This window comes from Pinus tabuliformis, chromosome 8 (genome assembly GCF_031772625.1).
Source record: "Pinus tabuliformis cultivar Carrire ecotype Pingquan chromosome 8, CPIR1, whole genome shotgun sequence".
NCBI lineage: Eukaryota > Viridiplantae > Streptophyta > Pinopsida > Pinales > Pinaceae > Pinus > Pinus tabuliformis.
In genome coordinates this window covers 438,915,790-438,987,878 of record NC_142294.1, presented here as the reverse complement: position 1 = coordinate 438,987,878, position 72,089 = coordinate 438,915,790, and the positions used below count along the sequence as shown (strand labels likewise).

General features: G+C 38.8%; 1 pseudogene; it reads right to left on the bottom strand.

The window, feature by feature from the left end:
• Positions 1–14,670: 14,670 nt before the first annotated feature.
• On the bottom strand, positions 14,671–43,561 carry LOC149235937 (magnesium-chelatase subunit ChlH, chloroplastic pseudogene; annotated as a pseudogene).
• Positions 43,562–72,089: the final 28,528 nt, after the last annotated feature.

Below are 72,089 nucleotides of genomic sequence, written 5' to 3'. Positions count from 1 at the left end.
GGAAAGGTGTTTGATGGGGGAATAAGTCACAGAGGAGGTGCACACTACCCAAGGCTCATCCCAAGTCTTCAAGATGGTTGGGTTTGCTCAAGGAATATGTCCACTTTCCTATGAAACAGAAATTCAGATCAGGGGTTGATAGACTTCGGCAGCATAGGTGGAGAAGACTTGGATGAGGCTGGCAAGATGAGGTCTCCCCGCAGATCCGAAACTCCTACAACAACATATATTATTTTCTTAATTTATGCACAACTTCATTTATATATGGAAAATATGAGTTGAGTTTATGAAAAACAGAGTTATTAATGGTTAATGGCTAAGTCTATGAATGGAAATTGCTTCTAAATCATATCAAACTCAAGAAACCAAAATGAAAATTGCAGGTACTTCTAAGGAATTGAGAAACTATGATCGATTCAATAAGAAATCCTAATTTATATGCAATGATCAAACAATAAATCTGTTTTTGGGTTGTGAGAGTGGCACCCTCAAACCATGATCCCATAAGGGAGATGAGGTAGAGGTCACTACCACAAGATTTTATAAATTATTTTGTTTCACTATTGTACCACTAATCTATATTTTCACTAATGGAAGCAAACTAAGTAATTATCCAAATACTTGCATATTAAACAAAACAGAAATCAGTTCAACACCTAACTATGAATGTAATATAAGCATACATATACAAAAAGAAGAGGAACCTCTGCTGCAAGGGTTGGGCCCTAACCCAAGATATTCAACCCTCTGAGTCAAGTTAGTACTAGATCAAGGGAATGCTTCTCATTCTCATCAAAATGTCAAAAATACATAAGAGTAATCAGCCACAATGTTTTTTTTCTCGAAAATGCGTCTTGGATACAATTTTTTTTTTTTTGAATCCTAATCAGGACCTACACCTTCTTATTTATAGAACTGAAGCTACCAAAAACTTCCTTCAAATTAGGGAGGCTTGGCTTCCAAATCGAGATTAACTTGTCTCCAACTATCACTGCCTTAACTTCCAATGACCTCGGTGGGCTTGGATGCTTGTAATTCTGAGTTGATGAGATATGGTGGAGGAATATTCAAGTGATTGAGGAGTCAAGGAGGGAGATCAAATCTACTAAAATCCCTCTTTCTTTTCTACTTTGAGATCCTACACTTAAATTAGCCAAAAATTGCTCCAAATCCTGTAATTAATGCACATTAGGCCACATGACATAACATCCTACCTTTACCCTTCTCACTAAGAAAAAAATAATAAAATATGTAAAGACCCGTGAGAAAATTTGATTTTAATAAGTTGGAGAGTCGCATTAAGGTCCATATAATTTACCTATTGATGAGCCTCATCACTAGGCATGGTGATCGAGCACTTAAACAAGAAGAAATCTAGGCCTTCGAAGAGCTGAACACTTATAGCCGCCCACATGTCCTGGATCTTTTATGCCAAAAAATTCATTGAGAGCCTCAAGGTAGACACCTAGGATTTTATTCCCAGGGTGACTTAGCATAGTGGGGCAATTGGATGCCCGCATTAGAAAGTGACGATGGAAAAACTTGAATTCCTTTACAATGCCAATATACATGATCTAAGCAATTGGAACTTGTAGTGGGACCCAGGATAATGAGGCACATGACATTGAAGAGAGGTGACGTGGTGCCCTTGTGGCGTATTGTGTGAAACCTTGTTTTAACCTTTTCATGGGTTCAAGACATATCAAATCATGTGACACATGTCACTCTCGGAGGAGGCCATGTGCATGGTATGACATCATCCCACGTCACCCCAACGTATTAGAAACCATAGGTTTCGAGCAAATAAAATTTGAGAACTCCTGGGATTTTATCCCCTAGAGGACATGGCATGGCGGTCTAGTGGACTCATTAGATTGGAGCATGAATACCTGAAGCTTAAAGGGCCAGGTCATCCTGACGGTATTGAATGAACTACAAAAAGTTATCGCTAGGGTGATGTGGAAGACTAGAGTCGAGCACATAACTATAATAAAGGTATTGGGGCACATTGGTAGTGGAGCCCATGAGTATCGATACTATCTTGGATGGTTCACCTCAAAAGATTTGATGGGGAAATGTAGAAGGAATTCTCAGGACTTAATATTTGAGATGAGGTGGCAAGGAGGGGCCTTTTTTATGCTTGGAAGGGTTAAAATGGAGGCCACCCTTATATTACATTATAGATGTGAACCATAGAGAAATTTTCATGACCTAATATGCGCGGCTAGGTAGTTGGAACTTGGAAATGAATTGGCATATGTGTTGGACAACCATGTGGGGGTCACATGGGCACCACATGGAAGGTCAAGATGGCGTGGCATTATTTGACAGGCCAATATTTGAACAACCATATCTTTTGATCGAGAAGTTGGATTTAGGAAAATTTTATAGCATTGGAAAGGTCTCGATGAGATGAACGCAATAATTCCATCCAAGTTAGGTTTTGAAAAAGTAAAAAATGTCAAAAAATTAAGACCGCCTTTCCATAACTAGACTTTGGAGCTTGGGTCAAGTTAGTGACTATCTATCTATACCCTTAATTGGGGCTAGTGATAGTAGGGGGTCTGTTATAGAGTGGTATCATAGATTCCAGGTTCAACACTTGGACTGGATGGGCTCTATTATAGAAGAAATGAAGGTATAGTATTTGTGACTCTATTAGAGAGTCAAGTGGTTTGATAACTACTTGTTGTAGGTGATATTTATAGCAATATGATCATGGACTTGTATATTAATTATCTACATGTGCTAAGTTAATTCTGGCTGTGATAGTGTAATGTGCTAACTTGGTGCATTTATAAATGTGACATATGGTTTTCTAACTAACACCCTTGAGATTGTAGATGCTATGACTTCTAGCCTTGGAAAAGAGGAATTAAAAATTAAATGATAGAGCAATGGAACACATAAATATTGCAACAAAAATAAACAAAAAAAATTAAATAAGAGAGACACAGATATATGTGGTTCACTCAATTTGGACTATGTCCACGGAGAAACAACCAGTCCTTACTTTTATATTATCCAACAAAATGAAGAGATACAACCTACAACAAATATGTTGTAATTTCCACTTTTCTCTCAAATAGCCTATCCTTTTTTCTTTACACATATAAAAATACACTGCCATCATACAATTCCATCATATAAACTAAGGGTTTCCTTCTAGGGAAAAAAAATCCTAAATTAACATAACTTCTACTGTAAGATCATTTGCATAATGAACAACAAGATTGATTATGAAATTACAATATTTTACATGAAAAATTTTCATCTAATTTTCGCTTCTGGGGTGCTTACTTCGAACCCATGCCAGGTGGATCTAGGTGGTTGTTTCCATCCCCCTTAGACCCCCTCGACGATAGTAGTGCAGGGGAAAGACCCCCAACACCCCCTATCAGGGACTAGGATCCAACCATGACTGAAACAAAAACCTATGAGCAATCAGGAAGATAATAGGGCTCCACAGCCAACAAGAGGCTGAACTTAAGGACTACTATCGACCTCATTAAGAAGGATAATTTTAATTATGTTGATCATTTTGGTAAAATTCCAATTTTTAAATTTGTGTAGGCATGATTATGAATGAACTAATGTACTCATGTATATGAAAAAATTGATTTTGAAAATTATGCTGAGAGATAAGTATGCCTAATTATGTCCTATATTTTGAGACATGTGACTAATAAATAAATTGAGATGCATGTGAAGGTGTAGGAAAACATGCTTGGTATAGCATTATAAGGCAACAACTAATGCGACATTTGCATGGATGGTGCTAATATCTAAAGGTAAGTGGCATCGCATAAAGAGATTGGTACATCAAGAAAATAGTAGTTGGCGAGAGCTCTCAGAAACTAAACAACAAGGAATAGTGCTAGAAGAAAGGAAGAGGAGGGGGAATTTTCCTTAGGATCCACTGATAAGTATTAAAGTATTCCTCTTGGGAGTAATTGGTGGGGAAGTACAAGTTTAAAATTGTTGGCATGAAATCTTGGAGAAAGCTAAGGATGAGATTTTATTAATGAACCATCAAAGACACTAGGACTCGTGGGGATTGAGTTGTTGTGGTTGTTGGATATTTTATATTGCGTGTTCCTCGATTGATTTTTGGATATGTTGGATATTTTATATTGTGCTCAACTCATAAATAATGATACCAAACATCATTAGTACATTCATGTAGTCACATGTCATAGGAATAATATCTCAGATCAAAAAAATTATTGTCCCATGCTATTATCTCGAAGTGTTCTCAATGAAAAATTGCTATGTATGAAGAGGCTCAATCATGAATTGAATCAGAATATACAGATGGGTGTTCCCATGAAACATCAATGCTTCAATAAACTATTGATTGCTTAGGCAGGCTCAACAATATCTCTTTATAACTTCTTGAAATTAAATCAGAATATCTAAGGATTTGCATTTCCACTTTTCAAAAACTCTTCAATAAATTCATGATACAATAATTCATCATTCCATGATTCTTAATTTCAAACTTCAGAGGCCAACTCCCTATTACTTTGATCATCATAGGCTCATTACCTGTTAAGAATAGACCATTATTATATAAAACCTAAATCAAAGTCATACCGTGGACCACTTTTGATGTACAGGTTTGGATCAGCACATCTTCTTGGCTTCACGAGGTAACTACCAATGTGGACATACAATACTCAGGAAGATTTCTTCATATAATGATTTCTGCAAACATAACACTTTACCAAACCAATATTCTTGGCCTTACACAAATAAATTATGTTCAATGAAATCAACTAAGTCAGTTTATCAAGTCTTCGATACCAAATCAAAGCTAATATCAAAGTCATATAATTTTCTTCCAATATCGCTATGACAAACTCCTTGGACCATGTGTCAAGTGGAGCTTTCATCGAAATACCAAGTTACAACAACCTTTTATTTACGAAGCACTATCTAATCAAAGTTTATCAAGCCATCCTTATGATCATAACATGAATCATTTCTGTCACTAAATATGAATCCATACATCAGGGAAAATATGCTCAGCCTCACACAAATAAATTATGTGCAATCAAATCAACTAAGTCAATTTATCATGCCTTAGATGCCAAATTAAAGCTAATATCAAAGTCATAAAATTTTCTTCCAATATCACTGTGACAAACTCTTTGGACCATGTATCAGATGGAGCAGTCATCCAAATACCAAGTTACAAAAACCTTTTATTTACCAAGAACTATCCAATCAAACTTTATCAAGTCATCCTTATGATCATAGCATGAATCATTTATGTTGCTAAATGTGAATGCATATATCAGGGACAAGACATATAATTTTCATCCATTCATTGTGATATTACTACATACTGTATCACAACTATTTATACTTCAACCAATGTGTCAAAGCTAATGAAGCGAATACATAATCATTATTGAACACCAATATTAGTCTCTAAAAGCCACTATGCCCAAATAGAACTGCCATAAAGGTAAATCATCAGTTATCAAAAACCCTAATTTTGTTATCACTGTGAATTCAAACAATCCATAAGCCAAAACATATCTATGAACTATCAAGCATCATGTGAAAGTTCTAAAGCATCATCAATTCCAAGCCAATATGCCAAATCTTGTCAATCCCTTGCAATAGTTTATCAATTACTATCATATAATAACTTCAATGATCAAATAAGAAATGACATACTGCTATGCATATTTTGGTCCCCTACAAATACGAGTTTAGTCAAGACATTCACATTCTCTATAGTAAGTCAAACATTCAATCTTCCCTGCTCATAGAAATTTCTATTGTCTGCTGCATATTTGTAGGAATATCATATTCCCACTAGTACCAAAAGGCTAATTAGTTACTAAAAAAAGGACTAAAATTTGCATATAATGACCTTTTTTTAGTCAGTGACCAATAGTGGCTAATTTACAGTATCTTATAACGCGACCAACTTTCAGTAGTTTTTAGCTTAGTCATTAATTGGTTATCTCAATTTTATTGTCTAGTAGTATATTTAGTCATAATTTGGTCATTGATTTAGTCATTTATTTCCACAATTAATGACCAAATACACAACAAAATATACTACTAGATGATCGCCCAACAAAACCAATTGATGACCAAATATTTATGACCAAAATGTTGTCCGCATTATAAGATACTGTAAATTAGCTACTAATATTCATATATATGCAAATTGTAATCATCATTTGAAACAAATTAATGACCAAAGAAATATGACTACATTTTGGTCATGTTATAAGATAATGTAAATTAGCCACTACTAGTCATATATATGCAAAATTTATCCATCATTTGTAATCACAAATTTTCATTCACATTAATCATTTATCTTTTTTTGGTAGTTTCATATTCATTATATTAACAATTGATTTAGTAGTTTATATTCATTTCATTTACTTTCATTAATAATCATTTTAAACAACTAATTTAGTTATATTTATTTGTGTTCATCATTACTTAATATAAACTACTAATTTAATAGTTTTATATTGATTTGATGTGTTCATAAGTTAATCAACATATATTAATTAGTATAATTTTGCGACTAAATTAAAAAAATGTCATACAATGTGCATGCTCATCTAATAAAAAAATGCAAAGTTACATATGTTAATTACAATACTAAATACTATCAAGTACAACTATAAATATTTTTATCCACATAAATTATATTATATGAGATGTCAACTATTACAATACGAGTTTCCAACTTAATATTGGTTGGACTATAATTTACACATGAAATATTTTTTCATCACATCAAAACATTATCATTGTGTTTCCAAAGCATTGTAGGTGAATTCACCAACTCTAAAGACTTGACCATTATTTTGTGTGTGTGTCTCTCATGCAAGATATTGGCTTTAAATGTATCACTAGATCGGGGCTCTAGTTTTCTCTCTCTTTCTGCACTTGACACTCCAGTGTTATTGTTCTCTTCTTTCTTCAATTCCTACTTCTTACCATCAATACTGAGTTCCTCTTCTGAAAATGAAAGAAGATACAATGCAGAGTATAAGACATGAAAGATGATGAACACTGGACTATAAAATAAAGAAGACTATAAAATATTTATATGACATATACCTCAACATTAACAATGCCAATGCCGGAAACCAATGCAAGAGGTGAGGATGAGGAGCGAGGGTTTAGGGTTTGACGCTGCTCTGCAGCTGGCAGACCTTCTTACATTGCGCCGCTCTGCCATTAACCTTCAACCATAAGGCATCCACAGCACAAGAAGGCACAACTACCGCACAATGGAACCCCCTCAGGGGGAGGAAATGGTGCCTCCCCCCGCGGATACAGAAAATGCCTAGCAACAGACTGAAACTGTCAAGAAGGACCATCTAGAAGATACATCAACAGAGAATGGAAATGCGCCAACGAATAACAAAACAAATGAAGGACCACAAGTGATGTCAACCACCTGCAAGCCGGTAGCAGTTGACAGACCCAAAATTGAACTCCCAAGTCAGCGGATCAACACTTAGATCCAGTTTGTGAGAGATCACGTTCTAATAGGAAAGCTCATAGGCCTTTGGCCAACGGAGAAAGCTTTGCATGTCTGGATCGTAGCCAAATGGAAGCCCAAAGGGCACATAACATTATAGTTAGGGCCTAAGGCTTCTTCATTGAAATTTTCAACTGTCTGGAGGACCGAAACAGGGTATTGGATGGAGGACCATATTTCTTCAACGCAGCAGGGTTATACCTCAGAGGATGGATCGAGCGCTTTAACCCAGACAAGAAAGACCTAAGCTAGGCCCCGGTGTGGTTGCGCCTTTACTCTCTCCCTCTGGAGTGTTGGGATGAAGACTCCTTGCGAGGCATTGGGAATGGTTTAGGCGAATTCATCAAAATAGCAAAGGAGACAAAGCTGAAGCGATACACCTCCTATGCGTGGATCTGTGTATACATGCACCTTATCAAAGCTCTCCCGGATGCGGTAAGCCTCTACCATGATGATTATGAATGGTTACAAACAATAGATTATGAGCATGTACCATTCCGCTGTTGAAAATTCCATGCCCCGGGCCATTTATTCCAAGACTGTCCCTCCAATACGAAATCCACGACCACTCCTTCAATGGACAAATCTGACTCGGATGGGTTCACAAAAGTTCCCAATCACAAAAAGACCCATAAAAAGCCCTCTACCTCAGTCAAAAAACCTGTCACCAGCACCTCCATGCCTTCAACAAGCAACAGCTTCGAAACACTGCTCCAGCCAAAGGTTAATATGTTAGATACTCAGATACAACCTAAGGCCATCCCTAAGACTACTGCCCATTCTGCTCCATCAAGCTCAAAGAAAGCCCTCAATCCCAAATAACCCATGGACACCAAGTCGCCCTCTCCCAATAACCCGCAGAAAAGGACGGCTCAAGGAATGGAGATAGATAGCACTCAGATGCAGCTCACGATTGTAGATGATACAGAGGCAGAGCAGGAAATAGTACAGCACATGGAAGAGGAACTGGAAAGCTTCGACATAGGAGATTTAGATATACTGGGACTTGAACAGGCATGTAAGAAAAAAGAATATGACAAAATTCCTGAGCGGCAGCTGGAGAATTTAGAAGTAATTCTTTCAAGAGCACAGAAGCAAAGATCATTAGGCATCCAAACTGGTAGTCAGTGGGATGGAAGAAATATCTTCAAAGACATCAAGAAACGAGGAAGGAAAACAGATCTTCAGAGAACCATCCGCATAGGGGAGATGCTAGTGGAATCTAGACGATACTCCAAACTTACCAAATATTACAATCCCCTTCCCAATCGTGAACCATGAAGCTCATCTCATGGAACATTAGAGGGCTCAACAGCCCACAAAAGGGTTGACTATTAAAGAACATGCTACAACAGGAAAAGCCTCAAATTCTCTTCTTGCAGGAGACCAAGTGTAATTCCACAATGTTGGATCGAATCCTAGCCAAAGCATGGACAGGAAGCAAATAAGTGGCGGTGGAATCCATAGGAGCCTCAGGAGGGCTAGCCATCATTTGGGATGATAGAGAAATAACACTTACCAACATACATGCCAATAGCCACTTTATTCAAGCCATGTTTCATTTAACAGGGACAAATGTTCATCGACACTTAACTAATGTCTACTTTCCTCAGGAAGCAACAAACAAAGTAGACACACTGAACACCTTAACTCAGCTCAACTCACAAAGATCCCACCCACTTTGGATCACAGGAGGGGACTTCAAAATGATTACAAGATGGAGGAAAGAAGAGGAGGACGGATTAAGCTGGACTGTGAAAGCACTCACTTCAAAAACTACATTCATAACGACAGGCTTATAGATCTGGAATGCAACAATGGTGTTTATACTTGGAAAAACAAGTGTACAGATGCCCACCAAATCGCATCTAGGCTTGACAGATTCCTGCTATCTGATAATGCAATACATATTGGCAGGGATCTCTTGGCTTCTATATTTCCGTTCTCTGGATCGGACCATTGGCCTATTAGGCTTCACTGGCAAAGACTGGGAGTCAATGTTTGTAGGCCCTTTCGCTTTGAAGCCTTTTGGCTGAAACACCCATATTTTAATAACTTGATAATAGAGACATGGAAAAATTTCACATCACCAGAAGGCACAAAAATGTACAAGCTCCAACAAAAGCTAAAAAATCTCAAGGAAAAAATAAAACAATGGGATCGCTCTACCTTCAGTAACATCTTTCAGGCGCAAAACACTCTTGAACAAGAAATGCAAAAATTACAGTAGAGAATCATAGATGAAGGCAGATCCGCAACCATAGCAGAACAAGAATGTCAACTACAAACGCAGATCTCAGAAAGAGCAAGACAGGCAGAGATTCTATGGAGACAAAAATCGAGGATCCGATGGCTTAAAGAGGGCGAATGCAACACAAAGTTCTTCCATCATACCACTATCCAACGGAGAATGCACAAAAAAATTACTCTCTTCCAAAATCAACAAGGGGAACTTCTAGAGAAGCACGAAGATATAGAACAAGAACTCCTCACCCACTTTTGGAAGGTGCATCAGGAACAGAGACGGATCGGCTGCCAGCTATAGAGAATATCATTAAGGTTATTCCTGAGATCATAACTGAGGAACACAACCAAATACTTCTTAGGCCTATTTCTTTACAGGAAGTGGAGACTGCTATACGATAGCTCAAAGTTGGGAAAGCACCTGGACCAGACGATTTCACTTCGGACTTATTCCACAACTTCTGGGATCTGATCAAGGAGGAAGTCTAGCAAGTAGTCAAGGAGTCCAGAGTCAATAGATGGATTTTTCCCTCCTTGAATGCCACCTTCATCGCCCTCATCCCTAAGGAGGCGAATATTCAGACTCCGGAAAAATTCCGGCCTATTGCACTATGCAATGTAATGTATAAAATTGTCACCAAAGTGATCGCCACATGCCTCAAGCCCCTGCTTCCCCTGCTTATATCACTGGAGCAATCAGGATATGTGGAAGGAAGGAAGATCACCGATGGCATAATTCTCACACATGAAACCATTCACACCCTAAAGCAAACGAAAAAGGAAAGTATGCTCCTAAAAATATACCTCTCAAAAGCTTTCGATACTTTAAGCTGGAAATATATTCAAAAAATGCTACTAGCCTTTGGCTTTACCCCGCCTTGGGTAAGATGGATTATGAGTCTTATCAATTCTACTTTTTTCTCTATTCTTGTCAACGGGATCCCCTCCACTCCCTTCCACCCGTCCAGAGGTATCCGCCAAGGGGACCCTCTCTCACCCTTTCTCTTTGTAATTATGGCAAAAGGTCTTGGACGTTACATCAAAGATGCCCTTCAAAACCATAAATTACGTGGTCTTTTTTTCCAGAATACCCCTGCTTTCACACATCAGCAATTTGTGGATGACAATATGTTATTTGGTCATCCTTCGGTCCAGGAAGCCCGTAAGCTGAAATCAATTTTATCTGATTTTCGGATGCCTCTGGTGCCTGCATTAACAAATCAAAATATCAAGTCTTTTTCTTTCATACGCCTCCCATCACTCAATCCTCCATAGCTAGAATTATGGGTTTCTCAATTGCATTCCTGCCCTCCAAATACCTGGGACCTCCAATGACAGCCTCTGCTTTAAAGCACTCCTCCTAGAAAATTCTCCTAGAAAAATTAGAAGCCCGAATCTCATCATGGACCTTTAGAGCTCTCAATATGGCGAGTCGCCTAGTTTTAATCAAAGCAGTGCTACAATCTATGCTTCTCTACCTCTTCTCTGTCCTGGAAGCGCCCAAATGTGTTCTTAAAGCTATGAAAAATCGTCAACAAGATTTCTTATGGGGGAATGTAAAAAAGAAAAGAAAATGGGCTCTAGTAAAGTGGGAAACAGTTTGTCAACCAAAATCCTCTAGAGGCACTAGATTATGGGATCCTCAGCACAACAATGAGGTTATGGGAGCACACATCTGGTGGAGATGGCTCTTGAACCCATACACTCCTTGGGAAATCCTCTGGACAGCTAAATATGCTCATAATAGACCAGTTGATGATTTAATTCGACTCGACGAAGTAGGCACAGGCTCTCTAATTTGGAATGCTGCCAAGAAACATCAAGATCTAATCCAACAACACAGTTTTTGGGAAATTAGGAATGGAGATAATGTGAGGTTTTGGGAGGACTCCTGGCAGCAAAGACCAAAATTGAAGGACCTGCTCATGCCCCACCAGCTTCAGGATTGGTGCAACCAAAGATCAAAGTAAATCAACTTTGGGAGGAAGTTCACAACCAAGGTTATAGACAATGGTTATGCTCGAACCTCATTCTTGGGAAGCCTTGCAGTCCATCAAAGATAACCTGGATACAGAACTCTCAAACAGGAAAATATGCCAATAAGATAAGAAAGACATCATCAGATGGGGTTATGAAACATGAGGTTCCTTTACATCCCAGGAAGCATATCATATAATATTAAGGGACCATACTATCAAGGATAGCATATGGCACAAAGTCTGGGAACCACCAATTTGGCCAAAAATCTCCACCTTTCTCTGGTTTCTGTGCCAAAATCGCATCCTTACTTGGGACAATCTAAGGAAACAGAGTTTTCAAGGACCTTCCATTTGCCAAAATTGTAAACAGGCAGAAGAAACGAAGGAACATCTTCTAAACTCATGTCTGTTGGCAACTCGAATTTGGGAGAAAGTTAGATTCAGATGTCAAAGAGATGGACAAGATAAGGATAATGCAACTAGCACGGTCTGCTCTTGGGCACCTCACCCTTATAAAAGAAAAATTTTAAATGCCTTATGGAAGCTAATACCAGGTTTCCTCATGTGGACAATCTGGAAAGAGAGAAATTGCCGCATCTTCAAAGACCATTCCTCTCCCATAGAAGTTCTATGGAACAATATATGTCAAAACATAAGAGAAACCTTGATGCTCCAAACTTGGCATGACGATGATTTCCCCTCCACTCCACATGAACAAAATATATGGATGAACTGGAACCATTAGTGGAATCATGAGCAAGTACACCAAAGGAAAATCCCTCCCTCTGGAGATACACCTGACAAATGGAGTCCACCACCACCACACATGATAATGCTTAACTTTGATGGAACGTCAAAGGGAAATCCAGGTAAAGCAGGATTTGGAGGAATATTCAGAAATCACAAGGGAAAAATTCTCCAAACATTCATGGGGTCAATCGGTTGGAATATAAACAACTCAGCCGAATTAGAAGGAATTTGGCAAGGACTTCTCCTGGCTCAGAACACTAGATTCTTCCCACTCATAATTGAAGGGGACTCTCAGATCTTAATCAACATGATCAACTAGATCTTACAAGGAACTCCAGCACATAAAGTAGGTAGCAGTTGGAGATTGGTGCAAAGGCTGGAACAAATTGAACAATGGCTACTCATTCACAGAGTAGTTACCATCAGACACACACATTGGAATGGTAACAAAGTAGCAGACCTTCTAGCAAACATCGGCGTTGAAAGTGGCAAGACTCTGTATGTGGGAGATCCTAGCTTTATAGCCAATACTCAACAATTGCAGGATTTCAATGATCTAATGCAAAAGGAAAGTGTAAATGCAAAGGAAACGCACTCGGATGCGGGTGTCAACAACGACATTTAATTGACAAGACAAATTGACGGCAGGTTGGGAAGCCATCTAGCTTTGCGCTTCATCATGAGAGCCCACAACAGCTGGAATAAAACCACCTTGCAGGCGACATTTATTGTCTCCAAAAGATGTGAAGAGCTCATCTCCTTCATCACCATGGCCCCTGCAAACCGCTTTGTTTCTCCTCCCCTTCTCCATGGCATTTTTTCTCCACATGCGGCCGAACCGTGCTTCAGAACTGCTATAGGCAGTCGCTGCCTGATACTCCCTTGTCAGGATTTTGGTAATGGTTTTCATTTTTTGCATTCCTGTCATTGTCTTCTTGCTTGTGGTTTGCCTACCCTACTCCCGCTCAACGTCGCCTTCCTTCCAATTCTTCCGCTGACAATTCAGCCATGGCTCGCCTCAGACACCTTATGCATAATAGACGTGGAGGTTCGCGTGGTGTTTTAACTGCCCACGGGCTTCTACCAGCTCCACCTTTGACTCCCCAGACTCATCTACTGAATTTCCCTTCTCGCTCACTAATCCAACTCATGGCTACCCGAATACCAAAAGTGGAAGAGGATGGAGGAACAATGTTATCCACACTGTGGATCTCCCACTCCCTCCTCTGTCTGACCCTCACAGCACTCAATTTCGGTTCCGCAGTTCCCTATACAGGCCTATAATCACTGCTACCATCACAATTTCTTTCAAGGAAGAGTTTGGGACACAAGATACTCTGTCCAGTCGAGGAAACAAGTAGATTAAGGCAGAGACAGGTAGTCAGGGGATCAACATCAAGCAGCAAGGAGAAAGCAATAAGACTTTGCATGGTAAAGACAAAGCTGAAGACACTGGTAAGCGACATATGGATGTTGCAAGCACGGGGGCTGCTCCAATTGTTCAAGGTTGTGGCACATATAAAGAGGAGGACAATTGGTATCATTTTGCTTGTCGGATTGAGGAAGAGCCAGCTCCAGAGGATCCACCAGCCTAACTCGTGGCAGCAAGCAAAGGTTCTCGGCTGCCAGGTGGATTCGTCTCACTGATTTGTGGTTTCTTGGTCGAGCGCAAAGGTACCAGCTTCCAGGTGGATTAGTTTCTATGATTCATGGTTTTATGTTTTGGATGTGTTCTGTCTCCACGCCAATTGTCTTGAATTCTCTGATTAACTCTCAGCTAGAAGGAAATGTCATTCTGTTACTTGATTATGTCCCTTTTTTTTTGGTTCATTTTGGAAAACTAAGGTCTAGTTGTTCAATGGCTAGTATCCCCCATAATAGGGGCAGTCTTTAAAGTCTCTTGGAATGGTTTCCCCTCTATTGGGGTAGTCCGTTACCAACAATTGCATTTTGTGATGATGGCGGATGCTTAATGTCTCTGATATTAGGTTTCTCTGTAACTTTTTGTATCATATTAATAGATCAATATTACTTAGAAATAAAAAACAATGCCAATGCCATTTTTCCCTAGATAAGAAAGAAACTCGATCAAGTTTTCTTCAGTTGGGTGATAGTTTGCTCTAATTCAAGATCTAATTACTTGCTTCATAACATTCTAGAAGTTGTTCAACTACCACATTGGAACTCTACATTGCAGCTACTCTTGGGATTTACAATTAGATCACCTCTAGGTATAGGTAATACATAAAATCCCTCTAAAGCTTGCTTCAATCCCCAAATTTCATTATCATCCACAACTAGCTTCAGACATACAAAGAGAAATCCAAAGAGAGTGTGGATCTTCTCTTCATCAACTGAGCAAAACCTTGTCTTTTCTAGATACTCAATCCAAGGCTCCTTTCTTCTCAATCCAAGAAATGAACCAATCATCTTTGCATCATTGACCACTTGACCTCTCTTGTTTGTTGTCATGTCAAAAAATGAAAAGATGGCCCCTCAGGATGCTTCTATTATATGCACTTACAACTTTACATCTTTAAGGATTCCACGATCATTATTTATGTAAATATCTTCTATTTTTCTGTATACTTCTTCTAGAAGAATCCATAGCAAAGAATATATTTCATCCTCGGGTCTATTTGGGGTAGTTGTGTTAACTAGAGTAGCCACAAATTCCATTGCAGTAGGTGGTTTTCAAATAACATGCAGATCCTAGGGTAACAATCAAGATTCTATCTCCATGATTTTACTATATACTCTACCCACTACAAAATCACTCTCTTTAACTAGAAGTTTTGTACCTTTGTCAGGCAAGGCAACATCTTTGTCAAGGTTGATTTGTTTAGCAGTAATGATGGTATTGTTGACTATTTGTGTGCCTCTTACATTTTCCTTTAGTGATTGGTATGAAGCTATGAGTTCACTCAGTTGTTTTAAACCTTTATATAACCAACCATTCTCTGCTGGAGGTGTTAGGTGACTTATTGTATTGGCATAACTGTGGTGTTTGGTTATAGTAGCTTCAGAAGAATTCTTTATAGCATAGTAGTATATGTTATGGATATACCTTATCAAACTGTCTGGGTAACACACATCACTCATCCCCACTTTCTTTCTAGGCATAAATTTGAGGGATCCATGAGTTCCAAAATGCAAGACAACATCAGCCTTAAATATTTTATCCAAAAAAGAGTAATAAGCAACAAACCCATAGTGTGGAAGTGATGATTTTATGAAAAGAAACCTCATTAGATTGCCTTCATATCCGAAATTTGGTTGCACTCCAATAAAAGCATTGCCAAACTATTTTCCTTATACAAGTAGGTTCTCCCCATCATAATTAAGGTTCCATAGAGGCTTTACCCAGTTGTCTTCCAAATCATTAGCATAAGGTGGTAGTTGAACAACTTGGTTTCTTTAATGTACCTCCCAACATCTTGATGAAGGTTCGGGTAATAAAAATAGTTCTACAGTACTACGACTATTTTCTATAGTCCGAAATGTCTAGCGACCCGACTATATTGCGCCTCCCAAATCATATTGGTACGCTTGCTTAAAGGAACACAGATGTGTCCCAGGTGGCATAATAGTGCATCCTCGAGGTGAAAATTTGGAACTTTCTTACCTTCCAAGAGTTTCTGGTATGTGCTACCAAATTCTGCATTGCTCTTGTAAAGATGCGGCCACCCCGAAGTCTCGTGCCCATAGGAGTCAAACAGAGTGATCAACGCCATGACTGGTGGTCGCTTGAGGTATTCTGCAATAATATTGGTGTTTCCCTTTTTGTACTTAATATTCAAATGGAATTGTTCCAGGTATCTGGACCATTTATGATGGTGATATTTCTGAAACTTCCCTTGTGTCTATATGAACTGCAGGGGTTGGTGGTCTGTGTGGATGACCATTTCCTTCCCTATAATGTAATGCTTCCATTAATGACATGCCTGCATAATGGAATGCATTTCATTGTCTTAGATGGGACACTTTAGAACCGTTTCTTAAAGTGTCTCACTGTGGAAAGCCATTGGATTCCACTGCTGAGCAAGAACTGCACCAATAACATAGTTGGAGACATATGTCTCAATCTTAAAAGGTTGCTGCAAGTATGGTAATGTGAGCACTGGTGTAGAGAAGAGGTGATGCTTCAACTCAACAAACACTTCTTTTGGGTCTCGTACCAAAATAAATTTTCTTTCACTCCACCCTTGGTGACAACTTAAAGGCCAAGTGAAATGAGAGAACTCCAACATGAACCTGCGGTAGAAATTGGAAATGCCTAGAAAGTTGTGGAGCTCTATTAGAGTGGTTGGGGCTGGCCAATCCTGAATGACTTGTATCTTGGCTCGGTCCACATGAACACAATTCTCATCAATGATGTACCCCAGATATTGAACCTGGGTCATGCCAAAAATGCATTTCTTCAGATTGGCACATGACTTGTGTTTTCACAGGGTTTGGAGGACCTGTCGAATGTGGTGGCATTGATATTACCAACTCTAGCTGAAGATCAAGATGTCATCTAAATACACCACCACAAATGCATTGGTTAAAGGTCACAAGATGTCATCCATCAACCTCATGAAGGTTGAGGAGTGATTCGTCAACCCGAAAGGTAGACCAATTGTTCAAAAAGGCCCTCATTGGATTTGAAGGCAATCTTCCACATATCGAAGGGTTTGATAGGAACCTAGTGATAGCCAGAATTCAAGTCAATGTTGCTGAAATATTTGGCCCCCTTGAGCTAGTCCAAAAGGTCATCAATCCGTGGGATTGAGTACCTATTCCAGAGAGTGATCTTGTTCCGCACCCACTAGTCAATACAAAGTCTCCAGGTCCCATCCTCCTTCTGTACCAATACAATCGGGCTCCCACAAGGTGATGAGATTGGATTGATGTGTCCTTTCTACAACAGTTCCTGAATCTAACTCTTGATCTCATTGTTCTAAAAAATAGAGCGTCGATAGATCTTTCCATTGGGTAGTGGCATGCACAGGGTTAGATTGATGGAGTGCGTGACCTGATAGTGCAGAGGTACCCCCGTAGGTGAGGAAAAAATGTCCCTATAATCCTCCACAACCTTGTCCATTTGTCGATGCTGTGCAGAGGAACCTTGTTTGGAAGTCATGGCCACAATCTTCTTCTTTCCCTTAAGGTGAATCATAAGGAAACAAATTTCATGGTTTATGAAATGATCTTATTGCACTGCTTTGCAGAGATCAAACAGATAGTGGTAGGTGGGGCTGCCTCCGGTATCCTGCACAGCTTGTTGCCTAAAGTAATAATAACAGAGCAAGGTCTTGATTTTTGAAAATGGAAACAAGAAATTCCAATTTAATTTGTCCTTGAATTAAACTGTGAATTAAAATCAAATTCTATTCTCATAGCAACTTGTAAATAGTTAATTAAGTCTATTAAACTTAATTAGCTTAGGAATTTCGAGTTGGAAGTCTTTCTGAAGTCATGTATTTGTTCTCGCTATATTATAGGGTCCAGGATGAGTTAAGTATGAGTGGTAATTAGTTAAATCAATTTATTGAATCAAGTCCAGTTAAATTAGTTTCAAACTATTTGAGGAACTAATAGTGGGTTAATAGTCAGTTGATGCATTAGTGCACTCAACTAGTGCTAGTCCAGTTAACTGAATATTCCCTCATCAGAAACTCATGCATGTTGATTCTGAAAAATACTGAGTTGAGACTAGAGTGCAGGGACAGTGTACTATTTGTTTTAGATTTTTCCGAGTTGTACTGATAGTGCATGCAATCAGGAACTGATCCTTGAAGGGATGGTGCAATTTTGAGTGCAATGATTTCCTTTTAAGATGGGTTAATCAACCATAGGAATTGCACAAAGAAATAGGGACTAGGAGAGATGGTGAATTGGCTAAGTATTGACCTAGTGCTTGCTTGTGAGTTGGAGATTGATTTTACTAAGTGCTAGGATTGTTCTTGAGAGAACAAGCATTGTAATCTCATCTTGATTTTTTGATATACATAATATAGATAGTGGAGTTTTGAGTTGTGGCTTTCCCCGGATATTTATTGTCTTCTGTGTATTTGATTATCTTCCTCTATCAATTATTGTTTTGGTCGATCTTTATGTGCATCTGTTGTAAAGAGTAGAAGTAGATTCTTGTCTCTTGCTTTAGTTCATTGCATGAGCTTGTCTACATAATTTTCTACAGGGTTTGGAGCCAAGAACAATATACTAGAGGAAATTTCAAAGTTTTTTTAGTTCAGGGTTACAGGTGAAATTCAAATTTATATTTCATACTTCAGGATCAGCACATGGCATCCTACGGTTTCTGGCTTGAGTATGACTTGGAAGGCAACTCAATATTTATAGCCTGGAGGGACATGATGAAGGTTGTGCTAGAAGATAATGGCTTGAAGGAATTCATTGATCAAGAAGTCCCCAAGCTAGAAACTACAGATGCACATAACTTGGTCGAATGGAGGAAGTGTGTGGCAAAGGCAAGGCGGATAATCCTTGAGGGAGTTCGAGACCACATTTTCTCGAGTCTCCATGGAAAGGACTATGTTGAAAACATTGATGAATTTGTATCAGAACAACAATGACAAAAGGAAATTGGCACTGAAGCACAAACTTCAAAATATCAAAATCAAGAAAGGCGAGACTATTTCCAAATACTTGACCAAGTTCACTCAATGTTAAGATGAACTTGGAAGTGTTGGAATCAAGGTGTCCAAGGATGATATGGTGAGTCTTGCTCTTCTAGGACTCCCAAAAAGTTGGCATAGTTATCAGGGCTCTATCAATGGTTGGGAAAAACTACCTGATTGGGAACGACTGTGGTCGGATTTGACGCAAGAGGATATTAGAATGAACACCAGGGATGACTCTTCATCAAAGACTGATGATGAAGAGAAATGTGCCTTAGAAATTAAGGAAAGGAAGGGGAAAGGGAAATATTCCCATTCCAAATCAGATTCTTATCACGGAGGTAATAAGAAAGATATGACAAAAGTTACATCCTTTCATTTCATAAGATGGGACATTTTGCTACAAATTTTCCACTCAAGAAGTCCAAGGAGAAGTCCTCAGGAAGAGCGGTGGGTGATGCTTTGTCCTCTCAATTCGAATTGGAATTTTCCCTCATTGAATGCATGGTGTCATCAATGTTTGGAAGTGTATGGTACTTAGATAGTGGAGCTTCATTCCACATGACTGGTGACAAAGAGTTATTCAGTGACCTGGAGGAGAAATATCTCAAGATGCATATCGAGACAGGTGATGACGAAAAGTATAGTGTTTTTAGATTGGGCATGATTGCTTTTCAGACGGAGCTTGGGGATCCACTCACCTTGAAGAATTTTATTTATGTACCCAGGCTAAAGAAGAACTTGGTATTCGTTTCCATGTTTGAGGATAGAGGCTATTATGTGATCTTCTCAAAAGAAAAGGCATTCCTTCGACACATAGCCAAAGGTCAAGTAAAGAAGATAGGGATTTGAGTTAAGAATCTCTATACGCTGTAGGTAGAGGATGCTATAAAATTATATATTACAGAGCAATGGAACACATAAAATATTGCAGAAATATAAACATAGAACATGCATAAAAAAAGAGAGACACAGATATACGTGGTTTACCCAATTTTGGCTATGCCCATGGAGAAATAGCCAGTCCTTCCTTTTATAGTATCCAACAAATTGAAGAGATACAACCTACAATAGATCCGTTGTAAATCCCTCTTCACTCTCACACAATCTCCTCTCTCTTTCTCACTCAAAATATAGACCTACATAGATGCAATACAATTTCGTCATATATAGCGATGGGTTTCCTTCTAGGGCAGAAAAATCTAAATTAAACATAACTTCTACCGTTAGATCTTCGCCTAATGAATGGCCTAGATTGACTATGAAATTACAACATTTTACAAGGAAATTTTGCATCTATTTTTAGCTTCGGGGACACTGCCCTTGATCCCCTGCCAGGGGGCTCCAAATAATCATCGTCACCCCCCCCCGAGACCCCCCTGGCGGTGTACATTTTACGGGCGGAGTTTATGCAACATTAGGAAATGGGGTCCAATGCGGTGATACCTTTGAATAAGGAAGATAATCAGGCTCCACACTTAATAGAGGAGTGCAATGCTTTGAGTTCAAAAGTAGAAAATATGTAGAGCCGAGACGTTGGAAAGTTGTGGCACAAGTGATTGGGCCACTTGCATCATGGGGCTTTGAAGATATTGCAGAAAATATCTACCGGTCTTCCCAAAGGTACGCTTGAGCAAGTTGATACATGCAAGGGGTGTACTTTGGAAAAATACATCAAGTCTTCTTTTGGAGACAGATATAGGCGAGAAGAGTCTATTCTAGAGAGAGTCCATTCAAATGTGTGTGGACCATTCTCGACAACATCCATGGACAAACATAGGTATTATGTTATATTTGTTGATGAATATTATCATAAATGTTGGATATTTTTCGTGGAGAAAAAGGATCAAACTTTCATAAAGTTTTGTGAGTTCAAAGCATTGGTGGAGAAAGAGTTTTGCAATAAGGTTAAAGCTCTATGGAGTGGTAACGGTGGTGAGTATGTCTCAAATTAGTTTGAGAACTTCTATACATTGGAAGGAATTAAACGAGAGTTGACGGAACCCCATAATCCTCAATAGAATGGGGTGGTCAAGAGGAAGAACATAAGCATAGTAAGGTTAGCAAGGGAGATGTTACATGATCAGGACCTACCACTAAACTAATGGGCTGAGGCATGCAACACAACTATTTATGTTCAAAACCATAGCCCACATCAGATACTTGAGATGAAGACACCAGAGGACGCTTATTCCAGTAAGAGTCCAGATGTTGGTCACTTCAGAATTTTTGGGTCATTAGTATATTTCCATGTGACCAAAGACACATAGAATAAGCTTGACCTGAGCATAGTTGGGGATATTTTTGGGGTACACTGATAGAACCCACAACTATCAGGTGTACATGCTGACCAGTCAGATGATAGTGGTTCACACGGATATGAGATTCGATGAGGAGAAGGCCATGCGAGTTTCCCTTGAGAGGGATATTGAGCTACATACGATGAGAAGATTTTAGTTCCTGAGGTTGAGTGGCCTCATATTGATGTGGAGCAACCACATGTAGAGGTTCTAGGAGTGGAGACATCCACTCAAGCAGATTCTTCCAGAGATGGAAGAAAGCACACTAGAGAGGGTAACAGATTGTTGGATGATGCATGGGAGAATGTGGGAGCACCCACTTCTCAGGCAGACAGAGGAGGTCACCAGAGAAGTACATTGGTTACATGGTCCTTATGGGTGCATGTGTTGAGATAAAGCCATCTTCCTTTCAGGAATCAGTGCAGCAGCCGATTTGGGTTGATGCGATGGTGGAGGAGTATGACTTGATAGTTCGAAATAGTGTTTGGGATGTGGTCCCAAGACTTGAGGACAAGTCAGTTGTGAGCTCCCATTAGCTTTACAAGGTAAATAAAGTTGCAAATGGTAGTGTGGAGAAGCATAAGGCTAGATTTGTGGCCCGTTGCTTTTCATAGGTAGAGGGCATTTACTATGATGAGACCTTTGCTCCTATTCCAAGGTACTCGTCAATCATATCTATATTGGCACTATCAACATAGATGGGTTGGAAGATCCATCAGATGGATGTGAAGACTACCTTCGTCAATGGCATGATTGAGGAAAAGGTGTACATAGAGAAGCCCGAAGGTTTTGAAACCTTTAATCATGAGTCACATGTGTGCTGACTCAAGAGATCATTATATGGGCTCAAGAAAGCACCCTGTGCTTGGTATACTAGGATAGATAGCTACTTCACTCAGTTGGGCTTCATGAAGAGTGAAGCGGATGTGAACTTGTACCACATCATGGTGGAAGGTAATATGTTGACCATTTTACTTTATGTTGGTGATCTCATACTGACAAGTGATGAGAAGCTCATCAAACCTTGCAAGAGTGTTTGACATGGACATGGGGATCATGCATTAATTTCTTCGCATGGAGGTATGGCAGGGAGATGGGTAGTTATTTGTATCTCAGAGCAAGTATGCCAATGAGATACTCAGGAGGTTTCGCATGGAGAGAAGTAAACCCATGGAGACTCCTCTAGCTGGTAATTGGAGGAAGGAGGATGCTACTTCAGGGGAAGTATTGGAAGCTACTGTCTACAGGAAGCTTGCGGGTTCACTCATGTACTTAGTGAAAAAACGATCGAATATGTGCTATGCAGTTAACCAACTTAGTCAAGTGATGGTTAGACCTACCAAACTGTTTTGGAAGGCGGTAAAGCATGTGTTGAGATACCTCAAAGGCATTACTCAGTTTGGGTTATGGTACAAACAAAGAGAGGGAGTGAAGCTTCAAGGCTTCATTAATGTAGATTGGGCAGGGAATACATTTTACAAGAAGAGCACATCAGGAGGGATCTTCAATATTGGGTCAACGAGAGTTTCTTGGTACAACAGGAAACAAAGATCGATTGCACTTAGTTCAACATAGGCAGAGTACATGGCTGCAAGTCAGGAAACATGTGAGGCTATCTGGATGAGGAATATTCTAGTTGGTTTGTTTAGTCAGTAGATGGATCCTACAGTGATTTATTGTGATAATCAGAGTTGTATCAAACTCTCTGAAAATCCAAATTTTCATGATCAATCAAAGCATATTGATATCTCATATCATCATCTCAGAGATTGTGTATTGAGGTGGATCATGTTGTTAGATTACATTCCCATGGAGGAGAAAGATGCTGACATATTGACAAAGGCATTGTCAATAAGTAAATTTGAGTTTCATAGAGACATGATCGGGGTAGATAATAATCCCTTTCTTGTTGAGAGGGAGCGTTGAAAATAGCAACAAGAAATTCTAGTTTAATTTGTCCTTGAATTAAACTGTGAATGAAAATCAAATTCTATTCTCATAGCAACTTGTAAATAGTTAATTAAGTTTATTAAACTTAATTAGCTTAGGAATTTCGATTTGGAAGTACTTTTGAAGTCATGTATATGTTCTCCCTATATTATAGGGGTCCAGGATGAGTTAAGTATGAGTGGTAATTAGTTAACTCAGTTTATTGAGCTACCTCCATTTAAATTAGTTCCAAGTTGTTTGAGGAACTAATATTGAGTTAACAGTCACTTGATGCATTAGTGCACTCAACTAGTGCTAGTCCAGTTAACTGAATATTCCCTCATCAGAAAATCATGCATGTTAATTTTGATAAAGACCCAGTTGAGACTAGAGTGCAGGGATAGTGTACTATATGTTTTAGATTTTTCTGAGTTGCACTGATAGTGCATGCAATCAAGAACTGATCCTTGAAGGGATTGCGTAGTTTTGAGTGCACTAATTTCCCTTTAATATGGGTTAATCAGCCATAAGAATTTCACAAGGAAATAGGGACTTGGAGAGTTGGTGAATTGGCTAAGTATTGGCCTAGTGCTTTCTTGGGAGTTGGAGATTCATTATACGAAGTTCTAGGATTGTTCTTGAGAGAATAAGCATTGTAATCTCATCTTGATTTTCTGATATATACAATATAGAAAATGGGGTTCTGAGCTGTGGCTTTCCTCGGATATTTATTTTGTTATGTGTATTTTATTCTCTTCCTCTCTCAATTATTGTTTTTCTTGATCTTTATGTGCTTCCGGTGTAAAGAGTAGAAGTAGATCCTTATCTCTTGCTTTAGTTCATTACATGAGCTTGTGAATCTACAAGATTTTCTACATCGATTCATATAAAACATGTTTCTTCCACAAGTCTGGTTTTCCTAATAATACATCACAAACTTCAATAGGAGAAACATCACATAGTACCTCATCCATGAAGGGCTTGATGTTGTAGGGAATGCGACACTATTGGCTAACCCAGAGATCTCATCGTTGGTGAAGCCACTTGATCTTGTATGGATGCGGATGTGTTGTAGTCGGTAGACCTAGCTGCTTCACAACCTTTACTACAATGAGGTTCTTCTGGCTCCCATTGTTGACAATGAAATGCAACGAAGAACACTTCACCCACATATATGAGTGGAAGAGGCATTCCCCTTCCTTTGGATCTTCAAGATTGTTCTTTTGGATCTTAGTGGTGGCCACAGTGGCACGCGGCTCTGCTTCAATGATCTAATTCCTTTTTTCATTCCCCTTGTTCAGTTTTGACTCAATGTGGGAACATGCATCTGATTCATAAGCCTTCACACTCACTTGTGTTATAGTGGAACTCTTATGGAACTCACACCATTTTCCCATGTCCTTCTTTGTCTTCGTGGTGTTTTTATTTGCTTGCAGCATCAGCGGGTTGTTATATGTCGCCCTGCCTTGTCTTTGTCCTTTTCTTTGTGGTTTGGGGTCCCCTTTCACTTGCTTCGGATTCACAGATCCAAAGTCTCGCTTCTTATGTTTAAACTTCTGCTTAATCTTGATAGTGTATTGGTACACCGTACCGAGCCAGGAGATGTCCAAGAACTCCATCTTGTCCTAGATGTATCTGTGTATACAGTCATGGTACTAGAGTACCAAATCTCGCTGAGAATCCTTGATACCCAAATTCATGTGAAGGTTATAAAAAACATTGGTAAAATATGACACGTCTTAGTCCCTTCCCTGCCACAGCGTGGTCCACTTTATGTATTTATCCTCATAGCTCCTGATAGGGTAGTAATGATCCTTAATGGTGTCTGAGAATGAATCCCAAGTGGGTGTGGCTGGAAATAATGAGGGTTTACTTTCATCCTTCTTCTCATAGTAGGTTTCCCACTAGTCCTTGACATGGGGTGAAACTTTGAGAAGTGCAAAAGTAATCTTTTCCAGACTGGAAAAATCACGAACAAAAAAATCCTTCTATTAGATTTAATCATTTATCTATTGCATCTGCATCTATCTAACCTTGAAATATGGGGATGTCAAATTTAAATTGTACTTTAAAGGTGGCTCTACTAGAGTGGCTACTGGAAGAAGATGTGTCACCTTTGGGTACTCGCAGAAGGATCTGGGCAAAGTTTTCCATCATCACATTCCTATGTCGCTTAAAGGATTCTTCGAGCAATATTTTGAAAGGATCTCTTGCCCCCTCTTCTTTCTTCTCTTCTGCCATGGGAGACCGTTGGGATTTGCAAGGCTGGTCTTGCAATGGTTCAACCCCTAACTCCTTATATCCCGACCTCGTTGGGGACATGCAACAAAAAATAGAGATATAGTAGACTGCTCTAATACCACTAATCTAAACTTAAATAGGAATGAAACAAAGCACATATATAACCACAAATATAGAGATGTAGCATAAATAACACTTAATTTCATTAATATCAAACACTAAAATATGCTTACAAACAGAAATGGAAATAAACTAGCTCAGGTGATGGTAGGTTTTCTTTGAGAAGAGATATGGTGGATACATGCCTCTGAACTGTATTACAATGAGAGTCAAAGGCCTATTTATTATTGAACGACAAGGAAAAAAGTTAAACAACCAAAACTCTAACCCTAGGAGATGGAACGCAAAGAGTTTGTGGGCCCCATTGGGGTTAGCTGGGCAGCCAACTTCCTGTGGTCATAACTTGGTCATATTATCTTCATTTAGAGATTATGATTCCTTGTTTGAAATATCTCTCTAATTACTACAATATTTGTGATAGGCTATGGGCCTACTGCGGACCTCAAAAAAATGCCATTTAGCCGGTCAAAATTGCTCTGGAAGTTCAAGACCCGAAAAACTACTAAAATAGTAAATGCTGCAATAAACAAGGAAACAAATGAAACTGACTAGAGGTCTAGGTGGAATAGGCAAGTAACCACCACTTGGATCAAAATATAATCTTGCGATAATTTCTCTCTTCCTCCAATCCAGCATCCTCATCTTCCATGTTCTGTGTTCGTGTTGTACCCTCTACTTTGGGATCAAAGGATTTGAGTTTTCCTTCACCTATTTGGAGCTTGTTCCTAGATATCATTAACTCATGAAAATCACATCAAGAAGACCTGCTCTGATACCAAACTTGATCCAAATATTTTACTTCAAGGATGCATACATAATTTCATTTAAAAGAGCATGTAACCAAGGGACATAAACACATAAAAGAAGAAAAAATCAAATGTAGCCATGAGATTAAAGGCACAAAGGAAACTTGATAATGGAGTTCATCTAGTGTGGGCTACATCTCTTTGCCTTGCTCAATGTGGGGAGGCCTCTTTCATTAATTGGGAGGGAAATATAATTACAAGAAATTACAAAATGACACCTTATACCTCCACTACTAGGGATGTCTTGAAAATGTAGACCTTTGTTGAAGAAACATACTACACAGATGGAATCTTGGTGGAAAATTGAGAAAAATGACTATAAATTTGACCCTATTTTGGTTCGGTCAAAATCTAGACCCCTGAGAATCTCAAAGATTCCCCAAATATTCCTTCCTGTGGGTCGACTGGAGTTTGGCTGCCCAGATGAAGAAACAGACTTCACCACTATGTTGCTTGTGGAAAATCGAGTAAAATGAGTATCAACTCGACCTACTTTTGGTCTGGTGATTTTTGAGGCTCTAAGGAATCTAAAGATTCACTACAAGATTCTCTACAAAATATTCCTCCCAAGATTCCCTAGAATCTTTCTCAAACTTCATGCCCACGAGGGGCACAACTTGGCTCTGGTTTCTATAGGTGTTGGTCGGCACAGGTTCCTCCACACGTCGATCTACCCCCCTTTTGGCACTGGGTCGAAAGGGTGTTCAAATAGGTGTTTGCGAGCGGACACACCAAAGATCGCCAAGTGGCGCATTAGTGGCCACTCGCATTACCACCTAGAAAATTTGGGTTCAAACCATAACCTGGCGTGAGCATTTATTTTCGGTGGTATTGTTGAACAATTTTTTTTTTGGCATTTTATCTTGAGTATTCTTCACTGTTTGCGCCATCGGACCCGACGGGCAGGTTTGACTCCCATTGCGGACCATTTAAAATATATTTTATATTTATATTTCCACCACTGATGGCTATTTCACAGACGGTCGGCTGGTCGTTGGGGTTAACTACCCACTGGCTGGTCACTAACTATTTTTAAAATAATATTATTTTAAACCATAATGAACGATTTTCCCACCAACATTTTAGGGGTTATTAGGCATTTTAAGTAGGTGACAAATTTGCCTCTGTCACCTAGCAAACCGGTCCACATTTTCAATTCCTTAGCAAAATCGGGCATTCTCATTGGGCTACCACATGGCGCATTTGGATTGGCCCATATGGATGACTGGGCAATTGACACCATGTTGATGTTAGCTGTCACATGTCTCTATATGATTGGCTCCACTCATCTGTATTTCCACATTACCCGCTGATGTAACCATTCGTATAATTTATGTCAGCATCGTGACATCAGTAGGCCAAGTGTCCTTGCCTGCAAAATTTTAAGTTGATTTCGAAAAAATTCAGTGGGCCATAAATTCTTTATACAATGTCAATTTGAGGTGTCATTCATGTCATTGGATTCAGAACTATGAGATCTTCGACTTGAGACTGGTTTCAATTCATTTTTAGGACTTTAAAAAATTGGGCTTTTAGGATCCTCCTAGATCAGTTGGGTACATTGATAATGTTGTAGCCTTCATTGTCCATTATTATTTAAGTTTTATTTTCAGTTTTATTACAAAATGAAAGAAAAATAAAAAAATATGAAAGAAATGGTTGACTTTATATTTTCAATGGGTTTGAAAGTGATAAACGCGTGAGAAGATCTCGGCCATCCGATCAACATGCCACATATCCAACGACAATCACATCGTTAACTAGAATGGTTTCATTTCGGAGATTGGAAGCGATGGTGTATCAAACACAGTTTAAATTTGTTGAAGTCCAGGCTAATCTCATCAGTCCATCGGAAGAGATGGGATCCGACGGATATCGGTGTAGAAATTTCACTTGCAGAACAAACTGATCTATGCAATGTCCTAAAGCATAATACTTGTTCTACTTCTACAAAACATTAAGTGAAAGCATAATCGAATTCATGAGCAACATCAAGTAGAAACATGCATAACTGATCAAGAGAAATAATCACACATAACACAAGATATATCCAGGGGGAAGCACCAGCATAAAACCCCAACCATGTAATATCAATCAAGTGGAAATCCTCTTCAACATACAAAAAGAATCAGCTCAATAGCTATCCTGCTCTCTCTGTACTCTGATGATCTTCTATCAGAAGATGAGAATCATGGACTACCTAGGCCTCAATATATAGGCCACAAGTCCTCCAATCTCCTATAATAGATCCTTCTCCATGCAAGGAATACTTACTAGAAATATCCAAGCATTTGATAGTACACTTTCCCACATCTGATCTCAACTGGGTCTCTGATAGAACTGACATGCAACAGTTATCCATGAGTGAATCCTCAGTTATCTAAAATAATAGTTGTCACATGCATGCAAGCATTAACAAACTATATTTTATTATTTTAACAACTTGTTAAAATAATCTAACTAGACTTGACTAGTTAGAACTAAGTCAACTGATTCTCTCATTATAGAACTCATACTTATTCCCTCAATCAGTGGAGGAAATTAAGGATAAATTCCTCAATGAGTGGGACAACTCATGTGCATGCTCACAGAGACTTCAAATTCGAATTTCCTTAACTAATTAACTCAAGTGAATTAATTAATTAATATTTCCAACTGATGTTAAGACCAAAATTAATTTTACTTCCTATAGATAGACTAGGGACTGCTATAAATAGGAAAAGACCCATAAATGCTATTTTTATAACTTTCTATTTTTAGAAGTTTCACCTCTCACCCAATGTGGCCAATGACCTCACTGGACAAACTGCTATTTTTAGACATGTTATTTTTAGCAGGTCTATTTTTAGCACATTCTAAATTTAAAATTTCTTGTTGCACATTTTTCAACACTCCCTCTCAACAAGAAAGGCTTTCTATCGAACCTGATCCTGTAACTCTGGAATGTTTTGCATGCAACACATCTACTCGGTCCACTTGCTCCAACAACACTTGGAACAAAAAAACTCCCAACTGATCACTCTGTTGGGCTAGGAACATACTTTGATGCTGAAGCTCTACATGTTGCTAACAAGTGCTCCCTCTCCAACATCTACGCTACTGCAACATCTCCATGCATCTCGCACCATTGGACACCTCTCTGTGCCACCTAGCACTATGAAGAACACTTTTGCCTTTCACATTGCTGCAGCCTGCTAGCTATGCGATGTCCTGGGATTCCTTGCACTGTCACTCTCTCTGCCACTCCATCCGCATCTGTCTCTACCCAATCAATCAGTTCCTGCTACTCCACATCGGGGCTCCAGTAGCAAGGTCTGTTATGAAACCAGCTCAAGAAACGATAGAAAAGATAGATCAATGCCTTAGAATTCAGCCTCTTCGAGGGGGAAACCTCCTTTACATTACATAAATGAACAATTCTTGGATGATACAAATGAAAAGACCTCCTTTCTATATATAGGAGTCTAAGGGGTCATAACATAACCAGAGCCGGCATAACAATAATAATGTAAGGGCACAATAATAACAATAGTGGGCTTCTATGGGGCACATTAGTAACAATATGGGCACTACATGGGTACATCAATATAATAAGTGGGTTGTACTAATAACAATAAGGGGTTACACTAGTAGTATAGGGGCCTAACATGCCCCTCTCCTTCAAAAAGCGTTGTCCTCAATGCTTGAGTAGTTCTTGATGCTTCTGTATAAAATTCTTGTCCTCCCATGTGGAATCTTCAGTGGGTAAGTTCTTCCACTTGATGAGATACTCTGAAATTGATCGATTTCGTAGCTGCCGGGTTCTTGTTTCTGTGACTGCTCCAGGTTCCAATATGATTTTTCCTTCCTTTTCAATATCTGGCAATATTGTTTGAATTGGGATCTTTTGCAAGTTTTGAATAAGTGGCCATACTTCTTTGTCCTTCTTCCATTCATCCCTTGCTTCGTTTATCCAATCTGGTTGGATAATAGAAATAGCACAAAACAATGCTTCCACATCCTCATCCTTGAAGAGTCTTCCCATTCGGTAAGGTCGCCATTTTTTAAGTGCATGTAGTATTGCCAACGTTTCCTTCTCATAAATAGCTTGCTTTAGATGTAGCAGTAAAAATACCCAATCGCCTACATCAAAACATTTTTCACTATGATGTTGATCTACCTGTTGTTTCATTTGATTTTGCATCGAAGTGGTGCTATCCTTTAAAAGTTGGAGAACTTGTTGTTGATGCTCGATGTGATCTTTCATTGCTTGAACCTTTTTCTTCTTGATATGTCCTTCTATCTTTAGATTTTGAGGAGTGGTAATTTCTTCCAATCCTTTACAAGATATGGTCGGATTCATTTCTTGACGCTCGATGTGATCTTTCACTTCTTGAACATTTTTCTTCTTGATATGTCCTGCTGCCTCGCTAGTTTGAGGAGTGGTAATTCCGACCAGTGAATTACAAGATATGGTTGGATTCATTTCTTCTTTCTTGATGTGATCTTTCACTTCTTGCACCTTTTTCTTCTTGATATTTCCTTCTATATTAAGAGTTTGAGGAGTGGTCATTCTTGCCAATAGTTTACAAGATATGTTCTGATTCATTTCTTCTTTCTCTGGGGTTGGGTCCTGGCATATATCCTCTTCTTTTGATGTTTCTTGATCATTCTCTTCCTCCTATTCATACTCTATGTAAAATAATTTCTTCTCAGCACACTTATGACCTTTAGTGCATTTGCTATCACAATTGTAACAAAGCCCTTTTTCTCTTTTTTCTTCCAATTGTTGTGGTGTAACCCTTGTAGGTTGTGGAAGGCTAGGAGGAACAACACGTCCATCTTTATAGTTGTGAGGGGTAGACTTCCTTGTTGCCATAATTTTACTTTCAAATATGTCACAAAGCCCTTTTACTCTTTCCAATTGTTGTGGTGTTTCTATAAAGAAGGTGTTGCTCTTTGTATCCTCATAATGTTCTATCATTTCCTCCGTGAGAAATGACCACGTAACAAGTTTTTTACGATAACAAAGCCCTTTATACCATAAAAATTGATCCAGTTCTAAATATGAAGATGCAATAGATACCTTTTGTAACAGTGGTACACCACGTAGATCAAAATATTGCTCCATCTGAAGTATCCAATTTACCGGATCCTTGCCATCAAACTTCCTCATCTTCCTTTTTCTTGATTTTAGGACCTCGAACTTGAAACGACTGTAACTCTGTACTCGTGGATATTTAAGTTCTAAAATTGCTACCTATAGTAGCCCTCTGTGTCCTCTTTCCAATTCCACTAGTCTGATCCAAATTGGATTCGCCAAAAAAGAGTTATGCACAATCTCCCAAGATAACCTGATTATAGACCTTTCTAGAAGACCGAACTTGTATGAAGTGCCACGTGTCAATTTTTCGACCTATGGATCTGAAAAATTCATACAAGAAACTACAGTCTGTCCTCTTTCTGTAACTTCTTACAAAATTTCAATCCAATGCTCAGAGAGAAAGTTATGACTATTTTCCCCAGGTCACCTGTTTTTAATGTAATTTAGGAGTCTGCAAAAAGACCAAATTCCTCAGATCATATCTCCGAAAATATCGCGTGGAAAGCTCTGAAATTTGGACCCAAGGTTCAGTCGGATTTCTTCTCAAATGGGTTTTTTTGGCGACTTCTGAAACGTCACAGAAAAAAAAGTTATAGCGAAAATTCCACGATGACGGGTTTGGAGCAGCGAAACCCTAGAATCCAAAGCTCTGATACCAAATGTTATGAAACCAGCTCAAGAAAAGATAGATCAACGCCTTAGAATTCAGCCTCTTCGAGGGGGAAACCTCCTTTACATTACATAAATGAACAATTCTTGGATGATACAAGTGAAAAGACCTCCTTTCTATATATAGGAGTCTAAGGGGTCATAACATAACTAGAGCCAGCATAACAATAATAATGTAAGGGCACAATAATAACAATAGTGGGCTTCTATGGGGCACATTAGTAACAATATGGGCACTACATGGGTACATCAATATAATAAGTGGGTTGTACTAATAACAATAAGGGGTTAGACTAGTAGTATAGGGGCCTAACAAGGTCTCATATAAGAGGTTGGGTACCTCGAGGATCCTACCCCTCCTCCTTGGGACGGTCACTCTATATCGCCCCACCTCCTACCTGGAAGTATGGCTGCATGTGATCCCTCTGCCAGCCTGGCTCGAAGTTTCCCCCTACTAGAGGTCTTTGCATGAGTATATGTCTCTACTTGATCTCCTCTCAGCTTCTCTAGTTGTGGCTTCTCCACAACCTCCTGAAGCTGCTTCACCAATTGTGGGTCCTCCACAATTGTCTGTGACTTCTTCTGGCGCTACATGTTGAAAAGGTAATATACCCTCCCTTTCAACCACCAAGTCTCTAACCTTTGCCTTGCTCCTCAAGGCTTTGCATGCATCTTGTACCTCAAGTGAATATAGGTTCTTGGCTAGCACACCAATCTATTTCCACTTTCCCGCCGTCATGAAATTTTCTAGAAAAGGAGTTGATTTTAAATCAGCGATATCTCCCTCATCCGAACTCCGATTCAGCTGATTTTTTATTATTATTTATTTTGGGTATTTTTCCACAAGGAATCCAAATATTCTATTTATTTCTAAAAATTTTGTACAGAAATTTTTAGATCTGCTCTGCAAACTCTTGGCCCAAAACTCAAAACTTTGAAATCTCCTCTCAGTATACTGTTCTTGCTTGATCACCTGTGCTCTGATACCATGTAGAAATTTCACCTGTAGAACAAACTGATATATGCAATATCCTAAAGCATAATACTTGTTCTACTTCTACAAAACATTAAGCGGAAGCATAATCGAATTCATGAGCAACATCAAGTAGAAACATGCATAATTGATCAAGAGAAATAATCACACATAACACAAGATATATCTAGGGGAAAGCACCGGCATAAAACCCCAACCATGTATTATCAATCAAGTGGAAATCATCTTCAACATACAAAAGGAATCAACTCAATAGCTATCCTTCTCTCTTTGTACTCTGATGATCTTCAATCAGAAGAGGAAAATCATGGACTACCTAGGCCTCAATATATAGGCCACAAGTCCTCCAATCTCCTCTAATAGATCCTTCTCCATGCAAGGAAAACTTACTAGAAATATCCAAGCATCTGATAGTACACTGTCCCACATCTGATCTCAACTGGGTCTTTGACAGAACTGACATGCAACAGTTATCCATGAGTGAATCCTCAGTTATCTGAAATAATAGTTGTCACATGCATGCAAGCATTAAAAAACTATATTTTATTATTTTAACAACTTGTTAAAATAATCTAACTGGACTTGACTAGTTAGAACTAAGTCAACTAATTCTCTCATTATAGAACTCATACTTATTCCATCAATCAGTGGAGGAAATTAAGGATAAGTTCCTCAATCAGTGGGACAACTCATGTGCATGCTCACAAAGACTTCAAATTCGAATTTCCTTAACTAATTAACTCAAGTGAATTAATTAATTAATATTTCCAACTGTTGTTAAGACCAAAATTAATTTTACTTCCTATAGATAGACTAGGGACTGCTATAAATAGGAAGGAACCCATAAATGCTATTTTTAGAACTTTCTATTTTTAGCAGTTTCACCTCTCACCCAATGTGGCCAATGACCTCACTGGCCAAACTGCTATTTTTAGACATGCTATTTTTAGCAGATCTATTTTTAGCACATTCTAAATTTAACATTTCTTGTTGCACATTTTTCAACAATCAGGTCAGATATCGGGTCAGAATATTGGGTCGGCAAGACATCGGGTTCCAACTTTTAATTCTGACCCGGTAAATCATTAATGGCATTTTTATTTTCCTATCTGGTCCGGATATCGGGTCAGCAAGTCATCAGTTTCAGTCCTTAATATCGGACCCGATAAATCATTAAATATAGTTTTATGTCCTATCAGGTCCGTAAGGGAGTCAAAGGTGCATTGTAAAGGCGGATACGATAGGTTTAATGAATCAGAGTGTTAATTCTTTAAAGTTCCGTGGGCTCGACCCATCGTTTAAATTTTATACAGGTTTATGAAGCACGATCAAGCGATAGTTTGATAAGTACTTTAAGGTGAGATGTGGGGAAGAAATGAGCACGAAAGTTAGTCAAAGTTTGACCCCCGCAGTTGACCATGATGTTAGCATGGTTGACTGAAATGTGCAGCTAGAAATCACCGCGGGGGTTCAACCTCGTTGAGGCTTCCATACATTCTTTACCCCCCACAATGCTTCCAAAGCCTTTTGCCCTTCATCCACTGCTTTTCTAAGGCTCAAAGATACAGATTCGAATGAAGAACGACCATCATCTTCTAATTTCCATTACTTCCTATTATTTTATGTTCTTTAGAATGAGGTGTCTTTTACCCTCTGTGTAATATTCTGTAATAATTTTTAGTTTAAACAGTTAGGGAAATAGTTAAGTAGTTTGACAGTTTTCATGACTACCAACTGTCTCATAAGGTATAAAAAAGGGAAAATTTAGAGAGAAGGGGTTCGAATTTTGGAGAACTTGGATACTAGGCCACTGAATTCCTGATACAACTATTGGTTAATGAAAGAATCAAAAGTTTTCCATACATTGTTGGGTATGATTTTGTGACTTCTCTGTTATGTGTCATCTTATGTTTTCTTCCTTTAAGTATGGTAATGAAGCTACAGGTCTTTATTTTCTTATGTAAATGAAGTTAAAATCCCTTAAAGGAGCGCTCCTAGACTTGAATTTCACACCTCTACAATTCTTCTAAGTTACGGATAGTAGTTTCTGTGTAAGACAAAATATTATCTATAACTTCTCCAAGTGTCACATATAGTAGATCCTGTGTAAAACAACATATTGTCTATGAATTATTCAAGCTTTCTTCATTCATCATTTATATTCAACAATCAAATGGTATTATGATATTTTCTTGTCACTTAAGTATTGAGGGTTAAAAACCAAGTCTCCCTGGTCCTTCACTTAAGAACACAACAAACAATTAAGTGAAAAACAAGTGACAATAACTATAAAAATTAATGTCTTAAGCACAATTTCTACATAGCCAGGAAATTGGTTTCTTAAGGTACAACAGATAATATACTGAATTGAATACTAATAGTCCATTAAATTTATCGCAACATTGCCTCATATGAATTGATAGACTTGCTAGTTTTCTTTTTATCCCAAGAAAACCATCACAATTTTTATTCAAAGGAGAAAAAGTCATGGTTCTCATATGTTTATAGCATGATACAAAAAAAAGAAGTAATCAATGACTCCACTTTAGAAATGCTATGCATTGTGTACCTCCTTTTGTGTTAGTTAGAAAACAAAATATATAAACTAGAATAAGAAACAACTAAAAGAATTGTCGTCCTACCATTTAACAATAAGCTTCCCACAATGTCCAAAATGACCAGCAGAAATACATGCTTCTTTCCAATTTGATTGTGTTCATTTGTCCTTTATTTGATAATTCTATTATTGTTTTTGGTGAGTTGATGCTTTACTATATTGAAGTAGACCTATTTTTGTTGCCAAACTTATTTCTTCAGTTCCTGAAGAGTGATATATGTTGGGTTTGGTAAATTTATGATTTAAAAGATTGTAGAGATGAGTACTAACCATTATATTCTTGCAATTCTACCACCTATAAATGTGAAGGATTTATATCAATGATCTTGAAAATTACAGAGTTCATTAATTCCCCTGTATCTATGCCTTTTATTATGTGACAAGTATTTTGGTGATGGGTTTTCATTTGTACATTTTAGTAAAAAGTTGGTATAATCATGGTCTGAGTGAGGTGGTTGAATTTTGGGCAAGTTTTTTAATTTTAGTTCCTCTTTTTAATTCTATCGCTTTTTCATGCAGAACATCCAAGTTTTTATGTGGGATGAGCAGAAGGTTAATGCCGAGCTGAAAAACTATATGACAAGCACTTTTCAACATCTCAAGGAAATGTGTAAAATTCATTATTGTGATCTCTGAATGGGATCTTTCACTCTTGGAGTCAATCATGTTGCTCGTTCAGCTCTCCAAAGAGGACGGGGAGCTTAAAATACATCTGCTAAAAAACATCAAATTCCTTTAGATCACTGGTAAGCTTCATCATTATAATTTCGATAAATGGTTCTTGGAAGAAATATATGTAAATGATGATCTTACCTCCTCTACTAGCTGGAGATTTCCATAGAGATTGATACTTATCTTAAGGCTAGAACCGATTAAGACAATTGGTCATCTAATCTGTGATCAACTTTGAATCTTCAAACATGTTGCGATCATTTAATATATGCTCATGTGGAGTATTCATTAAAATAGTTGTTTCTTACCACTTTCTTACACTTTTGCATTATTATTTTCCTTCTCTGAGGCCACTGAAAAGGCATTTTTGAAGGAGGAGATATAAGTAAGATACCCCAGTCCCATAGCCATTGGGATATCGATTTGTTGCACGATCAAAGTAACCAAAAGGGATGAAAGAATCTATATCTGGCGGCTCAATCCTTTTCTATTTTTTCTTCTTTGATTCCTCAAAAGTTATGTATGCTCCTTTGAGATTGTAAAGATATCCTTAGTGGAGATGCAAGTATCCTGAGGGAAATTCATTTCTTATGACCCAAACTACCCATAAAACAAAAACAAGGTGATAACATTGGGTCTTATTTAGGTAATTTAGTGAATCTTCTAGGGCCTCTTCAACTGCTACACCTTCCCAAATCCCCTTCCCACTAGTGATTGATTTGGTTGCAGCCCAAATTTCCTTGATTAAATGGCATAAACTAAATGATTTGGTTGCAACCCATATTTCCTTGGTTAAATGGCATAGAGTGAATGATTTGTTTGTAGCCCATATTTCTTTGGTTAAATGGCATAGAGTGAATGACTTGGTTTCAACCCAGGTTTCCTTGGTAAAATGGAATAGAGTAAAGTGGTGTTTTGCACTTTCATAATTTTCTTTACAAGGTGGGCAAAGGTGTGGTCCATGACAATTTTTTTTCTATGAATTGTGCCATGAAATAATTTTATTTTATTTAATGTTAACTTTAAAAAATCAATTTGAGTAATTCCTTGAACTCCAAATGAAGAACCATTTCCAATGTGCTTCTCCTCTAGAGGTCATAACCTAATTCATTAGAGCTTGAATTCGAGGATGTTGAAGTTGTAGAAATTTTTGATAATGAAATGTTTGAGAATAAACTTTGACATTAAATTTGATATATATATATATATATATATAGAATTTAATTAAAAAAATACATGTTATGATATATAAAATTACTTATAACAATTACTAAGTGCAACATAATTAATGAAGATAAGTTTGTGTAACCATGTTCATAAAATGAGATATAGAGATTCCCTTTTATAATTTAAATTATGCATAACAACTTCATCATACATGGTAATTGAGATATAGTCTAGTGATTCCCTAAAAATATAGTGTGTTATAAATTAGGTTTATATCTATGTGTGTGTGTGTGTGTGTGTGTGAAGATATTATTTAATTAAAAAGAATTGGATGCTATGATATATAAAATTATTTATAACAATTACTACACTTAACTAATTGATGCAATAGTTTAACAATTATTACACTTAACTAATAGATGAAATAGTTTGAGGATTTTTCTTTTTCTTGCTAATTTTAACCAAAATTTGGTAGAGATTTATAAAAACTTGAGTTGTTTAATTTGTAGAATTTGAGTACTCCAGGTTTTTTTTAGAGTTCCAAACCCATTTATGTATTAAAAAAATGTAATTTAAATAATAAAACTCACAATATTGCTTGAAATTGTATCTTCCAATTCCAATGAAAAACCCATTTAATATATAAGTGTGTGTAACCATGTAGATATGACCTTTTATAATTTAAATTATGCATATTAATACCACTAAGACCAATAATCATACATGGTGATTGAGATACACTTTCATGACAAAAAAAAAAATCAGGTTTAGGGGTACATGTTAGTGAAATATTTTTGAAACAAAAGAACTAACTAGATGCTAGTGTGAATCAGAAATGAACCTTCGATTCATGCAATGTAACCCTCGATTCATGTCTCAATACAAGTCTAGTGTGAGGAGGGATGAAGGCCATAGTGTCAGTTTCGAGTAGAGAAAAAACCCAACGTTAAGCTTTGAAGTGTATTTCTCCCCCTTGTTGTCCAACTTCTTTCTTAATTCATCTGGGAAATGTGCATATGCACACATGAAAACACTCTCATGTCAGTGACATTATGCTTTCTTCCACTCCATGTTTCTTGAGGAATCATATTCTTGACACTTTTGGTTGGGCACTTGTTTATAATATATGTTGCGTAGGAGACAACTTTAGCCAAATAGTCATTTCACAAATGCTTTTCCTTCAACATGCTTCTTACCATTTCCATGTTGGTCCTATTTTTCCTTTCTACGACACCATTTTGTTTAGGTGTGTACCTTGTTGTAATTTTTTTGTGAATTCAATTCTCCTTGCAAAAACGTAAGAAGTCATTTGAGATGTATTTACCAGCTCTACCACTACTCAAAACATTCATATATTGTCCATTGTGCTTCTCAACAAGAGCTTTGTATTGGCGGAAGCATGGGATAATCTAGAAACCATACATATTTTTCTTCTCTTGTTCTACATTACATTCTAAAAATATGTTGTCTTGGTTCTAATTTTCTTTTGTTAAATATTAGATTTGGTTTATTACTAAGATCATGTTGTTTTTTTCTACATTCATTTACATAATTTCCATATATTTATTACAATAATGACATTGAACTTGAGATTTATCATACTTCTAACTTTGTGCTTGATTTTGTCTTAGACATTGACTTGGATTTTGATTGTTTCCTCTTCCACTTGATCTTGAAGGGCTGCCTCTTCCACCTTTGTGTGGACTTCTTCCTCTTTCTCTAGCATTTGATATTCCTGTTCCTTTACCTTAACCAATTGAGAGTTGTGTCTTGAAGGCATTCTCTATTGAAGTGTGTGGACTTCTTCCTCTTTCTCTAGCATTTGATATTCCTCTTGCTTTACCTTAACCAGTTGAGACTTGTGTCTTTAAGGCATGCTCCATTGAAGTATTTGTTGTTCTATTCAACCTATTTTCATGAGATATCAATGATGCATGAAGCTCATCCACTCAAAATTGTGAGAGATCCTTTGTCGCTCTATGGCCACAATAATAAGGTCAAATCTTGATGGTAGGCTCCTCAAAAAAATTTAAACTGTCCTCCTTTCTTCAAGTGTCTCACCATGGGACTTGATTTGAGTATCAAATCCAATTAATTATGTCAAAAATGAGTCTATTGTCCTAGACTCCTTTATGCAAATGGTTTCAAAATCTCTTCTTAGCATTTGTAGCTTTGTTGTCTTCACCTTTGTCATTCCTTGATATGTTGTCTTGAGAATATCCCATGCTTGCTTCGAATCTATTGTTGTTGCAATCCTTGGAAATGCACTCTCATGCACTACTTGAAAAATGTAGAAGAGGGATTTGGAGTCCTTGTTCCTATTTTGTTTCAATAAATCTTTTTCTGCTTATGTTAGCATTGTCTATTGTTTCATCTGTTGCTTCGTGGAGCCAATTCTCCAGAAAATCTCATATGTATTGAGAAGAAAATAAACAATTCATTGTAATATCCCAATAATCATAAATGTTTCCCTTAAATTGTGGTATTTGAGGATTAATCAAGCTTGTGCTTGAAGCTTCCATATTTGACTATTAAGTATGCTCCAAAAAAAAAACTTCCTTCAAACAACCTTTGACTCCTACTAAAAAGTTGCAGTAAAAACTTGCTCTTTTACTTCTTGAACCAGCTCTAATACCACGTGAAAGATGAGGCAGGAGGAAAAAAGAAAAATTAACATAGTGAATGTGCCATAATAGCTAGAAGTTAACACAGTAAATGTGCTGTAATAGCTAGAAGTGAAATTTCCAAAATGAAAATGCAACAAATATACTTTTGATTATGGTTTCAAATGCAACTCCTTCACCTAGTAAAAAATAAAAATACTAAAAAGATTTGGTCTTCTTTAATTTTTGCACAGTTTCTAGCTAACCCACCAAAATAGGCTCAACAATTTCTTCTAACCTCTCGACTTCACCTGCTAAAGACTCCTAACTAAGACTATGCCACAACCAAACTATTTTACATGTTTTCGCACATACATTCATGCATTTAATTTTATGACAAGACTCAAGTTAAACATGGTATGTGTGCACATATACATAATTTTTAATTTTCTGAAAAACAAAATCTACACCCTAGAGGGAAAATTTGGTTTTTTATTGTACCATTGTTATGGTCGTTGTAAGTGCATTCAAAATGGGTAGGTGTGATTACTTCCAACAATTGGAAACTCCATACTAGTTATTGACTCAACCAATTGAACCGATACCAAAGTGTAGGTTCAAAACATTAAGTTAGGCTATACTCAATCAAATCACTAAACACATTTTAAAATATAGAAGGACATATTTTTTTTAATATTTTTACTTTTATATGTTGATTAACATTAATGTCTTTCATGATATTAGGTTATGAAGATTTTGTGAATTTGGTACTAGACGGTTTGAAAGTAACAAATTAAATAGGCTACTAAGATAAAAGACATTTGTATAAGATCAATATTAAACTTTGTTGTGTCATTGTAAATGTTATTAATGTTTTTAATTGCATGATACAAATTCCATCCTGCATTAAGAGGAATAGAGAAAATTCCAAAAGCACAGAGTACGCTCAATTAATGGGATGAATCATATGTAGTTAACCATAATGGACACTTCTTGTGGCATTATGAGAATGTTCAAATAAACAATTTGATGAGATATAAACCTCACAATGTGAAATAAATCAAGGATGTAGATTTTGATAATGGAGTGAAAAATATTTTGAGAGAATATAGGTCAACATTCATTCTTAGGAAAGCAATTTTGTTACATTGATGCTCAAAGAAAAGCTATTGAATAATCACAGTCTTGTGTCAAATATATATGAGCACAATGTGATTAAAATAAATATTTTGGGAGCTTTCTTTGAGTTTGGTAGCAAGTTTTTATAGGGTTACAGTGTTTGCTTATTTGAGTTAGACCTTAGAAACTTAATTCTTTTTCCAATAGAGAAAATGGTGAATTCAAAAGTTGCTTCTATCCTAAGAGTTGAATGTATTAACGAATTTGAAGGTGCATCAACATAAATATCCAAATCACAACATTAAGACCTCAAGTATAATGGTGAATCTGGTCCATCAATGTTCTTGGAAGTCAAATTATATTTCCATGGGATCAATTTCAAATGTTCTAGAAGGAGAGGTAGTGCACTTTGCACCAATAGATAGTAATGAATTGGAGTTTTAATTAAGAAATTATTCATTTAATGCTATAAATGTTGTATATTAGAAAGTTCTCTCTAGATATGACTTGTAAACCATGCAACTTAACTTTATTGGTTCCCCTTAGGTGTCATATTTATAGCTATTTTAACAATTTTTATCTATGCTAAAACCAAACCTTTAATGCTAGAGAAGTAATTCTAAACTTCATTCCAACATTATTTCACTTGGAAAAAATACTAATGCTAATCAACTCTAACTTTTAACCTAAGAAATTAATTCGCAATGTGAGACAATGTCTTTAAAAGAGGCCAAATAAGGTCTTGAATGTAAAAATTTAGTTAAAAATGAATTACCTATATATTTTTGAATATATATATATATTAGATGTGTGGCAAGAAAAATTTATTGCTCACAAAAATGGGTACAACTTGTATACATCCATAATCGAGCACCCATGGCCAACATATTTATCCATCAAGTAAAACCACTTGAGACTCTTAAAAACAATAGTAGTTATCACATTATCCAAACCAACGTCTCACCTAAATACTGAAGAGACAACATCACCTCCATAACTGCTATTGAATAACGAAGAGATAGACAAAGTTTTCTTCAGTGTGTGATAGTTTATTTTAAATAGGAATCATAATAAAAGTTTTCTTTCGTGTTTGATAGTAAAAATGAAATTTAATAAAGAGTTTTGAAACCATTTATATAAATGAGGAGTTGTTAAAAAATATCTATATATTATTTAAATTATAATTCTAAAATTTTAAATAAACCACTTTGAATTTAAATTGTAAATTTGAATATTTAAATAAATTTAAAAGGGTTAGAATGATTCCAAATCACAAACTAAGTGTTATATAATCAAGAAAAGCTTTGCCAAGGATAGCAAGCGGATTATCTTCTTTACACTTCAAGATTTTAAATAACAATCTTGAATAACAATGTTAACGAGAACCAACATTGCATTCCAACATCTATAGGTTCTTTGGACAACTCTCCCCATAGATGAGGGGATGGATAAATTGGTCACCAGTTGTAAACTAGAATTTGCACCGAAAGGGTGCAAAGAAACACCAATAGGACTACAAAATGGAAGATCCTACTATTCACGATACATCATACTGAATGTTCCTAGATAAAACATCAGAAAATATTGTCAGCACATATTTGTTTTATTCGACGATGTTGATCGGAAAAACTGTCTTGATCAACATTTGGGGAAATCCATGAAGTCAAGATTTGTAACTTAGATCTATATTTGTTTAATTGGTGGTTCCGACTAGTATAATGAAACTAGTTATCCTTTTGCATAGCAAGTGTATAATAGATGAATAAAAGAATGATAAATTATAACTCTAAGGTATGTATTACGTACATAATACTCTAATATAATGTGAACTATAAGCCTATAAAGTAAATGTACCTGAGTTTTTTTTTTTTTCTAAGTAATGCTATTCTATTAAAGAAAGATATAAAAATACAATGAGGCTCTAGGCTCTACAGTACTGAACATGGTAATGTCATTGGTAAGCTGAAAACCTAAACATGACTGCCCACCGAGGAGAAACTAGTACAAGTGTACCCAAATATCAAATGCCCACATAGGGGTCCCATAACATAATAAAAAACAAAAGAAATCCCCCATAGGGGTCTTGAGTCAGAATCAATCAAAATGTACCGCATGGACTGAAAAAAATTAGGATAAAACCACATGAAAAAAACTACTAGATGACCTGGCGATTTGAGCAGATGTCTTACTGAGCCCACTAGGCATCTGGTGGAGGCTCCTCCAAGACACGATAGCTGTATTCATCCTTTTCCACTGGCTCATCCACCACTACAGTCATGGAACCTTGACTGCCTTCGACCTCTTGTGTGCCGTTCAGGCTACCATCCACTGCATGCTTGCCTCCAGTAATCTCCTTGCCATGTAGAGTGCTGTCATGGCCATCTTTGTGCCTGAGCTTAGCGATATTCCTGTCCGTGTCTTCTGGTTCGCCTATGTCTCGTGTCTCATCGACCTTCGGTTGCTTGCTAGTCTGTCCTTTCTCTAGCCCAGGTCCGTGTGTTTTAGCAACCTGCTCATCTTGCGGACACAATTCTTCACCAAAGACCACTGTGATAGTGGCGGTAATGTTGAGATGATGCAACATGCTATGGAAACGAAATTGGGTAGTGTGGTAGGAAGGATGAGGGGGGTCAGGAGGGCCTGTCTTTTGGGTAGCTGCATTCGTTATTCTGGTGCCATATTCCTGTACTCGACCTCTTCCGCTGTGGGTATGCAGATAACTGCCAAAGAGATGGTCTCTGGATTGATCAGAAGAAGGTGAGGAGGAAGGGGTCTCCAGTTCATGGGTGGGCGTAGAGGTGGGGCGATTGCTTCAGCCACGACTTCTACCATGTCTGTTGTGCATCCGATGGCGTTGCCTCGGCATGGCTTGTCTGGCAGGTTGGCGATTAGTGGTAGGGGCTAGGATGGAAGTGGTATTATCAGTATGAGCAACAAGTGAAGTAGGGGTCACTCTGGGATTACTGGAGCTATTTAGTTGAGAAGCAAAGGTAATCTGGGTGGAATTCAAAGCATAGTGAGTGGTTTGGGTGAAATGGAAACCATTCCCCAAATCCACGCAGCTGAGAAGACAGCAGGGGTGCTCGGCTCCTCTGTGTAAGGGGGATAAGAGCATCTGAGCAGGGAAGGGAAGAATGAATTCTGGCTTGCATTAGCCATTTCTTTGAGCTTGCTACGGACATCTCGATCTGAGCACCAGGTTAATGGTGATTGCAGGTTGATAGTTTTATGCCATAAATTGGCATGGAGGAGGACGTGGGTGGCCATGTGGCTCAACCGCCTGCCATTCTCTTATCTTATCTCCATTAATTTCAAATTAATCACCCGCATCCGGGTGCGCTCCATCACTTTGCACCAGTTCATTATATTCTTGTAAATGGGAGGCATTGGTGATGATATTGAACGAGCCTGTATGTAGAGTTCGATCACTATTCACCCCCAAATTTGCCAGGAGATTAGCCACTTTGTTGCCATCTCTTCTGATGTGCTTGAAAGTGATTGCTTTATTAGTGATGAGCTAACGTTCTATGAGCTCAAACCTTTCTGCTAATCGCTAGTTGCTGACCACTTTGTATGTCGGGGTCCCCTGCAATATCTATTTATCTATATTGATAAGAATCTGAGAGTCTCCTTCTATTATTAAGGGAAAGAATCTGTGTTTTAGAGCTAAAATAAGACCTTTCCACAGCCCTTCTAGTTTTGCAGAATTGTTCGTATCCCGTCCAATTGAGCCCAGAAAGAGTAATAGTGGTTTGCTCGTGTGATCTTGTTGAGGGCCCCGAGATCGGGTCGACAACAAGGGGGATACCCACCCGGTCGGGAACCTGGTTGGCGGCTCCTTGCCCGTTTGGAGTAGCGGGTCCGACTGGGGATAACAGGACCAGCTTCCCGATGCATGGGATGTGTGAGTGTGTGTAGAGTTTGATTATGTTGATTCTGGAAGAATTCTAAAACTACTGTAAATCTAACTTACAAACTGACTCTAAGCTACTGAAATCTAGTGGAAACAACATATAGAATCTACACTAACCCGGGATGTATCTTTTCCATTATGCAATCTAGAAAGATTTCATACAATAACTGGAAATAAATATTATTCAGTTATCATAAGAATATAAACCATTTAAGATGAACTGTTCTGCATAAGAAGTTACACAAAACAATTGTGAACAACATATCGCATAATCAAATCATTCATATGTCAAGCATAAATACATGAGTCCACCGTACAGAAGTGCCAAATGATATCCCATATGCTCATACATTAACATACAAACAATATAAGCTGTATATCACTCTAAGAGTATAAGCAGAAATTTGTCAAGAGATAAAAGTACCATTTATAACTAATTTCTACTCACAGACTTCAAGCAATAACGATCTATCTCTACTTGCTCTAATATCTACCAAGAGTACAGAAGTGCAACATCAGTAGCAGACATTAAAATGCAAACATAAATAAATCTCGATCCTTCCATTCATCAAAACCTCCTCTGAGGGTGCAGAAGTGCATGTTCCGAGGACAAGTTTTTGACAAATTTCTGGACCCTTCTCCAATGCAATGAGAAGGGTTGAAATACTACTACCTAATCCTAATAATAGTATTATTACAAAATTGAGGATACGATTCTCAAATGACCGCCCTTTTTCTAATTCAGTAAAAAGAAAAAAACAACATTCTAAATGAAATTACTTCTTAATTTGGTCTTTGAAGTTGCAGCTGTCAAGCATAGGCTTGAGAAGAGTAGGCTGGCTGATTTTTGTGCTTAGCTGGGCTGCGAAAACAGCATCCATAAGAGCTGGTGCTACTTTCTCGGCTGCGTTCATGATGCATCTTACTGTCATGCATTGGCTGTGAGGCTTAACTAAGTAAGTCCAGTAACTTTCCCAGTTTAGTCTAGCCAATGCCTGGATTGTTTCCCCGTTTGCATGTGCTTTCTGCTTCCACTCTGCCTCCAGTTGCGACGCGATTGGTAGGTACCCCGGAGTGGACTCTGAAATTAAATTGGCCCTGTGTAAATTTTCATTTACACAGTCGATAAGTATGCTCGCCTGTGTCGCCGTTGACTCTGCTGCTTGCTCCGCCTGTGTGATTTGTTCGTCCCACTTATTAAAGAGCAGTTCCTTATGATTTTCATTAATCTTGGGTGCCCCTGCTCTTTTCCCTTCCTTGTCATTTTGCCAAGCCAGATATTCTGTTACTCTTTTGTTGGTCTGGTCATAGTCGTTCCGCAATTCCACCACCTGGTTGGTGATCTTGTCGCTTAGTTCACAAAAATGCCTCCACTGTGATATTTTGCGCACCATATCTTCCTGTTGTTGTGACAGTTGGTCGTTCAAGCCGATGGACTCTGAAATAAACTCTGTCAGCTTAGGTTCATCTTTATGCATTTCTTGCGCCGTCTGCAGCTGCTTTTCCTTTTCTTCAATACTTCTTTGATGGTTCACTTGCATCTGGCGAAAGTCTTCCTGTAGCTTTTCGAGCTGCTTGGAAGCTTCAGCGTTCTCATTAGCTTGTCGCAACTGTTGTTGTAGCAGTTGTATTTGACTTTCATGTTCTTTTAGAAGTTGTTGAACTTCAGAGGCCTTGTCGATAGTTGCAGAAGCATATGCTCCTGCAATCTGAGACAATTTCATGAGATTCTCGGTTGGATTGTTATTCGGGTCTTTCCACAAGACATCTAGGTGTTCAGCATCTTGAGACAGTGCATCTTCAAGCTTCCTCTTCTTTCTTTGTCTTCTTACAACTGCCCTGTGCTGTGGACTGTAGAATACGTCCAGTGGAGGAATTTCTTCTATGCTTAGTAGAAGTTCTGAGGATGGAGCGATAGGAAGATGCTCCATTTCTGCGGCACTACTGACCATGGTCGAGACGACTTCTTGCACCACCTGTGTATTGCTCACAGGTGTCTTCGGGACTTGACCTTCAAGATTTATGAGTTCATTGAAGGTCTCCCATTCTTTATCCAATTCTTCAGTGACAAGAGGTGTTTCGGCGACGGGAGGGGGAACTTCTCTTGGTGGCGAGGCGATAACTTGTTGCTGAGCCATCGTACTTGACTGAGCCGTGTCTTTGATTGTTTCTTCATTCTTTTCTTCTTTGTGCACAGACTCTTCAGGATTTTCGGATATTTATTTTACAGCACTGGAATTAGATCTAGAAGCGCTGGAGTGTTCACTGAGGCTGATGATCGGAGTCGGTTCTCTGGTAGCTACTCGCAGTCTTTGCAGTGGAATGTTAGCCAGCCTTCTTTCTCTATACAACGTGAATTTCCAGAGGTCGTCTGGGGACAACCTCGACTCAGCTTCTTGCAAAACTTCTTTGAGCGAGTTCTTTCTCTGAAAGATATCATCAAACGGATCTTTCTTCCGAGAGAACACACTTATCTTGACATTGGTTGTAAATTCCTGGGCCACTTTATTTGGGTCGAATGGTCTTGGTGAGAACTTAAATAGTTGGAGACACGTCACATTCTCCACCTCGCCAAAAGCGTGTCCCACATCGAACAAAGAGAAGGCCCCACATGTGACGGGGAATTGAGGCCAAATGGCCTTCTTTTTGTTCTTTAGGTCCTTAGTTAAACCGCCTTCAGAACAAGTCTGATAAGCGATTTCTCGGGCCAACAGTTTATCCGGGACATACAAGGGTAGGACATGCGGAGGTGCAGTGCTTCCAAAAACTCGAATATAGGTAAACCATTCTTCCCCAAACCATCTTGCGATGGGGATGATATCGTTTTGTGCCTCGGGAGAGCACCTTGGGGGGTCCTTATCATATATCATTCTATGCATGGGCAATATGAGCCCATGGCAAATCTGGTAAAAATGGGGGGCAAACTGGGAATCCCACAAGACTTTATGATAGACATGAATGGGCAATGTGTCCTGGGTAGTCCATTGCCTGCCCATAGTAGGGAATTTCGATACAAGACAGACATAGTCCATTATATAGGCAGACAAATAAAAAGGAGGATAGACCCTTTGGGAGAAGGATCTCTTAGAACGGTAGTGGAGAACCGCCATGTATAGAGTGTCAGAAAGGATTTTGGCCCAATCCACTATCTCAGAGTTAGTCGCGGCATCAATTAACGGTAGCCATTCAGATGAAAATTTATTGATATCGGGCTTACCAAATAGCCTACAGAGCATGGCTGCAGCAAAACAATACGGAGAGGTAAGAGAACCAGTGCTATACATACCGTTCTTATCTTTTTTCAATGGTTCATCTCTTCTTGACCATTCCTTAGTGGTGTCTGATAGGTCCGGATTCTCTGCTACGAACTTCCTAACAAACTCTGCATTGTAGGTCGCTTGTGGTTCAGGAAGATGATACATGAGCTTCAGGTCTTGAGCTGCAAACGATCCCACGAGCCCATGCCCCTGGACTTTGAACTGTCTATGATGCAATTCCGCATCATCTAAAATCCACTTGATCATGTCTGTATACGGTAGGATCTTCGGCCTTGCCGCTATTCTGTGGAGGAAAGAGCACGCTAGGTCTTCCAGGGATGCCTCTGAAGGACGTGATGCACCTGCGACGGCAGCAGTTACCTTGATTATTCTAGGGTTCTCTTCTTCTAACAGCCTATACATGCCTTCCCATGTTGAGATGCCTGCGTCTTTATTGCATGCAGTATCTGTGTAGAGGGGTGCCATCTCCTTGGTCTTTTCTCTTGTCTCTGAGCTCTGAGCATTGTTCTTCTTCCCCATCTCGCTTAGTGTTTCTGTTTGATTTTTGCCTTCGCACTTTGCTCCTGCAGGTTATGAGTGAAATGGAAAGATTGATCAGAAAGGTGATGGGAGAGTTTTAAATGCAAGAGATAAATCAGATACGACACCTTACATGAAGCAAATCCGCATTAAGGCACGCGTCTTTATTCCACTTAATAACTGACAACCAAATTTATTACTATCATTAAAAGCGCATAATTTCCAAGTCAGGTTATAGTAAGTGGATTTTCTTTGGGTGGCATGCCCGAAGGAGTCGTACTAAGGTGCTTTTATGACTCGCCAACGTACCCTTGCATGTCGCGCGATCGCAAGTGTTAGTGATTGCAACATCGCAGATCGCAATAATTCAATGTTTGCCAACGTACCCTGCCTCATTTCTGCGATATGCGATCGCGTGATCGCAACATCGCAGATCGACGGACTTGTAAGCTTTTGTTCATGGATGTTAGTGTATTTCTATGCGATGTTGTCCACTAACACCGAGGCGATGTGCATATTGGCTTTTAGAGGGGAAACGAAGGCGTTTCTTATCTTTTTGTGATGCAATCTTAAAGATTTGCTTTTATGAACACAGGTTTAGGCTTAAGTCATCCAAGAAACCTTTCCTAAGCTTATGCTTGTAATTTCAAAAGAAATCTTTGTTTTTTCGAAAATTAACTAAGGGTCCCCATTCATTCTAGCATCGTGGCCGATACTAGTTTGAACGAGGGGGGTTGTTGCTGGCCACAACAATTGGCGATTCACTTGGGAGAACCAGTTATCTCTGCTCTTTTTCTATTGACGTTTTCAGATATATATATATATATATCTTTAATTTTCTCAGGGAATTCAAACTTTATTATAAAAATATAAAAACAAACAATACTTCAAAGCGTCAATGATGTTTTGTTTTAGTCCTATTCTATTCCAATTACTTGCATTCCCAGGTTGTTTTCGAGTTTAGATCTGTTATTACTCGGTCTTGTAAAACATAAAAATAAAGTGTTCTCTATGTATCAACCCTTTTTTAAGAATGTCCCTTTGTCGCAGGTAGAGCCACTGCTGCCATCAGGCATCCATAGCCTCGATAGGGTTACCTATTATCCAGGAATGATCCTTTATCCTGCCTCAGTTTTTCTTACAACTTTTTCAGAAGAATTATCCCTTTCTTGATGCTTTTTGTTTTTTTTCTTTTTATATATATATATTCTCTAAAGAACAATGTCTTGGTTTGGTGGCCAAATTATGACACATTCATTCACTTGATTCACACTTTTGCTGAACAAGCTGGCTCGTGATGAGACCCCTTGTCTTTTGATCGCAACAATCTTGAGTCGTTGCCCTGTTTTGGTAGACAGTTTTGGCAAAGTCAGCAAGTTATAATATCTGTGATCATGATAAGTCGGCTCGTGATGAGACCTCTTATTCTTTGAGATATAGCATCTTTTTAGGTTATTCTCCTGAATGTTGCATTTTTCCTTTAGCAGGGAGGAAGTCAAATTCTCTTTCCTTAAGAAAGTTCTGGACGACAATGATAGGGCTGCTTTTGATAATGGCTGTTTTCACAGAGAATCTTTATTCTAATATTGATACCTTTTATTGTGCTGATCTAAAACGAATTCCTCACTGAGATAGCTTCCTTTAAAATTTTCTAGGGTTGAACTTATCATCATTTCCGGGTTAAAGATCTATCGATAATAAAGATTAAATTCCCAAAAGATTTGCCGTTCAAGAGAGTCGAAGTTCAAAATCTTTAACAGAGACACGGTTTCTTTAGCAAACGTCAAATATTGTTTAGCTAGAACGAACTTTTATTTGGGAGAGGCAACTATTCTCTAGGGTCATGTAGAGAATATAACTAACTTTGCCTATCAATTATTGGAAGCAAAACTAATAACCTAGCTAAATTACTCCTACTCCTATTCTAATTATATACAGGAAATAACTAAGTAAAATGATATTTCCAATGTAACCAACGATTCATTATTATTCCTAGCCGTATGAATCTTCTAAGCGTTAAAAAGAATTGAATTTCCCTTGGATCAAAATTGTTGGCTAGGAAACAAGAACCTATAAACTCAATTGGAATTCTGCCTGGTTTTATTTTCTCATGATAGGTTCCTTCCAACTGGGTACCTATTGGATCATAGAAATTGAGATGGATTTCTTTTGTAGATCGGTGATCTTTCAATAGGAGGGATGACAAGCCAAATTGTGAAATGGGTTTCTTAATCTCGACGGTTTGTAACCCGTAGTTTGTTGACGTTAAGTTTTCAGCGATTTCGTTTGAAATGAAAGTGTTTATATATAAATCATTGAAATCTAATCTATCAAAAATTTGAAAATTTAAACAGAAATTTGATTTTGTACAAGATGAACGTGAGTGAGAAAGGAATGATTGGGTATGTATACACATAGTGGTGTCGCACGTCTGGGAGTTACTTGTAACTTTTTCCTTTTCACAAGAACTGGCCGGGTTTTGTGAATCAGGAACTAAATCATGATTGCGAACAGGGATGGAGCTTTCTTCTTGATATGAATCATAGATAGGAGCATCGTCTTGGATAGTAAAATTATTCAAATGAGATTTCGCTTTGAGATGAGGGTTAGATGGAATAGTTTCTGATCTAAGACGTTTCTTATTATCTGACCCTAGTTGAGTTACTTGTGACAACTCAACATTATCATAATTGTCAAAGCAACTATCACGAAAGACTTTACAGTTTTCCCTAGGTTCCTCTTTTTCATTATGTGTTTTCAGACAAGGGAGGTGAGGCAGCTCTCGTTTGATATGAATCGTAGGCTGTGTTAAAGTGGTCTCTTTATTTTGGAAACCCAGTGATGTTTCGTTTGAATAACCCTCTGTTGAAATATGCTTGATATCATGAGGGGAAGAATTGTCATTACTAAAAACATCGGGGTAAAGAGAAAAATGTGAATCTGGAACAATGCATTTAAGAACATCAAAGAAATCTCGTTCATCAGATTTATTATAAGTATCGGGCTTTAGATCATACCTTTTTGTGCCGATACTTTTTGAAAGAGAAACAGTAGGTGGATCTAACCTTGGCATCAGCATTTGTTGATTTGAATTGATATTGTCTGACTTTATGCCAAAGTCATCTTCTGGTGCCAGGGTATTTTCCCTTTCAGTACTTTCGCCTTTGTTTTCTGGTGTTAGAGCATGCAAAACTCCTAGGCTGAATTCTGTCCGATCAGGTACAGGAGTTAGGAAATACTCATCATAATCTGAAGATTCTTCATCTGTGAGCTCATTCTCGAGATCATATTGTAGACATTTAAGGTGAAATCGCATATTGAAATCCCTTACGGGTTCATTTTGTTTCCGCAGATAATCGATTTCATCGTATACATGGTCGTATTCATAGCAATCAAATTCGAAGATGAAAGCTCTAACGAATTGGTCCCAGCTGTGGACTGACCCAACTGGGAGGTTTCTGCACCATCTTCTAGCTTCCGCTGTGAATGTAAGAGTAAAAATCCTGCACAAAATGCCTTCGTCAATTTTTTGAATATCAGCACTCGAAACTCTTTGAATGAACTGCAGGGCGTGATGAAATGCAGAAGAATTATTCTCACCGTTGAATTTTACCTGAGATAATAGCCTTACCACATCTGGTGGAGTGTTGGAAGAGGCAGGAACGTGGATGCAACTCCAGATGGGAATTCTGTGAGCAGACATCCTTTTCCAGGATTTCTAGTTTAAAAACATTCCAACAGACAATATGCTCAGGCCCTCCTTCTAGCGCCAGAAATGTTGAGGGCCCCGAGATCGGGTCGACAACAAGGGGGATACCCACCCGGTCAGGAACCTGGTTGGCGGCTCCTTGCCCGTTCGGAGTAGCGGGTCCGACTGGGGATAACGGGACCAACTTCCCGATGCATGGGATGTGTGAGTGTGTGTAGAGTTTGATTATGTTGATTCTGGAAGCATTCTAAAACTACTGTAAATCTAACTTGCAAACTGACTCTAAGCTACTGAAATCTAGTGGAAACAACATATAGAATCTACACTAACTCGGGATGTATCTTTTCCATTATGCAATCTAGAAAGATTTCATACAATAACTGGTAATAAAGATTATTCAGCTATCATAAGAATATAAACCATTTAAGATGAACTGTTCTGCATAAGAAGTTACACAAAACAATTGTGAACAGCATATCGCATAATCAAATCATTCATATGTCAAGCATAAATACATGAGTCCACCGTACAGAAGTGCCAAATGATATACCATATGCTCATACATTAACATATAAACAATATCAGCTGTATATCACTCTAAGAGTATAAGCAGAAATTCGTCAAGAGATAAAAGTACCATTTATAACTAATTTCTACTCACAGACTTCAAGCAATAACGATCTATCTCTACTTGCTCTAATATCTACCAAGAGTACAGAAGTGCAACATCAGTAGCAGACATTAAAATGCAAACATAAATAAATCTCGATCCTTCCATTCATCAAAACCTCCTCTAAGGGTGCAGAAGTGCATGTTCCGAGGACAAGTTTTTGACAAATTTCTGGACCCTTCAATGCAATGAGAAGGGTTGAAATACTACTACCTAATCCTAATAATAGTATTATTACAAAATTGAGGATACAGTTCTCAAATGACCGCCCTTTTTCTAATTCAGTAAAAAGGAAAAAACAACATTCTAAATGAAATTACTTCTTAATTCGGTCTCTGAAGTTGCAGCTGTCAAGCATAGGCTTGAGAAGAGTAGGCTGGCTGATTTCTGTGCTTAGCTGGGCTGCGAAAACAGCATCCATAAGAGCTGGCGCTACTTTCTCGGCTGCGTTCATGATGCATCTTACTGTCATGCATTGGCTGTGAGGCTTAACTAAGTAAGTCCAGTAACTTTCCCAGTTTAGTCTAGCCAATGCCTGGATTGTCTCCCCGTTTTCCTGTGCTTTCTGCTTCCATTCTGCCTCCAGTTGCGATGCAATTGGTAGGTACCCCGGAGTGGACTCTGAAATTAAATTGGCCCTGTGTAAATTTTCATTTACACAGTCGATAAGTATGCTCGCCTGTGTCGCTGCTGACTCTGTTGCTTGCTCCGCCTGTGTGATTTGTTCGTCCCACTTATTAAAGAGCAGTTCCTTATGATTTTAATTAATCTTGGGTGCCCCTGCTCTTTTCCCTTCCTCGTCATTTTGCCAAGCCAGATATTCTGTTACTCTTTTGTTGGTCTGGTCATAGTCGTTCCGCAATTCCACCACCTGGTTGGTGATCTTGTCGCTTAGTTCACAAAAATGCCTCCACTGTGATATTCTGCGCACCATATCTTCCTGTTGCTGTGACAGTTGGTCGTTCAAGCCGATGGACTCTGAAATAAACTCTGTCAGCTTAGGTTCATCTTTATGCATTTCTTGCGCCATCTGCAGCTGCTTTTCCTTTTCTTCAATACTTCTTTGATGGTTCACCTGCATCTGGCGAAAGTCTTCCTGTAGCTTTTCGAGCTGCTTGGAAGCTTCAACGTTCTCATTGGCTTGTCGCAACTATTGTTGTAGCAGTTGTATTTGAATTTCACGTTCTTTTAGAAGTTGCTGAACTTCAGAGGCCTTGTCGATAGTTGCAGAAGCATATGCTCCTACAATCTGAGACAATTTCGTGAGATTCTCGGTTGGATTGTTATTCGGGTCTTTCCACAAGACATCTAGGTGTTCAGCATCTTGAGACAGTGCATCTTCAAGCTTCCTCTTCTTTCTTTGTCTTCTTACAACTGCCCTGTGCTGTGGACTGTAGAATACGTCCAGTGGAGGAATTTCTTCTATGCTGAGTAGAAGTTCTGAGGATGGAGCGATAGGAAGATGCTCCATTTCTGCGGCACTACTGACCATGGTCGAGACGACTTCTTGCACCACCTGTGTATTGCTCACAGGTGTCTTCGGGACTTGACCTTCAAGATTTATTAGTTCATTGAAGGTCTCCCATTCTTTATCCAATTCTTCAGTGACAAGAGGTGTTTCGGCGACGGGAGGGGGAACTTCTCTTGGTGGCGAGGCGATAACTTGCTGCTGAGCCATCGTACTTGACTGAGCCGTGTCTTTGATTGTTTCTTCGTTCTTTTCTTCTTTGTGCACAGACTCTTCAGGATTTTCGGATATTTCTTTTACGGCGCTGGAATTAGATCTGGAAGCGCTGGAGTGTTCACTGAGGCTGATGATCGGAGTCGGTTCTCTGGTAGCTACTCGCAGTCTTTCCAGTGGAATGTTAGCCAGCCTTCTTTCTCTATACAACGTGAATTTCCGGAGGTCGTCTGGGGACAACCTCGACTGAGCTTCTTGCAAAACTTCTTTGAGCGAGTTCTTGCTCTGAAAGAGATCATCAAACAGATCTTTCTTCCCAGAGAACACACTTATCTTGACATTGGTTGTAAATTCCTGGGCCACTTTATTTGGGTCGAATGGTCTTGGTGAGAACTTAAATAGTTGGAGACACATCACATTCTCCACCTCGCCAAAAGCGTGTCCCACATCGAACAAAGAGAAGGCCCCACATGTGATGGGGAATTGAGGCCAAATGGCCTTCTTTTTGTTCTTTAGGTCCTTAGTTAAACCGCCTTCAGAACAAGTCTGATAAGCGATTTCTCGGGCCAACAGTTTATCCGGGACATACAAGGGTAGGACATGCGGAGGTGCAGTGCTTCCAAAAACTCGAATATAGGTAAACCATTCTTCCCCAAACCATCTTGCGATGGGGATGATATCGTTTTGTGCCTCGTGAGAGCACCTTGGGGGGTCCTTATCATATATCATTCTATGCATGGGCAATATGAGCCCATGGCAAATCTGGTAAAAATGGGGGGCAAACTAGGAATCCCACAAGACTTTATGATAGACATGAATGGGCAATGGGTCCTGGGTAGTCCATTTCCAGCCCATAGTAGGGAATTTCGATACAAGACAGACGGAGTCCATTATATAGGAAGACAAATAAAAAGGAGGATAGACCCTTTGGAAGAAGGATCTCTTAGAATGGTAGTGGAGAACCGCCGTGTATAGAGTGTTAGAAAGGATTTTGGCCCAATCCACTATCTCAGAGTTAGTCGCAGCATCAATTAACGGTAGCCATTCAGATGAAAATTTATTGATATCGGGCTTACCAAATAGCCTACAGAGCATGGCTGCAGCAAAACAATACGGAGAGGTAAGAGAACCAGTGCTATACATACCGTTCTTATCTTTTTTCAATGGTTCATCTCTTCTTGACCATTCCTTAGTGGTGTCTGATAGGTCCGGATTCTCTGCTACGAACTTCCTAACAAACTCTGCATTGTAGGTCGCTTGTGGTTCAGGAAGATGATACATGAGCTTCAGGTCTTGAGCTGCAAATGATCCCACGAGCCCATGCCCCTGGACTTTGAACTGTCTATGATGCAATTCCGCATCATCTAAAATCCACTTGATCATGTCTGTATATGGTAGGATCTTCGGCCTTGCCGCTATTCTGTGGAGGAAAGAGCACGCTAAGTCTTCCAGGGATGCCTCTGAAGGACGTGATGCACCTACGGCGACAACAGTTACCTTGATTATTCTAGGGTTCTCTTCTTCTAACAGCCTATACATGCCTTCCCATGTTGAGATGCCTGCGTCTTTATTGCATGCAATATCTGTGTAGAGGGGTGCCATCTCCTTGGTCTTTTCTCTTGTCTCTGAGCTCTGAGCTTTGTTCTTCTTCCCCATCTCGCTTAGCGTTTCTGTTTGAGTTTTGCCTTCGCACTTTGCTCCTGCAGGTTATGAGTGAAATGGAAAGATTGATCAGAAAGGTGATGGGAGAGTTTTAAATGCAAGAGATAAATCAGATACGCCACCTTACGTGAAGCAAATCCGCATTAAGGCACGCGTCTTTATTCCACTTAATAACTGACAACCAAATTTATTACTATCATTAAAAGCTCATAATTTCCAAGTCAGGTTATAGTAAGTGGATTTTCTTTGGGTGGCGCGCCCGAAGGAGTCGTACTAAGGTGCTTTTATGACTCGCCAACGTACCCTTGCATGTCGCGCGATCGCAAGTGTTAGTGATCGCAACATCGCAGATCACAATAATTCAATGTTTGCCAACGTACCCTGCCTCATTTCTGCGATATGCGATCGCGCGATCGCAACATCGCAGATCGGCGGACTTGTAAGCTTTTGTTCATGGATGTTAGTGTATTGCGATGCGATGTTGTCCACTAACACCGAGGCGATGTGCATATTGGCTTTTAGAGGGGAAACGAAGGCGTTTCTTATCTTTTTGTGATGCAATCTTAAAGATTTGCTTTTATGAACACAGGTTTAGCCTTAAGTCGTCCAAGAAACCTTTCCTAAGCTTATGCTTGTAATTTCAAAAGAAATCTTTGTTTTTTCGAAAATTAACTAAGGGTCCCCATTCATTCTAGCATCGTGGCTGATACTAGTTTGAACGAGGGGGGTTGTTGCTGGCCACAACAGATCCCGAAAAATTCCTCCATATCCTGCTCTGCCTGGGTTACCTTTGGAGGCTCCATCAAAGTTTAATTGTATCATATTATGTGGCGGAGTGATCCATTTTCTTGGTGTAATATGGTGAATAGAGGATTTATTCTGTTTTGTCGTTACCTGTTTCATTCGCAGGTTCCAGTTTGTCCAGATATTTTGTTCCTATGGAAGGGAAGGAAAGTCTTCTTCATTCCAAGTTTGGAGCATTAAGGTTTCCTGGAGATTATTGCAAAAGCTACTCCAAAGGAATTCTAATGGTGTACATTGATCTTTAAATATGCAATGGTTCCTTTCTTTCCATATCGACCACATGAGGAGACCTGGAATAATTTTCCACAAATAATTTAATAGTTTACTTTTGTATGGATTGGTTGCCTAGCTATGTATGGTGTTGGTAATATCTTCTTTAACTCTTCCTTCTTTTTGGCATCTAAAGCTTGCTTTTTCCCAAAGTTTGTTTGCCAAATCACATGTGTGCATGAGGTGCTAAATGGTTTCTTCCTGTTGTTTACAGTTGGGGCATATGGAGGGTCCGTGGAAATTTATTTTCCTTATATTGTCCCAAGTAAGTACTTTTTTGTTGCATACTACCCATAGAAAAGTGGAGACTTTGGGCCAAATGTTGGGTGACCAAACTTTGTCCCAAAGAGGATCTTTGACTGTTTGATTTCCAATTATAAGCTTTTACACCTCCTGAGTGGTGAAGGTACCTCTTGTAGTATAGCCCCATCGTATTATATCTTTCTTGTTAGAGAAACGAATTTTCCTGGTGCTAAGCTCTGTGTCCAGATCCTTATGTATAGATTCGTTGCCTTGCCTGATGATATGTACCGAGCTTATCCATTGTCTATAGTTTTGAATGGGGGTGGGCTTCCAATGTTGGCTAACTTTATCCATCTGATGCTCTTCCCAGTCCTGTATTTGACAAGATCTGATCAGGTCACTTAGTTTGGGTCTTTGCTGCCAAGAATCACCCCATAAGCGTGCATTGTTTCCATCCCTTATTTCCCAGAAGCTGTGCTGTTGGATTATTGCTTTGTGCTGACTGGCCACAGTCCAGATTAGGGAGCCTTTTTCCACTTCTGTGAGTCGAATTAATTCATCTGTCGGGTGGTTGTTTGCATACTTGGCAGTCCAGAGGATGGCCCAAGGTGTGTGCGGTGCAGAGATCCATCTCCACCATAATTTTGCACCCATGACTGCATTGTTGTGATGAGGGTCTCTTATTCTAGTGCCCCCTGAGATTTTTGGAAGGCACACAGTTGACCACTTGACTAGTGCCCATTTTCTATTTTGTCCCGAGGAACCCCATAAAAAATTCCGCTGCAGATTTTTTATTTTCTTAAGCACCCTTTTTGGCGCTGCCAAAATTGAGAAAAGATAAAGAGGCATAGATTGCAGGACTGCTTTGATTAAAACTAGGTGACTGGCCATATTGAGTGCTCTAAAAGTCCAGGAGGAAAGGTGAGTTTCAAGTTTCTCTAGGAGCAATTTCCATGAGGAGTGCTTTAATGCAGAGTCAGTCATGGGGGAACCCAAATATTTAGAAGGGAGAGAGGAAAATGTGAATCCAAAAATACGGGCTATAGAAGATTGAGTGATGGAGGGAGTATGAAAGAGGAATATTTGGTATTTGACATTATTAATATTGGCTCCTGATGCTTCAGAAAACTCATTCAGAAGGGATTTGTATCTAAGGGCTTCTTGAACCGATGGATGTACAAATAGCATATTATCATCCAGAAATTGCTGATAGGTGAAAGCAAGGGCGTTGGGGAAGGAAATTCCTGCGAGCTATTGTAATTGAAGAGCATTTTTGATACTTCTACCTAGTCCTTCCGCCATTAAGACAAATATAAAGGTGGAAAGAGGATCTCCTTGACGGATGCCTCTAGAGGGACGAAAGTGGTTGGAGGGTATACCATTGATGAGAATGGAGGATAGAGTAGAGGTTATTAGACTTATGACCCATCTAACCCAAGGAGGAGAGAAGCCAAAGGCTGTCAGCATCTTTTGGATAAAGGTCCAACTTAACTTATCAAAAGCTTTTGAAAGGTCAATTTTTAGGAGCATAATTGAATTTTTGAGATGCTTCAGGGAATGTATGATCTCATGGGTGAGAATGATTCCGTCTGTGATTTTCCTTCCTTCCACATAGCCCGATTGTTTTGGCGAGATTAGCATAGGTAACAGTGGCTTCAGGAGGGAAGCGATGATTTTGGAAATGAATTTGTAAATTACATTACAAAGAAAAATAGGCCTGTATTTGTCCGGTGTGAGAGATTTCTCTTCTTTGGGTATAAGAGCAATGAAAGTCAGATTCAGAGAGGGAAGCATCCAACAAAGAGTACGATACTTTTCAACTACCTGCCATAACTCCTCTTTAATGAGATCCTAGAAGTTGTGGAAGAAGTTTGAGGTGAAACCATTAGGACCATTTGCTTTCCCTTCCTTGAGTTATCGCGTGGCCGATTCGACTTCCTATAGGGAGATCGGACAAAGGAGTAGTTGAATATGTTCTTCCGTTATAATTCTCGGGATGTACTGAATAATCTTCTCTATTGCTGGTTGTCGGTCGATTTGTGGTTCTTGATGCACTTTTCTAAAATAAGTAAGGAGCTCTTGTTCAATATCCTCATGGTTTTCTAATCATTCTCCTTGTTGATTCTGAATGTGAGTGATATTGTTGTGCATCCTTCTCTATATGGTAGTGCGGTGAAATTTTTTTGTATTCCTCTCTCCCTCCTTGAGCCATCTGACTCTAGATTTTTATTTCCAAAGTATCTCCTCCTTCTTTTCTCTTTCTGCTATCTGAGTCTGAAGGAGCTTTTCCTGCTCTGAGAGGGCTTCCATTCTTCCTTCAGTAATGATTGTCTATTGGATTCCTTTCATTTCCTGAACTAAAGCATTCTAAGCCTAAAAGATATTTCCAAAGGTTAGTTGGTTCCATTGCTTGATGTTCTTTTTGAGATATTGGATTGTTTTGGAATTGATACATTTTTTATCCTTTGAGGGAACTGAAGCCTTTCCATGCTGATTGGACCAGATTGTTGAAGTCAGGATGCGTTAGCCAAAAGGATTCAAAGAATAAGGGTCTTCGAGTAATGTTCCCAGGTCTTTGCCATTGAAGCGAAATGGGCCAATGATCTGAGCCAGTAAGAGGTAAAATCGAGGTTGAAAGATCTCCTCCAAGATGAATGGCATTGTCTGAAAGTAGAAATATATCAAGTCGGGAAGCGATTTTCTAGGTCCCAGTTCTTTTATTATTCCAAGTGCGAATGCCATTATTGAATGGCATATCAATAAGCTAGTTGTTTTGTATGAAATTCTTTAGATGGGTACTTTCACTGTCCAATTTGTTTCTGCCTCCTCGTTTTTCTTCTAGTTTGGTAATCATATTGAAGCTACCTCCTGTTATCCGCAGCGGATGTATTCTAGTGGAGTTGAGCAATGTTAGTGTGTTCAATATTGCTAACTTATTTACAGCTTCCTGTGGGAAGTATACATTGGTGAGGTGACCATTTACATTTGTCCCTATTATATGGAAAGTAGCTTGAATGAAATGATGACTCGCATGGATGTTTGTAAGCGTGATGGCTTGTTCATCCCATGCTATTGCTAATCCTCCCGAGGCTCCTAAAGCATCCACTGATGTTATTTGACTGCCTAGCCATGCTTTGGAAATAGTTTGACCAATTGTGGTAGAGTTACATTCTGTTTCTTGCATGAAGAAAATTTGAGGTTTCTCCTGCTGTATCATATTTTTTATCATTCTGTATTTCCCAGGGCTATTTAGCCCTCTTATGTTCCAAGATATGAGCTTCATAATTGAATATTAGGGAGGGGATTGTAATACTTCGTAAGCTTGGAAAATCTTCCTGATTCCACTAGCATTTCTCCAATGTGTATGGTTCTTTATAGATCTGTCTTTCTCCCTCATTTTTTAGTGTCTTTAGGAATATTTTTCCCATCCCATTGACTCCCTGGTTGGATTCCTAGAGATCTTTGCTGATGTGCTCTAGAAAAAATGACTTCCAAGCTTTCCAGCTGTCTCTCTGGGATTTTGTCAAATTCTTTTGTTCTGCAGGCTTGCTCTAGGCCAAAAATGTCCAGATCTCCTAGGTCTATACTTTCAAGCTCTTCTTCCATATATTTTTCCTCACTGCTTTCTGTCAGGAAAACTATTGAGGTGGTGGGTTCTTGTTGTAAGATGTCAATATCCATGCCAAGAGTTTTCCAGATTGGGGTCATACTGGGATTGGAGGTGTTGGAATCTTTGGTTTGCGAGGATTTTTGAGTATGCCCTAAGGTTGTGGGAATGACCTTAGATATTAACTTGGGTGATTCTGTGGAGGGTAAGGGGGACTCAGAGTCTTTCGATGCAGGTAGGGCTAGAATGCCAAAGCTATTGCTGGTGGATGGCATTGAGGTATTGGCGGGAGGAATTTTGGGGTGAGATGTAGGTTTTTTGTGATTCTTTTTTTGATTGTTTACCCTGGTAAACCCTTCAAAATATGGTTTCTCTAAGGAGGTGGAGGTGGTGGGCTTCACATTCAGCGGGCAGTCTCGAAAGAGATGGTCGAGGGCATGACATTTTCTACGTCTGAATGGGACATGTTCATAGTCTAATGATTGAATCCATTCAAAATCATCGTGTATAGACTTACCGTATCCAGAAGATCTTTTCTTAGATGCATGTAGATTCAAATGCAGACATAGGAATTGTATCTTCTGAGTTTGGTCTCTTCCGCAGCTTTTATGAACTCCCCCAAGCCGTTTCCAATGTCTTGCAGTGATTCTTCATCCCGATATTCCAGAGGGAGGGAATAGAGACGAATCCAGACTGGTGCCCAGCTTAGATCTTCTTTGTCTGGGTTGAATCGCTCAATCCATTCTCTCAAGCAAAGACCAGCAACATTGAAAAAATAGGGTTCGCCATCGATTACCCTATTCCTGTCTTCAATGCAATTAAATACTGCTGTGAAGAAACATTTGGTCCCAACTACAGGGTGATGTGCCCTTTTGGTTTCCATTTAGCGACAATCTAACCTTGCAAGGCTTTTTCTGTGGGCCAGAAGCCGATAAATTTTCCTATTAATGCATGATCCTTCATGTAATGGATTTGGGTGTTGATTCTTTAACTAGTTAGTTCAATCTTTGGTCTTTTTGCTGCAACAGGTTTGCAGGTTATCGAGGTTTCTTTAGGAACCTCATCAGGTCCTAGTGTAGCTATCTGTGTGTTTTGGTTCACTTTCGTTTCTTCCTGTCGCTTTTTTTGTTTGCCTTGACTGTTCTGATTTGTCTACTTTGTCCGGATGTTGGTCTGATCCAAAACTATTGTTCCGTCGTTTACCTGTTCAGTTTGAGGTTCTCCTTGGTCGTTGGGGGTATACAATGAGTCCCCCCTAGGAGGTAATCCATTATGAATACTTTATTTGGTGCCGTATGTTCGTGTCAGTGTTTGCAGATGAGTTGTGGCAAGGGCACCGTGGTCCAAGCAGGTCTGCCATTGCAGAGTCTGTCAAAACCCTAAGCCGATGTAGGTCACAGGCTCTAGGAGAATCCTTTCATTGATGGTTCTAGTTATTATAAACTTTATTAATCATGTACTTGGGTTTTAGTGAGTTGACATGCTTTTATAATTTTCCAATGTTACTTAGTAATATAGATTAATAAGTAAAACTGGAAGTAATCCCTTAAACCACAAAAGTAATCTTGATTAAGTAGCTAATCCAAATTAGCTTTTAATAATAGCAGACATGTAATTAAACCCAAGCGAGGAGTAAGTTCTTAGAGTTATGTGGCAAGTTGGTTACCAACTTTGATATAATAAAATGTTATATTTTTGTTCTTAAATCGCAATCCTGCAAGGTTTTGCATTTTGTTGAGGGAACATGAATTTGACATATCTAAGAGTCGATATTACTTTGTATTCCATATGACTTTACATTGAAGTTTTGTAACAAAAATATAATTTCATTTCTAGAGAATATTAATGAAATTAACTTGAATGACTAACTTTTCTAAAAAAAAGGAGCAATTCTCTAAGGAGTCTTCACCTTTATTTATTGGGAAGAAACAAAGGTTCTTTGAATCCTCACTTGAATTTTTCTTGGGGATTTTTGACTAACAAGTTACAAACTATAAGAAGAGTATATAAAAACAATTATTTTGTTAATTTAGGTTAGGATTTTTTAAAAAAAATTTCAAGACTGTGGTGTGGTTAAAACACGTCCCCCTCTATTAATCACTTAATTCTTATTATGGGGACTCTTTAACTGAATGGTTGGTCATATTACAATTTGACTATTGAGAAATTGGATTGCTCAGTTGAGTTCGATCTGTTTTTCTATCAAAACTCGTTTGATCTCATTTGGACATTTGGTTTGCAAATAGTGCCTAATTGAAGATTGGATGTTTTTCACTTCTTTGGACATATATTATGTATTTTAGTTTTTATGTTATAAATGTGTCTCTTTGTAAATAATTAGTTTTTTGTAAATATTTATATTTGTAAATATTATTTTTTATTTCGTATCATGCATTTCATTGCCCCCGAAACCAAACCTTTTATTATGTAATGGCTTAATGTTTAAAAGCATATTTAAACCTTTCACATTTAAAAAAATTGTCGTAGATGAAGACTTAAAACAAGTGGCACACACACACACACACACACACACACACACACACACACACACACACACACACACACACATATATATATATATTGATATAGTGTTGGAGCTATATTAAAAATATTCAAAGTCCGAACTCATATTTATATTTCTTATGACATATATTAAAAATTAATCAAAACCTAAAGTCCAACCATATAGCCAACAGGAGGAACCACCTGCCACATCATTAATCCCACTCCAAACAGGGTCAACAATTATTAGAGTGTTTCTAATGAACAATATTTTAAAAACTCTAATACAACACTCCCTCTGATATCTGATAGTGATATAACCTCCCGCTCTGATATACCGATACACCTTTCCTATCTGAATTCTGATATTAATATCCCTCCGATCGTCGATATTACGATATGGCACTCTGCCGATATTTCGATAATCAATCCTTCTGACCTCCGATATATGAAATCCATGATACTTCGATATCCTCATATCGCTGATCTCCAATACTAGGCTCCGATCTGTCGGACCCGATATGGTATTAATTCTGGTCTATAAAGATATCACGTTCGTTGCATATCGGAGCTCATGTATGTAACCATGCTAGAAATTGCCGATATCCAAAAATCTTCGACATACCTTTATGCCTACTACTTTTCCTCCTATGCCATCACCTTAGATTCCACTAAGCTCCTGTCACGTATAAGTAAAACCCACTTAATTAATTTAAAAAAGGTTCTCATGGCATAAATGATGTTTTATATATATTATAGTGTTTTGACATGTTTTCAACATTTAAATAAAAAATCCTCTATTTACAACTAATTTTATTTCTGTTATAATAGAGAGGCATATAGAGCCGATGAGAATCAACGCATCCAGTCAACATTCTCAAAGAAAATTCTCTAGGTGGCACAAAGAAAACTTAAAATGGGCAGGGGTTGTTGAAGTTGTTATTCAAAGATCACCATGCCTGTTAATTCCACCTATCAGTTCCAAGCAAGTTGTACAATCTTATCAGAGGGCTAACCAAGCTGGGAATTTTCTTAACCATGGCAATCTATATTCAACCAGAGCTCCAATAGAAGCATAACGTCCATATCTATACTATATTAATAAACTTTGATGTTGAGAGATATGGGGGGATGTGGATGGATATCAGAGGTTGGAACATATCAGAAGTCGGAAGGGGAGGCACATTGGGATATTGGCCTAAAGAGAATATCGGAGGTCATAAGAAGTGTTGCATCTCTTATCGAAGATCAAATTTTTTAAAATCTTTCATAGGTGAAAATATTTGATCATCGATACTTGGGAGTGGAAGAAATGATGTGGCAGGTGGGTCCAACAAATATTAGAAATTTGGTTTATCACAAGTTTCATAATGTGACTCGTAACAAAAACTCTTTGTTATTATATGCATTGTGTGTTATTTGCAGTAGTTTTCACTTTATATTGATAAAAATTTGGCTATAAAGGTTTTGAAAAGAATACTCTGATGACCTAAAGTTCTGGTATTTGTTTATCAAAGAGGCATTACCAGATGGTGTAACATGAGCTTGGTCTCAGGGGCTATTTATTAATTAATCATAATCATTTAAGATTTCAAACAAATTTTTATTAACAACAAACTTAGTAAGATCAAGGCAAACTAAATATTTAGCGTTGTAGTAGATCATCTGTTCGATTGAGATCGGAAGGAAAAGATCTTTCATAATCAACCCTAGGTTTATTTCGGAAATATAAATAACATAACTCATCAGCGTTTTATTGGAAATAATGCAAATCACAACCAATCACAAAGAAAAAAACAACCAATAGCCTGAGAATCTTATAATAGTGACTTTCCATAACTTTATAAGAATGATCAAATAACAATGAAATAAGAGTGAAATGACTAAGAATCGAATCAAATATGACAAAGGACCATGCAAAGATAGTATAATGAACTTGCAATCAACATGTAACATTACTATAATGAACCTGGAAAGAGTATTTAATTGAAATGAATATAAAACCAGTTAGATAGAGACAAGTATAGAAGGCAAATATTTGAAGACATGATGAGTAGATGCCTTTACATTTAATAATGAACCTTCAATTTCTAGATCAATACGACAATACATAAGATGTTTTAAAGGGTTAACAATAATAGTAGGCCTTATCAAATTGAAAGAAGTTATGACTTGATATTCAAATTAGCAGAAGGAAAGATTATCCATTTATAATATTAAAAAGCTTATAAAATTGGTTGTTTGAGTTCTATATATATTTGTTTGACATGTACTAAAATATAGGAAGAGGTGCAAAAAGAATTGCATAAATGCTAGTGATGGGGAACAAGTACAAATAGAAGTGCAATATTTTGTGTCCACTACTATTTGTAGGTTTTAAATCCATATAGAAATTACCTGCATACGAATTGTAAAACACAGAAAATAAACAATGCGAGAGAATAACACATAAAACACATATACATTGAGATATTCCCCTAGATTCCAAAACCAGGACTACCAGCTTGATTTTTCATTATGTTCCTTTCAATGTTACAATACATATTTATACATGCTGAATCATCCAATACCATGGACTGAAAACCATCACATCCAAAACCATGGACCGAAAACCATCACGTCCAAAACCATGTGCAAAAAATCATGCACAAAACCATAGGTAGGACCACCTAACCTAAGATAGGGTCAAAAAATAAAATTTTCCCGGGCACTGCCCTGGACCCCATAGGGTGGGGTTACCTACACTCCTCCAACCCCTTGTGACTCCCCGCACTATGCAATCGGCACAACGAAGGGGGGCTTCTCCCCCCTTCTAACGCCCCGGTTAACTATGTGGGCTAGTCATGGAAAGAATATAACACAACCCAACATTATCCCACTTGTTGTTTTCTTTCCACAGGAGGCCACAAGAGAGATTAGTCATTTATCCAGCCCTGCAATGCCCATTGTTTCTCTACACCAAGAGAACTTCTCAGAGCTCACATATTTTTTCAATGCATCTACAGTATTCTTCAAAGTGTCCACCTTTGCCAACAACACCTTTTTGTCTTCTATCATGTCCCTCACAAAGTGATACTGAACATCAATTTGCTTTGTCTTTGAATGATATGTAGGGTTCTTTTCCAAGAAAATTGCACTTTGGCTATCAGAGTCTATCCTTATAGCTCCCTGTACTAACCCCATACTTGAACACAATCTCTGCAAACAAACTGTTTCATTGCTTGCATGAGTGGCTGCCATGTATTCTGCCTCTATAATTGATAGTGCCACTACAGATTGTTTCTTACTCATCCAACTGACTGCACCTCCAAATAGGTTAAACACAAACCCACTTTTAGATCTTCTTTGATCCAAATCTCCAACCCAGTCCGCATCAACAAAGCCATGAATATCCAACACTCTATCCAATCCTGGTCTTCCTTGGTAGCACAAACCATAATCACTAGTGCCACGAAAATACCTGAAAACTCGCTTCACTGTTGTCCAGTGCTCCTTCCCTAGTTTTGACATAATCGTACTCAATACTCCCAGTGCATGTGCAATGTCTGGTCTAGTACAGACCATCACATACATCAGGATACTAACTGTACTTGCATATGGAACATGGGGCATGTCCTCTTCCTCTTCTTATGTCTTGAGACACTGTTCAACAGATAACTTTACACCTACAGGAATAGGAACCTTCACCAGTTTACTATCCTTCATATTAAACCTTTGCAATATTGTCTCGACATACTTCCTCTGGTTTAACTAGAGCTTCCTCTTTGTCCTATTTCTTTTAATTTCCATCCCAAAATATAGTTTGTAGCACCAAGATCTTTCATGTCGAATTTGGAGGAGAAATGGGTCTTTAAATCCTGGATAATTTCTTTGTCATTTCCAACCAGTAACATATCATCCACATACAAGACTAGATAAATAACATGGTCACCAACTAATTTAAAATGCACACAGTTATCTGCTTTGCTTCTGGTGAAGCCAAGTCCCCGTAAAAATGTATCAAATTTCTGATACCCCATCCTTGGTGACTGTTTTAACCCCAATAAAGACTTCTTTAACTTGCATACCATTTCTTTCTTACCCTTCACTACAAAGACTTTAGGTTGCTTCATGTAGATATCCTCTTCCAGATACCCATGAAGAAATGTTGTCTTCACATCCATCTGTTCTTCCTCAAAATCAAAAGCAGCATCAACAGATAAAAGTAATCTAATAGAAGTTACCTTGGCAACAGGAGAAAAAATATCACCAAAATCAATTCCCAACACCTGGGAATAACCTTTTGCTACCTGTTGGCTTGTTGGGGCTTGACCCAGGTTCAAAAGTGTTTTAGCTAAGAAAATCTCACACTACGGCCCTTTTGGCAACAATCCGCGGAGCCTGGACTGAAGTCTCACTCGAGGTATTAGGGGAGGGTGTTGGAACCAAGTTTCCGCACCTAGGGATGTCTTGATGGGGACTGGAAGGGTCGTGAACTGATCTGCGCACTCGCTCTATTCTGCTCCACTGTCAGGCCTTTGCGTAGCTCGCCGATGAGGCACTGCTTAGATTCTTATTATTAATGTGGTTATTATAGATCCGATCTAATTCTTAAGGTCTTTAAGCAAGCATTTAACAATTATAACCAGTGCGTGCACTCATAAATCTTACAAATTAGCATAAACTCATAAGAATAACCATATAGATTTGCGATAAAACACACAATAATTTAGAAACACTTACCTTTATTTATCTTCTATTCATTACAACTAGATCCACCCTACGCACTCACCTGCAGGGGTCTGGGCACACAATTGCGGACTCTACTAGGCCTCTGTGCACACAGCTGTAGAGCCTACTATACTACTATCACCCACGACTCGAACTTACAGACTCAGAGCGAATGATACCTTCATAAACCCAAAACATTCAAGATCCAAAACCAAAAACTAACCTCTAACCTTAGAGTCCTTCTCTATTTATACATTCCCATGGTTCGTGGACCATGGGCAGGCCGACTCGCTTTCTATTATCTTACATTATTCTCGGGTAGACAAACCTTTGACTTGACTCATTACAATTCGCGCTTCGCGCACTTCGCAGAACCTTTACCATACTTTTACCCAAATTTGTGACTTTAAGCCCCAAAACTGTTATGCGGGGGATCCGTTGCCCAATAGGCGCCCAACACAATCATCGTGAATCATCCCAAGTCACTCGGTTGGTGTAGCAATATTCGCGTGGAGGTCATCTAGCAACTTCTGCACTTCGCTTATGCTCGCAAAAAATTCTTCCGCCATCGGCTGTACCCTTTGTACACGAGCCACCGATGCATCGGTATCAGTTTCAGTTGCTTGTCCGGGTTCATATACTACCTGCATGTGTGCTAACTTTCCCTCGATGTTGGCAGAGACCGCGAATGCCTCATCAAGCCAAGTCTGGATGCGTTCTTTAAGAACTACTTCCTTCTGCCAAGCGACATCAACTTGTGCCTTGAGAACCTGGGCCTCCCTCATCTTGGCCAATCACTGCGTGATGGCGACCGTTTGCACAGTCCCCTAGACTTTGTCATAAGCCTGCTGCAACTCCTGCGCTTCTATCTCTACCTGTTGTAGCGTTGGGTCTTCCTGAAGGGATGTGAGCGTAAGGAGGGACTGATCCAACAATCCCAAGCAATCTTGGACAATGCACTCTATCACTTCCAATCCTGCTTGAATTTCACAGCGGCGATGCTCTTGAACTTTCGAGGGTGTAGTAGGCTGCACCTTCATCCTTAGCTCCGCGATTTGTAATTTCAATTCCCACTGATCTTTCACGGCCTCCTCTTGGGCCTTACGGAATCCTGTGGCCATGTGATGAATCTTGTCGACTATTGGGAGTTCCGCCGGCACAACCAACTCTGGTACACTGCTACAGACCTCCACCACGACCTGTTCCAATTCCTTGTTGTGTGCGACCAAGTCATCATGTTGTAGACTGACTTGCTCCAGATTTTCCTTGTGCTCCATTAAGACTTGGAGGGCATGACCTTACCTGGCACAGAGCTTAGTAGTGACCCCATCCTACAGCTGGTATAGGGTTTCTCTAGGAAGGGTGGCCAAATTCAACCCCCAACTTTGCATGTCACCTTCAGCTTTTGCTAGGACAACACCTACTAGCAACACTAAAGTGTTCATTTTGTGGGCTTGCACCATCTGCTCGACTGTGGATGTATCGTCTGCTAGGTTTGGTATCATCCCTCCCGGGGGTTGCACTTGTAATGCCTGCAACTGTGCTCTGAGTGCCCCCAACACAGTTGTCTGCTCCATCATCAATTCCACCAGAGCTCCCTTAGTGATATCATGCCTTGGTTTGCTGCTAAGAAAATCGCTCTCCAAAGTTCGTGCTATCTTCATATTTTTACATCCAGGGGGCTGCTCTTGAAAAAGCGGCCTCTTAAGTTGGGTCGATGTTGTGGTCAGGCCCGTGCATTTCTATTTCTCCACTTCCCCCTGTATGTCCTGCTCCATGGACATTTCCAGAGCCTCTACAATCTCTTTGGGAGGGGCAGCGATGGGTTCTCCTGCTGTCTTGGTCACCTCCTGCTGCATAGACACTTTTTGGTGCGTTCTTTCCGCCAACTGTGTGATGCGCAGCTTGATTTCCTTCTTCCGCTGCTGAGCTGCACTCTTTTCTAATTCGGCCATGTCTGGAGCATGCCATTCTGGAGGCCATGCTGCCATTGCTTCAAAGATAGCATCATCCATTGCAATTAACGGGAGCTTTACCCATGTGCGAGTTTGATCCTTCTGCGCCTGGATATTGTTATGAAACCAGCTCAAGAAAAGATAGAAAAGATAGATCAACGCCTTAGAATTCAACCTCTTCGAGGGGGCAACCTCCTTTACATTACATAAATGAACAATTCTTGGATGATTCAAATGAAAAAACCTCCTTTCTATATATAGGAGTCTAAGGAGTCACAATATAATCCAGCTGACCTAACAATAATAATATAAAGCCACAAAAATAACAATAGAGGGATTCTATGGGGCACAGAAATAACAATATGGGGGTAATAGGGGCACAACAATATAAATAAGGGGTATAACTACAATAGTAATGGGGTAATCACTAGTATTATAGGGACCCAACATGCCCCTCTCCTTCAAAAAAGTGTTGTCCTCAATGCTTGAGTAGTTCTGGATACTTCTGCATAAAATTCTCATCCTCCCATGTGGAATCTTCAGCGGATAAGTTCTTCCACTTGATAAGATACTCTGAAATTGATCGATTTCGTAGCTGTCGAGTTCTTGTTTCTGTGACTGCTTCCGGTTCCAATATAATTTTTCCTTCCTCGTCAAGTTCTGGCAATATTGTTTGAATTGGGAGCTTGTCGCCTATAACCTTCTTTAAACATGAAACATGGAAAACTGGGTGCAATCGAGAAGCTGCAGGAAGCTCCAATTTGTATGCCATAGTACCAATCTTTTTCAACACCTTGTACGGACCATAATACTTTGGTGATAATTTATTATCCTTCTTAGCTTGCTTTAGGGACATTTGCTTATATGGTTGTAGCCGTAGGAATACCCAATCACCTACATCAAAACTTCTTTCACTGCGATGTTGATCTGCCTGTTGTTTCATTCTATTTTGTGCCAACACGAGGTTATCCTTTAAGAGTTGGAGGACTTGTTGTTGATGTTCGATGTGATGTTCCACTGCCTGAACCTTAGAATTTTCTCTTAAATATGATGTGATGGATGGTGGTTGATACCCATAAAGTGCCATAAATGGGGTCATTTTTGTTGCTGTATGGAAGG